This window comes from Thalassophryne amazonica, chromosome 7, assembly GCF_902500255.1.
Source record: "Thalassophryne amazonica chromosome 7, fThaAma1.1, whole genome shotgun sequence".
Lineage (NCBI taxonomy): Eukaryota > Metazoa > Chordata > Actinopteri > Batrachoidiformes > Batrachoididae > Thalassophryne > Thalassophryne amazonica.
In genome coordinates this window covers 63,354,112-63,426,200 of record NC_047109.1, presented here as the reverse complement: position 1 = coordinate 63,426,200, position 72,089 = coordinate 63,354,112, and the positions used below count along the sequence as shown (strand labels likewise).

At 44.2% G+C, this 72,089-nt stretch overlaps 1 long non-coding RNA gene across 1 annotated transcript; it reads right to left on the bottom strand.

The window, feature by feature from the left end:
- Positions 1–30,366: 30,366 nt before the first annotated feature.
- Positions 30,367–49,967, bottom strand: LOC117513305. Its single transcript, XR_004561549.1, has 3 exons — positions 49,956–49,967; positions 37,508–37,511; positions 30,367–30,502 (listed from the first exon to the last, which is right to left on the bottom strand). It is a non-coding gene; the product is annotated as an uncharacterized LOC117513305 (long non-coding RNA).
- Positions 49,968–72,089: the final 22,122 nt, after the last annotated feature.

Genomic DNA, 72,089 nt, shown 5'->3' with positions numbered 1-72,089 from the left:
AAAAGTCAGTCACTGGGATGAAGAGAGTCTGGCTCGCTGTTTCTGCCTCATACCCGTTCCAGGCATAGACATTATAAAGGGCAGACACAGCAATCAGCCGCTGCTGCCTATTGGTGCTGAAGAGCCGTGGGGCCGCCATCTTAAACCTGTCGTCCAACCCACTCCAGTGCTGTTTGGCAGGCGCAGCGCATTTAATCCATTCTAACTCTCTGAATACTAAACTGATTTTCACACAGTTTTTTTTTTTTCTGCAAACCTCACACATGTAGCTATGATACAGGACATTCATACATAAATATAAAAAAAGTTATATATCAGAAAATGATAATATATAAATCACATAGCGTATCAATATACGCTATGTGATTATTCGTATCAGCACAGAGAGAGAAAGGCTGTACTATGTATTCAAAATCTAGCACTTCCTGTTTAGGACGCCCTGTACCATGAGCGAGCTTCATATTATTATTATCTTTTTAATCACATTTCATATGTTTTTTTTTTTAAGAAAATGATAAACAGATACTTATTTTATATTTCTAAATAAAAATCAATGTATGCAATGTCTGAGCACCTTTTTTTATTTTTACTTGTTTTCAGTCAACTTTCTTGGACAGGGGTGTTTAATAAATATTCAAATTTATGCTACAGTTTCCTCATTGCGCCTACGGAGCAGAAATGAGTGCTGCCCTCATTTCACTTTAATAATGAAATCACTTGGTGTTATTATTTTAATGAGAACTATCAGGATTCTACTTTGTGAAAGTCAACACTGAAACATAAAATGTGTTCTGGGTGTCAGCACATGAAAGCATCACATAAATAAATAGAAATCACCACTAAATTCTGGCTCACAGTACACAGGCCGTATTAAACAATGCCATCCCGATCGAAGTGAAGACGTGTGAAAGACATTTGATAAACACAAGATGACAGTGTGACAGACTTTAGTGTTCATCAGAGTTACAATAGCTCCATCTTGTGAGAGTTTAGAGATGACAAACATGGGGGGAAATGAAATCGTCAGCACCTTGTCATTGCTTGTCTTTAAATTGTAGCGGTACTGTCTGTACTTTTTTATAAAAGTAGTGTTGCCACATAAATGACATTATAATAATAATTTTGTGTATTTTTTAAGCATACAGTGGAGGATGGTGTCTTCTATGTGGTTCGCTGTGAGCACTTGTGTGAACACATACAGTACATGGGTGGCCGATGGCCGTGATGGAAGAACTATTCACATCCTTTACTCAAGGAAAAGTAGTAATACCCCACTTCACAAATAAAATTTCTGCATTAAAAAATGTTACTTAAGCAAAAGAACAAATGTATTAACAACTAAATACCCTGAAAGTACCCAAAGTAAAAGTACTGATTATGTGGGTGGCCCATTTCAATTTTAATTAAGATTATTGGCATTAATATGATGAATGTATTCATCACATTAATGTTGGCGGTGGTAAATGTGCAGCTAGCTGATTTGAATAAACAACCCCCAAAACTTTAGATACTGTAAAAATGTCAAAACTAGAGCACTGCACTCAGAGCGCAAACCTCCGCAAACACTAGTTTCCAATTCCACACATTTTTACCTTGGAAAAAAATTTCAAAGTCAAAGTCCTGTTAGAGGTGACTTCTCATAAGCTAAAATACAACACAAGATATTCATCAAAAGGCCTTTTCAATGTTAAAACCAAATATCCATAAAATCCGCAATATGGATCAGCTGTGGATCAAACTTAGTCGGTTCATCAAGAGTGTCAGTTTGCACCTCAATGTCACAAATGAGAGTGATTGAGGCACTTCTGATTGAGATATAATGCAAAATTTTCAAGGTCAATGTCCTGTTAGAAGTGACTTTTCATAAATTAGATCAAATGTAAGGAGTATGTATTTTGTTGATGAACTTGAATCAGTGTTTTTTTGTGGTGTTGTCAAGTTTTATTTTAACTTTTTCAGTTTCTGAATTCTTTTTCAGATCATTTTCACAGGACATTGGTTATCTCTGCTATGCACAATTTGTCGTTGCTTTTTGGCACTTGGTTTCCAACTGATAACTGGGAGATATACAAATAGCCATGAAACTGGACCCTCCATCCAATTATGGTGGTGTGAGTAAATCTATAACAGTAAAATGAGAGTGATTGAGGCACTTTTCATTGAGATGTAATGCAAAATGTACAGCAAATGGGCTTTTCAATATTAAATTCAAATGTCCAGAAAATCCACAATCTGGATCAGGTTCGGATCAAACGTTGCCAGGCGAAAATGAGTGCCAGTCTGCACCTCACCTTCAAATATGAGAGTGATTGGGGCACGTTTGATTAAGATATAATGTAAAATATATATATTAAATTGGGTGTTAAATGTTAAATTTAAATGGCCACAAAATTTGTAATCCGGATCAGATCCTGATCAAACTTTGTCAGTTGATAAAGGATACCATCCTACATTATGCTCTTAAATATGGGAAAAAATTCTTTTTTGACAGTTATGAATTTTTTGAAAATTCATAACATTTGAAAATTCCAATTTTCCAAGATTTTTCCTGACTTTGACTTTTGAGCTATGACCTTGAAAACTGAATCAATTCTTGCCTATCAAGATATGAATCCTCTGTAAAAATGTCATAACGATATACAGTTGTCCTCAAACGTTTACATACCCTGGCAGAGTTTTTGCTTTTTTTGGCCATTTTTAAGAGAATATGAATGACAACACAAAAACTTCTTTTCACTCATGGCTAGTGGTTGGATGAAGGCATCTACCGTCCAACAACTGTGTTTCCTCTTTTTAAATCAAAATGACAATTGAACTACCCAAATGACCCTGATCCAAAGTTTACATACCCCTGTTCTTAATACTGTGTATTGCCCCTTTAACATCAATGACAGCTTGGAGTCTTTTGTGGTAGTTGTGGACGAGGCTCTCTGATGGTAAAGCTGCCACTGAATATGTTTTGGACTTTATTTACATTAATTACAAAGAAATACAAACAGTATGGCACTTTATGGTAAATTGTAGACAATTCTCAAAAACTGAGTGACTGTGCAAGAAGGAAAAGAGTGAGGAAAGCCACCAAGACACCCAGACAACCGAGGAGAAGTTATAGGCTTACGTGGCTGTGATTTCATTTCATGTGATATCATTTCCAATTTCATGGCAGCAGCACATTTAAAAAACATTCTCCTTACTAAACTAAGGAAACTCGTGTCTTGAGTACCCAAATGTTTTGGAAAGAAATAAAATGATGTAATACAGTGTTCAGTGTTCTGGCATTTTAAAAACATCTTTTGAAAAAAAATGTAAATTTTCATAAAGCAAAGAATATTCCCTGCAACTAGCAGGGAATTAGTGGGTCAGAAAAACCTTTTTAATTAACTCTGTTATAACATGTGCATATTCAACTCTAAATTTTTGGATTCTGGGTCATTTTTGGCATTTTTTTTAGCAAGCAAAATAAAATAAAATAAGACATTCGGGATTATCAAGTTCTTTGTGAAACCTTGTCACTATTCACTGGGTCGTGTTGGATATTGGAGGCCAGTGTTGCTCATTTCAAAACACATTATGTGACATCGCACTGTTCTCAATAAACTTGTGTTAATGATTTTTAAAGCATTTATTTTTTAACATTTTATTTTTAAGGGAGCATTCCCACTGTCTTGTTTTGCATTTGAGGTTGTATTTATATTACTTTACACACTACTGGAGAGCTTACAAATTTCAAGCCATCCTATAAAATTTGAAAGAATTTATTTAGCACACTCTAAAACATTAACCGCTGTCTCAACAACAAAAAGTGACACAACAATTTGCATAGATTTTTTTTAAAGTTATTTCAACTTAACTAAAGTTTTTTCAACTTAACTAGAGGTCTTGAGGCATTAACTCAGCTGAAAGTTGAAATAATTTGAAATAACTTAAAAAAAATCTATGCAAATTGTTACATCAATTTTCCTTGTATTGTTACATCAATTTTTCATGTTGAGACAGCTGTTCCTGTTTTAGAGTGCACGGTTGATCTGAATCTACAAAGTGAAGTGTAACTAAAGCTGATAAATGTAATAGAGTAAAGAACATAATATTTTCTTCTGAGATTTTGTTGAGTAGAAAGAGCATAAAATAGAAGTATCCAACTAAAGTACAACAAGTATGTCAAAATTGTACTTGACTACAGTAGCTGAGCAAATGTACTTGATGACTTTTCACCAGTGGTTGATGGTGTGTGTTTGAGCAAATATCAGCTGGTTGGACATCTGCACCTCACTGTCCCTCACGCTATCTTTAAGAGCACATTTTAACAGAGGCACAACATGAAAATGAGGCTGATGGTTGTTTGGGAAAGCAGATGGATGGGTGGGTGCATTAATGCCTAATTCGGGAAAAAGAAATATGTGGAAATATATTAACTGTCACATACAAACAGGAAAATAATAGAATTATCAGAAAAAAATACAGATAAGGTGCATTTTCTGATTTTAATCACTGCAAGATACTATCTACTATGTTTTATTAATTTATTTTAATGCTAACACGCAGCAGTCCTGGAAACAACCTGTTTCAACAGCCGTACACCAGAGGGCAGCAGGTAATGGCACTGACCTTACCTTACAGAGGACAAATTTGGTTCTATGTATGTATATATGTACAATGGCAATAAAGGCTCTATTCTATTCTATTCTTACAGGACTGCAACAAAACTGCACATCAACATGAACACAAATATCTCTTTAGTGGTACTACTCATAATGAAACAATCTAAAAGATGCTTCATTTCATTTACATAACACTAAATTTTGATTAACAAACCAACAGCTCTTTTGGTTTTTAAAATTTGTTTCAAAGACTGCTGGAATAATCATAAATACTATTTGTGAATATTCAATTACAGCTTAAAATAATAGATATGTTTATTGTTGAAACAGTTGAGCTTTTTTCATCTACCTGATAATTTTAATTCTTTTTATTGTGGTATTGAGACTTGTGTAATTTCACTGGCGGTACCAAATACTCAGCTTCTGGTACTGTGGCAGCCCTAAACTTTGGTTTCATAGTTGTGTCTCATGAGTACTGGCGGCTTAGTTGTCAAATCAAACACAGGCATTCTTTCTCAGAAGCTGAAGCACATTCCTGAGAGACTTCCAAAGAGCAGTTTTTTCCTACTTTCAAACCCCTTTTCTACATGGAACAGGTTACAGCTACAGAAAATGTTACACTTGTTGCGCTGTGGCAGATGTTTGACATTTACACAAAGTTTCATCATGCAATATTTCGACACCTCTGTTGGGGTATCCTCTGGATACCCCAAATCTGTTGGTTTCCTGCTGGGAACTTGTGCTTTAGGTGCTGTAAGTTCGAGCTGATTGATTCTACTCTCCTTCTCTCTTTGAGGTGCTGTTGCCGTGTTGCCCATTTCACCTTTTGTTGTACTCGGACTTCGTGCAGGGGTGTATCTGTCTGGGGCCTAGAGTGTGACCCCGCTTGCTACACTCCTGCACGAAGGCACACCCACATACTTACCCATGGCTCCTGCCCAAATGGATGCTGATTTACAATGTTTAAACCAACCTACAATTGGGTTTTTTAAAAATTTGATTTGATCTGGTTTTGTTTTCCATATTGGATGATTCTTTGTACTTTATCTCATCCCAATTGCATCACAATGTCTGAAGCAGTGGGTCACCACTGTGAGTCTGGTCACTCTGAGGGTTTCGCCTCAAAAAATGCCAGAGGAAGATTTCCTTAAGGTGCCCTGACACTTGCACGACTTTGACGCGCGCACTTGCACACACGTCATCATGACATGTGTGACCCGATGTGTTCCCAGCTGGATGCCATGCTTTGTTCCACCAGCTGCCACGCATTCTGCGCTGGACGCTGCATACATAAAATAATTATTTTGTAGCGGATTAATCATTTTCTCTGCAAGTTGGCTGCTGAAAACAGCTCTAATCGCTTCCTGAATCACAGAGGAGCGCTCCAGCAGCAGCCATTCTGAATGAGCTGGAGAAATATTTGGAGCAGTCTAAAAAGGTAATTATTTGTCATGTTTACATTGTCATGGCTTGGTAAAACAGTTGCATGTTTTTACCTTCTTGTGTGTGCAGCTATAAAAGTATGTTTTTGACAGATTTAACATCTCATTATAATCATTCAGACGAGCTGCACTCTGATGCAGTGCGCTGACGCAGCCACTCGCTGTGTTCACTTCTTCTTTACTGCACTTGACGAGCTGCACGTAGTGTTGGCAAGCAGATTGCACCACATTGCACAACATTTATGTGTGAAACATTTTTCTCTACGCAATTGCATGTGCCAGTGCCGCTCTCACGTTCAGTCTACACCAGTTAAAGATGATTTTACTCTTCTGCACGACACAGGTCTTGCAAGTACATGCATTGAAGTTGTGCAAGTGTCAGCACACCTTAAGACCTTACCCATGTGAAGTGCCTTGGGGTGACTTTGTTGTAATTTCACACTGTATAAATGAATTGAATTGATATATTGTGTAAAATTATACAATAAGTGAGATAGGCATCGATGGGGTACCAGTGGGTATAAGAGCTCTTTCATCTGGTACGACCCTAATAATTAGGTCTGATCCAAAGTGTGGTTGCCCACTACAGTACTGTTTAATACAGATTTGATCTGTCTGATCATCTGCATGTTCCTATGACATTTCTGAGTATTTGCACCACGCATCTTCTGTACTGTGTCAAATGTCAGGGCAGTGCAGATTTACTAAGAGGTTGACATATGGAGTTAAATTTGTCTCATTCATACCTGCAAATGCACAGAGGGTGATGCAAAATTTTGAATTTGCATCACCACCCTTAGCTTCATAGTGGGGTAGAGTGGAGAAGGGTATTCTTTCACCAAAACAGATCAAATCTAGGCTCACATCTCAGATATACCTTCTGGCAATTTGTAGCAAAACTTTCAGGTCTTTGTAAGAAAATCCTCCTCTATACCACTTCATCATGAAGCTGTATAAGTGGGGATACAAAATGCAAAGCTTCCACTGTGCACAATTTGTCCAGTCACAGCCACATAAGCTGATAACTTCTTCTGGGTTGTCTCAGTGTCTTGGTGGCTTTACTCACTCTTCTTCTTGCACAGTCACTTGGTTTTTGAGAACTATCTACTCTACGCAGATTTACCATCTGGGGTCTTCAACTCGAGGGATGTTGTCCGGCAAATTTTAGATGTGTCACTGCTTCAATACACCTGAGTCAATGAATGAGGTCATTAACAGCTCTCTGGAGAACTTGGCTGCTGAGGAGGTAATTCTGCCATTTGATTCAGGTGTGGTGGACCAGGGACACATCTAGAAGGTGCAGGACAGCGGCCCTCGAAGACTGGAGTTGAAGAGCCCTGTCATAGAGTGTCATACGGTTTGTATTTCTTCATCTTTTTCTTTCGGCTGTTCCCGTTAGGGGTCGCCACAGCAGGTCAATCGTTTCCATCTCACCCTGTACTCTGTATCTTCTTCTGTCACACCAACCACCTGCATGTCCTCCCTCAGCACATCCATAAACCTCCTCTTTGGCCTCCCTCTTCTCCTCCTGCCTGGTGGCTCCATCCTCAGTATCCTTCTCCCTATATAACCTGGGTCCCTCCTCTGCACATGTCCAAACCATCTCAGTCTCGCCTCTCTGACCTTGTCTCCAAACATTCCACCTGGACTGTCCCTCTGATATGGTCATTCCTAATCTTGTCCATTCTCTTCACTCTCAAAGAGAATAGCAACATCTTTAGCTCTGCCTCCTGTCTTTTTGTTAGTGCCACCGTCTCTAGGCCGTACAACATAGCTGGTCTCATTACTGTCTTGTAGACTTTCCCCTTCAATCTTGCTTATATTCTTCGGTCACAAATCACTTCTGCCACCTTTCTCCACCCTGCCTGCATTCTCTTCTTCACCTCTCTACCACACTCTCTATTACTTTGGATAGGTGACCACAAGTATTTAAACTCATCTTCTTTCACCACTTCTACTCCTTGTAACCGCACTATTCCACGGGGCTCCCTTTCACACACATGTACTCAGTCTTACTCCTACTGACTTTCATTCTCCTGCTCTCCAGAGCATATCTCCACCTCTCCAGGTTGGACTCATCTTGCTCTCTACTCTCACTACAGATCACAATGTCATCTGCAAGCATTATAGTCCATGGAGACTGCTGTCTGATCTCATCAGTCAACCTGTCCATCACCATTGTGTAATCCCACCTCCACCTTGAATGAGTCTGTCATTCCTACTGCGCATCTCACTGTTGTCACACTATTCTTGTACATGTCCTGCACTACCCTAACATGCTTTTCTGCCAGTTAGACTTCCTCATACAATACCACAACTCTTCTCTTGGCACCCTGTCATTAGCTTTTTCTAAGTTCACAAACACACAATGTAACTCTTTCTGGCCTTCTCTATACTTCTCCAACAGTATTCTCGGAGCAAACATTGCATCTGTCACGCTCTTTCTCGGCATGAAACCATACTGATGCACACAGATCTTCACCTGTTTTCAAAGCATAGCTTCTACTACTCTTTCTCATAACTTCATGCTATGGCTGATCAACTTTATGCCTCTGTAGTTACTGCAGCTCTGCACATCACCCTTGTTCTTAAAAATAGGAAACAGCACACTTCGTCTCCACTCCTCAGGCATCTTCTCACTTTCCAAGATTTTATTAAACTCCACTGCCATCTCTCCTAGACATTCCCGTGCCTCCACTGGAATGTCATCTGGGCCAACTGCCTTTCCACTTTTCATCCTCTTCATACCTGCCCTCACTTCTTCCTTGCTAATCTCTTGTACTTCCTGACTTACTTTCACCAAATCATCAAGCCTTTTCTCTATCTCATTTTCTTCATTCATCAGCTCCTCAAAATATTCCCTCCACCTTCTCAACATACACTCCTCACTTGTCAGCACATTACCATATACATCTTTTACCACCCAAACCTGTTGCACATCCTTCCCAGCTCTGTCCCTTTGCTTGGCCAATCGGTACAAGTCCTTTTCTCCTTCCTTACTATTCAACGTCTTGTACAGCTCACTATATGCCTTTTCCTTAGCTTTTGCTGCTTATCTTTTTGTGTTACGCCATATCTCCTTGTACTGCCGTCTACTTTCATCATCTCTCCGACTATCCCAAAACTTTTTCGCCAACCTCTTTCTACTTATCATTTCCTGGACCTCTTCATTCCACCACCAAGTCTCCTTGTCTTCCTTCCACTGTCTGGATGTCACACCCAGTACTGTCCTAGCTGTCTCCCTCACCACATCTGCAGTACTTTTCCAGTTGTCCAAAATTGCTTCCACTCCATCCAGTGTTTCTCCCACCTGCTCACTAAATTTCACACAATAGTCTTCCTCCTTCAGCTTCCACCATCTGATCCTTTGTTGAGTTTTCACTCTCTTCATTTTCTTTACCTCTAAAGTCATCCTACAAAGCACCATCCTATGCGGTCTAACTACACTCTCTCCTGCCACCACCTTACAATCTCTGATTTCTTTTAGTTTGCATCTCTTGTAAAGAATGTAGTCCACCTGTGTGCACCTTCCTCCACTCATATGTCACTCTGTACTTCTCCCTTTTACTAAAGTAGGTATTCACCACAGCCATTTCCATCCTTTTTGCAAAAAAACTTCCATCTGCCCTTCCACATTCCTGTCCTTGATACCATATTTATACCCATTACTTCCTCATCACCCCTGTTCCCTTCACCAACATGCCCATTGAAGTCTGCTCCTATCACCACTCTTTCATGCTTGGGCACACTCTCCACTGCCTCATCTAGCTTACTCCAGGAATCTTTTCTCCTTCATCTCACAACCTACTTGTGGGGCATATGCACTGATGATATTCATCATCATCCCTTCAATTTCCAACTTCATGCTCATCACCCTCACTCAGACATTCGACCTCCAACACACTTTTAACATACTCTTCCTTTAAATGACCCAACACCATTTCTCTTCCTATCCTCACCATGATACAACAACTTGAACCCACCGCCTATTTTCCTGCTCTTGCTTTCCTTCCACTTGGTCTCTTGCACGCACAATATGTCTACCTTTCTCCTCTCCATCGTATGAGTCAGCTGTCTCCCTTTACCAGTCATACGTATTACCGACATTCAAAGTCTCTACTCTCATTTCCACCCTTCTAGTTTTCCTCTTCTCCCACTGTCTGTGGACACATTCTCCTCTTCTTCTTCTTCTTTGCCCAGCAGTAGCCCAATTTCTGCCAGCACCCTGTTGGGCAAACAGCACCGGTGGCAGATGTTGTTAACCTGGGCCTCGACCGGAACACCCCATGTGGCTGAGTTTTGTATTTCTTCCTAATTGATGTAAATAAAGTCCAAGAGATATTCGATTTGAAAAGAGTAAACACAGTTGTTTGACAATAAATGTCTTCACCCAACCACTAACCATGAGTAAAAAAAAAAGTTTTGTGTTTTGATTCATATTCTCTGAAACATGGCCAAAAAAAAAATAATAAAAAAATTAAAAAAAAATCTGCCAGGGCATGTAAACTTTTGAGCACAACTGTATGCCATACCAAAGTCTAGACTTCAAATATAAGATATTATTTTTCAGAGGTATTACAAAAACACTGTTATACTCAAACAACACGTATTTCTATCATGTCTCTTTGTTTTCAGCATGTCATTTCTGTTCCAACTAAATTCTGAGAAGATAAAGATTCATAAAGAAGCTTATAGACACTAATTAAGGAGTTAGTGGATGGTGGAGACGTGTTGCATTCTGTTTTACTTTGGAAATGGAAGACCGCAAATTAACACCATTCTGAGAAGATCAAATTTTTACAGTTCTAAAAATCCTGGATAAGCCCCTGTAGTGAGTCCATGTTTTGCTGGACAACACATCAGTGCAGAACAGTGTAGATTTGTTAACTAGCTTACACAATCCAGCTACAGCTCAGTGTTACTGTTGTGTGGGCCGCTGAAGAGGAGGTACTGCTGGCCCACCACCACCAGAGGGCGCCCTGCCTGGAGTGCGGGCTCCAGGCACCAGAGGGCGCTGCCACCTTATGGGAGCAGCCTGGTGACAGCTGTCACCCATCACTGGACACAGCTGTTCCACTCAGCACGGAGGTATATCAGTAGGACGGCGTCTCCACCTCAGTGCCGAGATATCGCCTTGAGTTTAAGGTAATCCTTCTCTGCAACATATATTAAAGATTCTGATAAACCTTGCTAAACCTTTTCAGGACAGCTGATTACAGAAAGCAACTTGCTCGGATAAGTACTCACCTTTCCTGCTTCATTGTAACAAGAGGGTGGAGGCGGCTTCGCCCCTCTCCATCTACTGGGTGCTGTCGCATTCCTACCTGTGTGTTTGTGCTCTTTCCCCGCCAGCAGTACCGGATCCGACGAGCGAAGGCAGTGGCCACCTGGGAATTCGGGACTTGGCGGTTCCAGTACTTCTGGGTTTCGGTGGCAGAGGAGATCTGGGTGGTTCCGGTTCGACTGGGACGGACGTCTCCTACCTTCGAGCCTGCCCACACAACACCAGCAGATTTCGGCTTACACCTCCAAATTATTAATTGTTGTATTGGTTGTGCTTTTTTCACACAGTAAAACTTGTTCTTTACTTTTCTACCATTGTCCGTTCATTGCGCCCCCTGTTGTGGGTCCGTGTACCGACACTTTCATACAGGATATCTCGGCCAGCGTCATGGATCCCGAGGGGCGTCAACCGGCTGTTGAACGGCCAATGGAAGAACAAGGCGCGTCGGCGGCTTCGGAGGGGTAATCGTGAGTTGCAGCGGATCCTCACCGCTTTCACCTCTCGGATCGATTTAATGACTGGAGCAGCACGTTCTCCTAAACCGCAGGGTGGAGGCTCTCGCCGCACAAGTGGAGGCGCGCCCTCCGGGCGCCGCTGCGGCTCTCCCTCCCGAGGACCCTGCGCGTGAAGTGGACGTTCCACTGGTCGTTCAAACGTACCTTCCTCCCGTCCCCAGAAGCATACATAAGCCCTCCAGAACCGTACGGAGGCCTTGTGTGGAGACGTGCGCGGATTTTCTTATGCAGTGTTCGCTCGTCTTCGCACAGCGTCCCGTGATGTACGCGACTGACGCTAGCAAAGTAGCTTATGTAATAAATCTGCTTCGCGGGGGATGCACGCGCTTGGGCGACAGCGCTCTGGGAGCAGAAACTCACGGCTCCTTCATACATACGATGGGTTTGTACGGGAGCTCAGTACGGTGTTCGAACCATCCCAACAGAGGAGAGACCGCTTCAACCGCGCTACTGGTCAATGAGACAGGGCGTCGGAGCGCAGCTGCCTATGCAGTCGCCTTCCGCATCGCGGCGGCGAGATCCGGCTGGAATAGCACTGCCCTCCGCGCCGCCTTTGTAAAACGGACTGTCACTGGTCCTAAAAGAGCACCTGGTGGCGAAGGACGAACCGCGGGACTTAGATGGGCTCATCGATTCTGTCCATCCGACTCGACAACCGGTTAGAAGAAACGCCGTCGGGAACGAGGCGAAGGGCGTGGCCAGGCACGCGTCGTCCCTCTCCCTTCCGGTTCCGACCGAGCTCCGCCCTCCCCAACGCTCCTCTGTTCCTGCGCTCCGTGCGCCTACGGCTCCCCCTGCTGACGAAGCTATGGACACGAGCAGGGCAACATTTAGGGCACCTGGAGCACAAAGGAGGCGGGCCTACGGAGCTTGTTATGTTTGTGGCTCGAGTGAGCATCTTGCAAGCGACTGCCCCGAGCGGTTAAACAACAACGCCCGCCCCTAGAGACTGGGCAGGGGTGGGCCGAAACATTCACGTGGGACACACCCACATTGCCACACGACTCCCAGTCACGATCCTGTATGAGGATTCAACCCTGAAGGCCCCAGCACTGGTGGACACGGCTCTGAGGGGAATCTGCTAGACAGTAGATGGCCAGGGAGATAGGGCTCCCTCTGGTGGCTCTTACCTGCCTGTACAGGTTCGGGCACTAGATGGCTCCCTACTCCCACCAATCACGCATAAGACACCTCCAGTAACTCTGGTGGTGTCAGGTAACCACCGGGAGGTGATCGAGTTCTTTGTGACTCAGGCCACCTCCGTGGTTTTGGGTTTTCCCTGGATGCTAAAGCACAATCCCCGGATCGATTGGCCGTCGGGGTAGTGGTTCAGTGGAGCGAAACCTGCCATCGGGAGTGTCTAGGTTCCTCGGTTCCTCCCGGCTCCCAAGCTAAGGAGGAGGTCCGAGTCCCGCCCAATCTGAAGGCGGTGCCGGCGGAGTCCCATGACCTCGCTGACGTGTTCAGCAAGGATCTGGCTCTCACGCTTCCTCCCCACCCCGTATGATTGTGCCATTGATTTGGTTCCAGGCAGTGAGTTCCCGTCCAGTAGGCTGTACAACCTCTCACGGCCGGAGCGTGAATCAATGGAGACCTACATCCGGGATCATTAGCTGCCGGGTTGATCCGGAATTCCACTCTCCGATAGGTGCTGGTTTCTTTTTGTGGGTAAAAAGGATGGCGGTCTTCGTCCATGCATTGATTATAGGGGGTTGAACGAATCACGGTTCGCAACCGATACCCGTTGCCCTTATTGGATTCAGTGTTCACCCCTTGCATGGAGCCAAAATCTTCACCAGCTTGATCTTAGGAATGCGTATCATTTGGTTCGGATCCGGAAGGGAGACAAATGGAAGACGGCATTCAACACCGTTAGGTCATTTTGAGTACCTGGTCATGCCGTTCTGTCTCACTAATGCTCCCCGACTTTCCAAGCGTTGGTAAACGATGTCTTGCGGGACTTCCTGCACCGGTTCGTCTTCGTGTATCTAGACGATATACTCATCTTTTCCCGGATCCTGAGACTATGTCCGGCATGTCCGTCAGGTCCTACAGCGGTTGTTGGAGAACCGCCTTTGTGAAGGGCGAGAAGTGAATTCCACCACACTTCTTTGTCCTTCTTGGGGTTTATCATCTCCTCTGACTCCGTCGGATCCGGCCAAGGTTGCGGCGGTGAGAGATTGGCCCACAACCACAAGCCGTAGGAAGCTTGCAACAGTTCCTCGGCTTTGCTAATTTCTACAGGAGGTTCATAGGGCTACAGTCAGGTAGTTAGCCCCCTGACAGCCCTGACCTCTCCAAAAGTCCCCTTCACCTGGTGGATCGGTGCGAAGCCGCGTTCAAGGAGTTGAAACGGCGCTTTTCGTCTGCACCAGTGCTGGTGCAGCCCGATCCTAGCCGCCAGTTAGTGGTTGAAGTGGATGCCTCGGACTCAGGGATAGGAGCGGTGCTCTCCAGAGCGGGAAGACCGATAAGGTCCTTCACCCGTGTGCCTATTTTTCCCGCAGGTTGACCCCCGCTGACGGAACTATGGTCGGCAATCGGGAACTCCTTGCTGTGAAAGAGGCCCTCGAAGAGTGGAGACATCTGTTGGAGGGAACATCCGTGCCATTCACGGTTTTCACTGACCATCGGAACTGGAGTACATCAGGACCGCCAAGCGGCTGAAACCCCAGGCAAGCCCGCTGGTCACTGTTCTTTGGCCGTTTTGACTTCCGGATTACCTACCGTCCCGGGACCAAGAATCAAAGATCGATGCATTGTCCCGGGTACACGAAGACGAAGTCAAAACGGAATCGTCGGATCCCCCGGATCCCATCATCCAGAGTCCGCTATCGTGGGCCCGCACCTGGGACGTGGAGGAAGACGTCCGGGAGGCCTGACCCGTGACCCGGACCCCGGAATCGGACCAAAGAAAAGACTATACGTCCCACCAGAAGTAGGGCTGCAGTCTGGACTTCTGTCACGGTTCTAAGCTCCCTGTCACCCTGGGGTGCAAAGGACCGTGGCAGTAGTCCGGCAGCGCTTGGTGGGCGTCCCTAGAGGCCGACGTCCGGGACTACGTCCAGGCCTGTACCACCTGCGCCAGGGGCAAGGCCAACCACCAAAAGACCTCAGGTGTTTGCTACAGCCGCTGCCGTCCCACATCGCCCCTGGTCCCAATCGGTCTGGATTTGTCACGGGCCCCGCGTCCCAGGGAAACACTGTCGTCTTCACGGTAGTGGACGTTTCTCCAAGGCGGCCACTTCGTGGCCCCCCGAAGCTACCAACGGCCCAGGAGACCGCGGACTCTTGGTCCACCACGTCGTCGTCTGCATGGGATACCATCAACAGCTCCGATCGGGTCCCCAGTTCACTCGCACGTCTGGAGGAGCTTCTGCCGGGAATGGGGGCCACGGTCAGCCTCTCGTCTGGGTACCACCAGACCAACGGGCAGGCAGAGCGGGCAAATCAGGAACTGGAGCAGACACTTCGCTGTGTGACAGCAGCCACCCGACGGCCTGGAGTACCACCTGGCTGGATCGAGTACGCCCACAACAGTCAAGTGTCGTCAGCCACGGCCTTCCCCTTGAGGTGGCTTGGGGTATCAGCCCCTTGTTTCCGGTGGTTGAGGGAGAGGTCGGTGTGCCCTCGGTCCAGGCCACTACGGAAGTGCCGTCGGGTGTGGCGTGCGCCCGCTCTGCTTTATTGAAGGCCCGGACGAGGGCGAAGAGAAACATGCAGACGGCGGCGGGCCCGGCCCCCAAGTATCGTCCTGGGCAGGAGGTCTGGTTGTCACCAAGGACATTCCTCTGCAGGTGGACTCTCCAAAACTCCAGGAACGGTACAATCGGACCTTTCAAGATCCTCAAGGTCATCAACCCCGCCGCAGTGAGGCTCCAGCTTCCGGCCTCACTGCGGATCCATCCAGTTTTTCATGTTTCCCGGATTAAAAACCCCATCACACCTCACCCCTCTGCACCCGGGTCGGCACCAATCCTGCCCGGATCATCGACGGGGAACCGCTTGGACTGTGCGCCGGCTCCTCGCGTCCGTCGGATGGGCCGGGGTTTTCAGTATTGGTGGACTGGGAGGGGTACGGTCCCGAGGAGCGCTCCTGGGGAAGAAGAGCTTCATCCTGGACCCGGCCCTCCGGCCGACTTCTATCGTCGCCATCCGGACAAGCCCGGTCGTGCGCAGGAGGCGCCCGGAGGGGGGGGTCCTGTGTGGGGCCGCATGAAGAGGGGTACTGCTGGCCCACCACCCCAGAGGGCCCTGCCTGGAGTGCGGGCCAGGCACCAGAAGGGCGCTGCCACCTTATGGGAGCAGCTGGGTGACAGTGTCACCATCATGGACACAGCGTTCCACTCAGCACGGGGTATATCAGTAGGACGGCGTTCACTCAGTGCCGAGATATCGCCTTGAGTTCAAGGTAATCCTTCTCCGCAAACATATATTAAGATTCTGATAAACCTTGCTAAACCTTTTCAGGACAGCTGATTACAGAAAGCAACTTGCTCGGATAAGTACTCACCTTTCCTGCTCATTGTAACAAGAGGTGGAGGCGGCTTCGCCCCTCTCATCTACTGGGTGCTGTCGCATTCCTACCTGTGTGTTTGTGCTCTTTCCGCCAGCAGTACCGGATACGACGAGCGAAGGCAGTGGCCAACCTGGGAATTCGGGACTTGGCGGTTCAGTACTTTGGGTTCGGTTCGGTGGCAGAGGAGATCTGGGTGGTTCGGTTCGACTGGACGGACGTCTCCTACCTGCGAGCCTGCCCACCGACACCAGCAGATTCGGCTTACACCTCCAAATATTAATTGTTGTATTGGTTGTGCTTTTCTGTTAGAAAAGTATCAGACCTTTTTATTTTTTCAAAAACCTGATGGATTTGAATCACGTGTGCTTCCATGAGCAAACCTTGATCCTTCGTGCACATGTGTGAACTTTTTCATGCCTGTCGATTGCATAATTTTCTGGTAAGCAGCCTTTGTGTGAGGTGTGTGTCGTGCGCTCGACGTTTTTTCATTCCAAGGAAAAACGGAATGACTGGAGCAGCACCGCATCAAATTTTGCCAGAAACTGGGCGACAGCCAGGTAGAAACCATTGGATGATTCAGACGGCTTTCGGTGACGATCCTATGGGTATCACACAGACTAAGGAGCGGTACAACCGGCTTAAAGACGTCCGCACAAAGGTGGAGAGCGAGCCACGCTCCGGGCGGCCATCAACACGCTGAAATGCCCAGATCATTTCCAAAGTGAACACTGTGGTGATGCGGGACCGTCGTGTGACTGTCCGAGAAATTGCAGAAGAGGTGGACATCAGCACTTTTTCGGCACATTCCATTGTGACAGAAGATATGGCCATGAAAAGAGTGGCGGTGAAAATCATGCTGATGGCTTCGGCACGAAGCTGCCGATGGCGGAGCAAAAGCGCCTTTGCGTTGAAGTCTCACAGGACATGTTGTGACATGTCCACCTCTTCCACAATTTCTCGGATAGTCACAAGACTGAAAAGTCACCGAAAGCCATCTGAATCATCTGAATGGTTTCCACCTGGCTGTCACCCAGTTTCTGGCAAAATTTGATGCGGTGCTGCTCCAGTCATTCCGTCTTTTTCCTTGAAATGAAAATCCGCCGAGCGCGCTGCACACGTCCCACACAAAGGCTGCTTACCAGGAAATGACGCAATTGACAGGCATGAAAAAGTTCACGCATGCGCATGAAGGTTCAAGGTTTGCTTATGCAAACACACGTGATTCAAATCCATCAGGTTTTTTTTAAAAAAAAAGTCCGATACTTTTCTAACAGACCTCATATGCATATATATCTATATATGCATATATATTTTATTTCTCCTTCATTTTCTTATTTTATTGTATTGTTACAGGTATTATTATTATTATTGCTTTATCTTGCACACGCTGTTTGATGCACATTTTCTTCTACTCACACTCATCTTGTGTTTATTAAGAGCTGATGGAACATGTGAATTTCTCCATTGTGAGATCAATAAAGTCTTATCTTAAATCCTCTTAACCTATATTCAATTGAATACACCACAAAGGCAAGATATTTAATGTTCAAACTGATAAACTTTATTTCTTTTGTGCAAATAACTGCTCGTTTTGAAATGGATGCCTGCAACACGTTTCAAAAAGTTAGGACAGTGGCACCAACAGACTGGGAAAGTTGATGATTGCTCAAAGACACCTGTTTGGAACATTCCAAGGGTGAACAGGTTAATTGGAAACAGGTGAGTGTCATGATTGGGTATAAAAGGAGCATCCCCAAAAGGCTCAGCTGTTCACAAGCAAAGATGGGGTGAGGATCACCACTTAGTGAACAACTGCGTGAAAAAATAGACCAACAGTTTACGAACAATGTGTCTCAATGTTCAATTGCAAGGAATTTAGGGATTCCATCATCTACAGTCCATAATATAATCAGAAGATTCAGAAAATCTGGAGAACTTTGTATACATAAGCGGCAAAGCCGAAAACCAACATTGAATGCCCGTGACCTTCGATCCCTCAGGCAGCACTGCAGTAAAAACCGACATTGTGTAAAGGATCTTACTGTGTGGGCTCAGTAACACTTCAGAAAACCATTGTCAGTTAACACAGTTCGTCACTACATCCACAAGTGTAAGTTAAAACTCTACCATGCAAAGCGAAAGCCATACATCACAACATCCAGAAACCCGCCGCCTTCTCCAGGCCCGAGCTTATTTGAAATGGACAGACGCAAAGTGGAAAAGTGTGCAGTGGTCTGATGAGTCCACATTTGTCCAAATTGTTTTTGGAAATCATGGACATCGTGTCCTCCGGACAAAAGAGGAAAAAGACCATCCAGATTGTTACCAGCGCAAAGTTCAAAAGCCAGCATCTGTGATGGTATGGGGTGTGTTAGTGCCCATGACATGGACAACTCACACATCTGTGATGGCACCATCAATGCTAAAAGGTGCATCTAGGTTTTGGAGCAACACATGCTGCCATCCAAGCAATGTCTTTTTCAGGGACGTCCCTGCTTATTTCAACAAGACAATGCCAAGCCACATTCTGCACGTGTTACAACAGCGTGGCTTCGTAGTAAAAGAGTGCAGGTACTAGACTGGCCTGCCTGCAGTCCAGGCCTGTCGCCCATTGAAAATGCGTGGCGCGTTATGAAGCGGAAAATACAACAACTGAGACCCCGGACTGTTGAACAACTGAAGTCGTACAGCAAGCAAGAATGGGAATAATTCCACCTTCAAAGCTTCAACAATTAGTGTCCTCAGTTATCAAATGCTTATTGAGTGTTAGAAGGAAAGGTGATGTAACACAGTGGTCAGAGGTGTCAAGTACTGTACTACGTACACTTTTTAGGTACTATACTTTACTCCTTTACTTATTTTTTCTGCCTACTTCTGACTTCTACTCATTACATTTTCACACAAGTATCTGTACTTTCTATTCCTTACATTTTTAAAACAAACAGCCTCGTTACTCTTGGCTTCAGTTTAATGTTTATATATATTTCACGTCATGTGCGCCTGTAATCAACTTTTCTGCAGCACGGCTTGCTTTGAACTGTGAACCAATCCAAGCAGTGGTTCGCAGATTGAAGCAATGCTTCGACCTATTGCTTCGTTTATTCTTTCTTCTTTCGCTTAATTTTCCCCCGCTAAAACCCTAAAGAGCATACTTCTGAGTATTATTTACCTTTCTATATTAAACCGACCTGTTATGGTCTTCTGAAACAGTTGATAGATGTATTTTATAACTTAAAAACGGGAGCGACGCTAACGCGTTAGCATGTCTATGGCATTTTCAATGTTAAAAGTTAGCATTAAGCAGCTCTCGTCACGTTCGGGTGCATTTGTTTTGAAAATGTAATATTTCTTAAATTTATTTTTGTTTATATATTAATAAGCTAATGTTTATTATATACAATTTTAGAGAAAGAGGCAAAAAACCTGAATAGAAACACAACAGAAAATATAAAAGCAACTAACAATGAACATACATACATAAATAAATGTTTCCTGTGAACACCTAGTGATTCTTACACCTCCACTTCATCCCTGTCTTATTTAATGACAGTTTGTTTCGGTCAAACCATATGTTCAATGTGTTAATTTCTTCAGTGATTTCCTCCAGAACTATCTGACAAACTAGTAAACTGCTGCATCCTAGTAAGAGCAGAATACTACTGGAATGAATCTGAATAAGGAAAGTTTTTTTTTTTTGTTTTTTTCCTTCACTAAATGGATGCTGCACTCACTGCAGTTTATTGTCTGGAATAGTCCCAGATTGCATTTCAGAGCTTCTAGAATTGAAACATTTTCGTGCAGGTGGTGTTGGGGGGTAATTTTGGGTTTTGGGTCTTGGGCCACATGTAGAACGAATCAGTTTTTAAATTAAGCTTTCAATTCATATAGTGGCATCTACCTTTTTTTTTTTTTCTTTTTTCTTAAAGGTTACTTTATACTTTTATACTTTAAGTAGGTTTTGGAGCACATACTTTTCACTTTTACTCGAGTAAAGAGGTCAAGTTCATACTTCAACTTTTACCAGAGTGTTTTTAAACTGCAGTATCTATACTTCTACTTAAGTAACAAATGTGTGTACTTTTGACACCACTGACAGTGGTAAACATACCGCTGTCCCAGCTTTTTTGAAATGTGTCGCAGGCATCCATTTCAAAATGAGCAAATATTTGCACAAAACAATAAATTTTATCAGGTTGAACATTAAATAGTTGTCCTTTGTGGTGTATTTCAATTGAATATAGGTTGAGAGAGATTTGCAAATCATTGTATTCTGTTTTTATTTGCATTTACACAACGTCCCAACTTCATTGGAATTGGGGTTGGTAATTGAGTTGAATTGAATCTTTTAATCCAGTTGTAATGATGGTACTTGGAAAACCAAATATTTTCTATGGTTCAACTTACTGTAAAAGATTGAGAACCACTGGTGAAAACATATTCTGCAGTTCATTACACTCTCAGACTAATTCACATCATGCCACAGAAATGTTAGTGTGCTTGCTTCCCAAACAGAATATCCTTGTTCAAGGCTGCCTTTATCCTGTTCTCATTTATTATTATTATTTTATTTTTTTGTTAATTGCAGCTGTTTATAACTGTAAAATTTTGAAGTATATTTTGTATTTAAGTATATTTTATTTATTTTCCAGAATTATGCCAGCAACCACAGCTGCCAGGTTTTTTTTTAGACATAAAACAATGGAATTTTCAGAGTTATTTTATTTTCATCTTCTTTTTTTTGTACAGTGTAATCTACCCATCTCCCTTGGCCGTTTCCACCAAACTTGTTATGTGGCTGAAAGTCGACCCTGCATCTGCCCCTAAAGGTTCATTTGGGCAAGGGTCACTTTTCTGGTGTCAAAGGTCAAGCAATTGGATTTTCCACCTAACATCATCTTTGATAAAAGTCAGTCACTGGGATGAAGAGCAACCTTATGTCTGGCTCGCATGTTTTCTGCCTCATACCCGTTCCAGGCTAGACATATAAAGGGCAGACACAGCAATCAGCCGCTGCTGCCTATTGGTGCTGAAGAGCCGTGGGGCATGCCCATCTAAACCTGTCGTCCAACCCACTCCAGTGCTGTTTGGCAGGCGCAGCGCATTAATCCATTCTAACTCTCTGAATACTAAACTGATTTTCACACAGTTTTTTTTTTTTTCTGCAACCTCACCACATGTAGCTATGATACAGGACATTCATACATAAATATAAAAAAAGTTATATATCAGAAAATGATAATATATAAATCACATAGCGTATCAATATACGCTATGTGATTATTCGTATCAGCACAGAGAGAGAAAGGCTGTACTATGTATTCAAAATCTAGCACTTCCTGTTTAGGACGCCCTGTACCATGAGCGAGCTTCATATTATTATTATCTTTTTAATCACATTCATATGTTTTTTTTTAAGAAATGATAAACAGATACTTATTTTATATTTCTAAATAAAAATCAATGTATGCAATGTCCTGAGCACCTTTTTTTATTTTTACTTGTTTTCAGTCAACTTTCTTGGACAGGGGGTGTTTAATAAATATTCAAATTTATGCTACAGTTTCCTCATTGCGCCTACGGAGCAGAAATGAAGTGCTGCCCTCATTTCACTTTAATAATGAAATCACTTGGTGTTATTATTTAATGAGAACTATCAGGATTCTACTTTGTGAAAGTCAACACTGAAACATAAAATGTGTTCTGGGTGTCAGCACATGAAAGCATCACATAATAAATAGAAATCACCACTAAATTCTGGCTCACAGTACACAGGCCGTATTAAACAATGCCATCCCGATCGAAGTGAAGACGTGTGAAAGACATTTGATAAACACAAGATGACAGTGTGACAGACTTTAGTGTTCATCAGAGTTACATAGCTCCATCTTGTGAGAGTTTAGAGATGACAAACATGGGGGGAAATGAAATCGTCAGCACCTTGTCATTGCTTGTCTTTAAATTGTAGCGGTACTGTCTGTACTTTTTTATAAAAAGTAGTGTTGCCACATAAATGACATTATAATAATAATTTTGTGTATTTTTTAAGCATACAGTGGAGGATGGTGTCTTCTATGTGGTTCGCTGTGAGCACTTGTGTGAACACATACAGTACATGGTGGCCGATGGCCGTGATGGAAGAACTATTCACATCCTTTACTCAAGGAAAAGTAGTAATACCCCACTTCACAAATAAAATTTCTGCATTAAAAAATGTTACTTAAGCAAAAGAACAAATGTATTAACAACTAAATACCCTGAAAGTACCCAAAGTAAAAGTACTGATTATGTGGGTGGCCCATTTCATTTTAATTAAGATTATTGGCATTAATATGATGAATGTATTCATCACATTAATGTTGGCGGTGGTAAATGTGCAGCTAGCTGATTTGAATAAACAACCCCCAAAACTTTAGATACTGTAAAAATGTCAAAACTAGAGCACTGCACTCAGAGCGCAAACCTCCGCAAACACTAGTTTCCAATTCCACACATTTTTTACCTTGGAAAAAAATTTCAAAGTCAAAGTCCTGTTAGAGGTGACTTCTCATAAGCTAAAATACAACACAAGATATTCATCAAAAGGCCTTTTCAATGTTAAAACCAAATATCCATAAAATCCGCAATATGGATCAGCTGTGGATCAAACTTAGTCGGTTCATCAAGAGTGTCAGTTTGCACCTCAATGTCACAAATGAGAGTGATTGAGGCACTTCTGATTGAGATATAATGCAAAATTTTCAAGGTCAATGTCCTGTTAGAAGTGACTTTTCATAAATTAGATCAAATGTAAGGAGTATGTATTTGTTGATGAACTTGAATCAGTGTTTTTTTGTGGTGTTGTCAAGTTTTATTTTAACTTTTTCAGTTTCTGAATTCTTTTTCAGATCATTTTCACAGGACATTGGTTATCTCTGCTATGCACAATTGTCGTTGCTTTTTGGCACTTGGTTTCCAACTGATAACTGGGAGATATACAAATAGCCATGAAACTGGACCCTCCATCCAATTATGGTGGTGTGAGTAAATCTATAACAGTAAAATGAGAGTGATTGAGGCACTTTTCATTGAGATGTAATGCAAAATGTACAGCAAATGGGCTTTTCAATATTAAATTCAAATGTCCAGAAAATCCACAATCTGGATCAGGTTCGGATCAAAACGTTGCAGGCGAAAATGAGTGCCAGTCTGCACCTCACCTTCAAATATGAGAGTGATTGGGGCACGTTTGATTAAGATATAATGTAAAATATATATATTAAATTGGGTGTTAAATGTTAAATTTAAATGGCCACAAAATTTGTAATCCGGATCAGATCCTGATCAAACTTTGTCAGTTGATAAAGGATACCATCCTACATTATGCTCTTAAATATGGGAAAAAATTCTTTTTTGACAGTTATGAATTTTTTGAAAATTCATAACATTTGAAAATTCCAATTTTCCAAGATTTTTCCTGACTTTGACTTTTGAGCTATGACCTTGAAAACTGAATCAATTCTTGCCTATCAAGATATGAATCCTCTGTAAAAATGTCATAACGATATACAGTTGTCCTCAAACGTTTACATACCCTGGCAGAGTTTTTTGCTTTTTTTGGCCATTTTTAAGAGAATATGATGACAACACAAAAACTTCTTTTCACTCATGGCTAGTGGTTGGATGAAGGCATCTACCGTCCAACAACTGTGTTTCCTCTTTTTAAATCAAAATGACAATTGAACTACCCAAATGACCCTGATCCAAAGTTTACATACCCCTGTTCTTATACTGTGTATTGCCCCTTTAACATCAATGACAGCTTGGAGTCTTTTGTGGTAGTTGTGGACGAGGCTCTCTGATGGTAAAGCTGCCACTGAATATGTTTTGGACTTTATTTACATTAATTACAAAGAAATACAACAGTATGGCACTTTATGGTAAATTGTAGACAATTCTCAAAAACTGAGTGACTGTGCAAGAAGGAAAAGAGTGAGGAAAGCCACCAAGACACCCAGACAACCGAGGAGAAGTTATAGGCTTACGTGGCTGTGATTTCATTTCATGTGATATCATTTCCAATTTCATGGCAGCAGCACATTTAAAAAACATTCTCCTTACTAAACTAAGGAAACTCGTGTCTTGAGTACCCAAATGTTTTTGAAAGAAATAAAATGATGTAATACAGTGTTCAGTGTTCTGGCATTTTAAAAACATCTTTTGAAAAAAAATGTAAATTTTCATAAAGCAAAGAATATTCCCTGCAACTAGCAGGGAATTAGTGGGTCAGAAAAAACCTTTTAATTAACTCTGTTATAACATGTGCATATTCAACTCTAAATTTTTGGATTCTGGGTCATTTTTGGCATTTTTTTAGCAAGCAAAATAAATAAAATAAGACATTCGGGATTATCAAGTTCTTTGTGAAACCTTGTCACTATTCACTGGGTCGTGTTTGGATATTGGAGGCCAGTGTTGCTCATTTCAAAACACATTATGTGACATCGCACTGTTCTCAATAAACTTGTGTTAATGATTTTTAAAGCATTTATTTTTTAACATTTTATTTTTAAGGGAAGCATTCCCACTGTCTTGTTTTGCATTTGAGGTTGTATTTATATTACTTTACACACTACTGAGAGCTTACAAATTTCAAGCCATCCTATAAAATTTGAAAGAATTTATTTAGCACACTCTAAAACATTAACCGCTGTCTCAACAACAAAAAGTGACACAACAATTTGCATAGATTTTTTTTAAAGTTATTTCAACTTAACTAAAGTTTTTTCAACTTAACTAGAGGTCTTGAGGCATTAACTCAGCTGAAAGTTGAAATAATTTGAAATAACTTAAAAAAAAATCTATGCAAATTGTTACATCAATTTTCCTTGTATTGTTACATCAATTTTTCATGTTGAGACAGCTGTTCCTGTTTTAGAGTGCACGGTTGATCTGAATCTACAAAGTGAAGTGTAACTAAAGCTGATAAATGTAATAGAGTAAAGAACATAATATTTTCTTCTGAGATTTTGTTGAGTAGAAAGAGCATAAAATAGAAGTATCCAACTAAAGTACAACAAGTATGTCAAAATTGTACTTGACTACAGTAGCTGAGCAAATGTACTTGATGACTTTTCACCAGTGGTTGATGGTGTGTGTTTGAGCAAATATCAGCTGGTTGGACATCTGCACCTCACTGTCCCTCACGCTATCTTTAAGAGCACATTTAACAGAGGCACAACATGAAAATGAGGCTGATGGTTGTTTGGGAAAGCAGATGGATGGGTGGGTGCATTAATGCCTAATTCGGGAAAAAGAAATATGTGGAAATATATTAACTGTCACATACAAACAGGAAAATAATAGAATTATCAGAAAAAAATACAGATAAGGTGCATTTTCTGATTTAATCACTGCAAGATACTATCTACTATGTTTTATTAATTTATTTTAATGCTAACACGCAGCAGTCCTGGAAACAACCTGTTTCAACAGCCGTACACCAGAGGGCAGCAGGTAATGGCACTGACCTTACCTTACAGAGGACAAATTTGGTTCTATGTATGTATATATGTACAATGGCAATAAAGGCTCTATTCTATTCTATTCTTACAGGACTGCAACAAAACTGCACATCAACATGAACACAAATATCTCTTTAGTGGTACTACTCATAATGAAACAATCTAAAAGATGCTTCATTTCATTTACATAACACTAAATTTTGATTAACAAACCAACAGCTCTTTTGGTTTTAAAATTTGTTTCAAAGACTGCTGGAATAATCATAAATACTATTTGTGAATATTCAATTACAGCTTAAAATAATAGATATGTTTATTGTTGAAACAGTTGAGCTTTTTCATCTACCTGATAATTTTAATTCTTTTTATTGTGGTATTGAGACTTGTGTAATTTCACTGGCGGTACCAAATACTCAGCTTCTGGTACTGTGGCAGCCCTAAACTTTGGTTTCATAGTTGTGTCTCATGAGTACTGGCGGCTTAGTTGTCAAATCAAACACAGGCATTCTTTCTCAGAAGCTGAAGCACATTCCTGAGAGACTTCCAAAGAGCAGTTTTTCCTACTTTCAAACCCCTTTTCTACATGGAACAGGTTACAGCTACAGAAAATGTTACACTTGTTGCGCTGTGGCAGATGTTTGACATTTACACAAAGTTTCATCATGCAATATTTCGACACCTCTGTTGGGGTATCCTCTGGATACCCCAAATCTGTTGGTTTCCTGCTGGGAACTTGTGCTTTAGGTGCTGTAAGTTCGAGCTGATTGATTCTACTCTCCTTCTCTCTTTGAGGTGCTGTTGCCGTGTTGCCCATTTCACCTTTTGTTGTACTCGGACTTCGTGCAGGGGTGTATCTGTCTGGGGCCTAGAGTGTGACCCCGCTTGCTACACTCCTGCACGAAGGCACACCCACATACTTACCCATGGCTCCTGCCCAAATGGATGCTGATTTACAATGTTTAAACCAACCTACAATTGGGTTTTTTAAAAATTTGATTTGATCTGGTTTTGTTTTCCATATTGGATGATTCTTTGTACTTTATCTCATCCCAATTGCATCACAATGTCCTGAGCAGTGGGTCACCACTGTGAGTCTGGTCACTCTGAGGGTTTCGCCTCAAAAAATGCCAGAGGAAGATTTCCTTAAGGTGCCCTGACACTTGCACGACTTTGACCGGCGCGCACTTGCACACACGTCATCATGACATGTGTGACCCGATGTGTTCCCAGCTGGATGCCATGCTTTGTTCCACCAGCTGCCACGCATTCTGCGCTGGACGCTGCATACATAAATAATTATTTTGTAGCGGATTAATCATTTTCTCTGCAAGTTGGCTGCTGAAAACAGCTCTAATCGCTTCCTGAATCACAGAGGAGCGCTCCAGCAGCAGCCATTCTGAATGAGCCTGGAGAAATATTTGGAGCAGTCTAAAAAGGTAATTATTTGTCATGTTTACATTGTCATGGCTTGGTAAAACAGTTGCATGTTTTTACCTTCTTGTGTGTGCAGCTATAAAAGTATGTTTTTGACAGATTTAACATCTCATTATAATCATTCAGACGAGCTGCACTCTGATGCAGTGCGCTGACGCAGCCACTCGCTGTGTTCACTTCTTCTTTACTGCACTTGACGAGCTGCACGTAGTGTTGGCAAGCAGATTGCACCACATTGCACAACATTTATGTGTGAAACATTTTTCTCTACGCAATTGCATGTGCCAGTGCCGCTCTCCACGTTCAGTCTACACCAGTTAAAGATGATTTACTCTTCTGCACGACACAGGTCTTGCAAGTACATGCATTGAAGTTGTGCAAGTGTCAGCACACCTTAAGACCTTACCCATGTGAAGTGCCTTGGGGTGACTTTGTTGTAATTTCACACTGTATAAATGAATTGAATTGATATATTGTGTAAAATTATACAATAGTGAGATAGGCATCGATGGGGTACCAGTGGGTATAAGAGCTCTTTCATCTGGTACGACCCTAATAATTAGGTCTGATCCAAAGTGTGGTTGCCCACTACAGTACTGTTTAATACAGATTTGATCTGTCTGATCATCTGCATGTTCCTATGACATTTCTGAGTATTTGCACCACGCATCTTCTGTACTGTGTCAAATGTCAGGGCAGTGCAGATTTACTAAGAGGTTGACATATGGAGTTAAATTTGTCTCATTCATACCTGCAAATGCACAGAGGGTGATGCAAAATTTTGAATTTGCATCACCACCCTTAGCTTCATAGTGGGGTAGAGTGGAGAAGGGTATTCTTTCACCAAAACAGATCAAATCTAGGCTCACATCTCAGATATACCTTCTGGCAATTTGTAGCAAAACTTTCAGGTCTTTGTAAGAAAATCCTCCTCTATACCACTTCATCATGAAGCTGTATAAGTGGGGATACAAAATGCAAAGCTTCCACTGTGCACAATTTGTCCAGTCACAGCCACATAAGCTGATAACTTCTTCTGGGTTGTCTCAGTGTCTTGGTGGCTTTACTCACTCTTCTTCTTGCACAGTCACTTGGTTTTTGAGAACTATCTACTCTACGCAGATTTACCATCTGGGGTCTTCAACTCGAGGGATGTTGTCCGGCAAATTTTAGATGTGTCACTGCTTCAATACACCTGAGTCAATGAATGAGGTCATTAACAGCTCTCTGGAGAACTTGGCTGCTGAGGAGGTAATTCTGCCATTTGATTCAGGTGTGGTGGACCAGGGACACATCTAGAAGGTGCAGGACAGCGGCCCTCGAAGACTGGAGTTGAAGAGCCCTGTCATAGAGTGTCATACGGTTTGTATTTCTTCATCTTTTTCTTTCGGCTGTTCCCGTTAGGGGTCGCCACAGCAGGTCAATCGTTTCCATCTCACCCTGTACTCTGTATCTTCTTCTGTCACACCAACCACCTGCATGTCCTCCCTCAGCACATCCATAAACCTCCTCTTTGGCCTCCCTCTTCTCCTCCTGCCTGGTGGCTCCATCCTCAGTATCCTTCTCCCTATATAACCTGGGTCCCTCCTCTGCACATGTCCAAACCATCTCAGTCTCGCCTCTCTGACCTTGTCTCCAAACATTCCACCTGGACTGTCCCTCTGATATGGTCATTCCTAATCTTGTCCATTCTCTTCACTCTCAAAGAGAATAGCAACATCTTTAGCTCTGCCTCCTGTCTTTTTGTTAGTGCCACCGTCTCTAGGCCGTACAACATAGCTGGTCTCATTACTGTCTTGTAGACTTTCCCCTTCAATCTTGCTTATATTCTTCGGTCACAAATCACTTCTGCCACCTTTCTCCACCCTGCCTGCATTCTCTTCTTCACCTCTCTACCACACTCTCTATTACTTTGGATAGGTGACCACAAGTATTTAAACTCATCTTCTTTCACCACTTCTACTCCTTGTAACCGCACTATTCCACGGGGCTCCCTTTCACACACATGTACTCAGTCTTACTCCTACTGACTTTCATTCTCCTGCTCTCCAGAGCATATCTCCACCTCTCCAGGTTGGACTCATCTTGCTCTCTACTCTCACTACAGATCACAATGTCATCTGCAAGCATTATAGTCCATGGAGACTGCTGTCTGATCTCATCAGTCAACCTGTCCATCACCATTGTGTAATCCCACCTCCACCTTGAATGAGTCTGTCATTCCTACTGCGCATCTCACTGTTGTCACACTATTCTTGTACATGTCCTGCACTACCCTAACATGCTTTTCTGCCAGTTAGACTTCCTCATACAATACCACAACTCTTCTCTTGGCACCCTGTCATTAGCTTTTTCTAAGTTCACAAACACACAATGTAACTCTTTCTGGCCTTCTCTATACTTCTCCAACAGTATTCTCGGAGCAAACATTGCATCTGTCACGCTCTTTCTCGGCATGAAACCATACTGATGCACACAGATCTTCACCTGTTTTCAAAGCATAGCTTCTACTACTCTTTCTCATAACTTCATGCTATGGCTGATCAACTTTATGCCTCTGTAGTTACTGCAGCTCTGCACATCACCCTTGTTCTTAAAAATAGGAAACAGCACACTTCGTCTCCACTCCTCAGGCATCTTCTCACTTTCCAAGATTTTATTAAACTCCACTGCCATCTCTCCTAGACATTCCCGTGCCTCCACTGGAATGTCATCTGGGCCAACTGCCTTTCCACTTTTCATCCTCTTCATACCTGCCCTCACTTCTTCCTTGCTAATCTCTTGTACTTCCTGACTTACTTTCACCAAATCATCAAGCCTTTTCTCTATCTCATTTTCTTCATTCATCAGCTCCTCAAAATATTCCCTCCACCTTCTCAACATACACTCCTCACTTGTCAGCACATTACCATATACATCTTTTACCACCCAAACCTGTTGCACATCCTTCCCAGCTCTGTCCCTTTGCTTGGCCAATCGGTACAAGTCCTTTTCTCCTTCCTTACTATTCAACGTCTTGTACAGCTCACTATATGCCTTTTCCTTAGCTTTTGCTGCTTATCTTTTGTGTTACGCCATATCTCCTTGTACTGCCGTCTACTTTCATCATCTCTCCGACTATCCCAAAACTTTTTCGCCAACCTCTTTCTACTTATCATTTCCTGGACCTCTTCATTCCACCACCAAGTCTCCTTGTCTTCCTTCCACTGTCTGGATGTCACACCCAGTACTGTCCTAGCTGTCTCCCTCACCACATCTGCAGTACTTTTCCAGTTGTCCAAAATTGCTTCCACTCCATCCAGTGTTTCTCCCACCTGCTCACTAAATTTCACACAATAGTCTTCCTCCTTCAGCTTCCACCATCTGATCCTTTGTTGAGTTTTCACTCTCTTCATTTTCTTTACCTCTAAAGTCATCCTACAAAGCACCATCCTATGCGGTCTAACTACACTCTCTCCTGCCACCACCTTACAATCTCTGATTTCTTTTAGTTTGCATCTCTTGTAAAGAATGTAGTCCACCTGTGTGCACCTTCCTCCACTCATATGTCACTCTGTACTTCTCCCTTTTACTAAAGTAGGTATTCACCACAGCCATTTCCATCCTTTTTGCAAAAAAACTTCCATCTGCCCTTCCACATTCCTGTCCTTGATACCATATTTATACCCATTACTTCCTCATCACCCCTGTTCCCTTCACCAACATGCCCATTGAAGTCTGCTCCTATCACCACTCTTTCATGCTTGGGCACACTCTCCACTGCCTCATCTAGCTTACTCCAGGAATCTTTTCTCCTTCATCTCACAACCTACTTGTGGGGCATATGCACTGATGATATTCATCATCATCCCTTCAATTTCCAACTTCATGCTCATCACCCTCACTCAGACATTCGACCTCCAACACACTTTTAACATACTCTTCCTTTAAAATGACCCAACACCATTTCTCTTCCTATCCTCACCATGATACAACAACTTGAACCCACCGCCTATGTTCCTGCTCTTGCTTTCCTTCCACTTGGTCTCTTGCACGCACAATATGTCTACCTTTCTCCTCTCCATCGTATGAGTCAGCTGTCTCCCTTTACCAGTCATACGTATTACCGACATTCAAAGTCTCTACTCTCATTTCCACCCTTCTAGTTTTCCTCTTCTCCCACTGTCTGTGGACACATTCTCCTCTTCTTCTTCTTCTTTGCCCAGCAGTAGCCCAATTTCTGCCAGCACCCTGTTGGGCAACAGCACCGGTGGCAGATGTTGTTAACCTGGGCCTCGACCGGAACACCCCATGTGGCTGAGTTTTTGTATTTCTTCCTAATTGATGTAAATAAAGTCCAAGACATATTCGATTTGAAAAGAGTAAACACAGTTGTTTGACAATAAATGTCTTCACCCAACCACTAACCATGAGTAAAAAAAAAAGTTTTGTGTTTTGATTCATATTCTCTGAAACATGGCCAAAAAAAAAATAAATAAAAAAATAAAAAAAAATCTGCCAGGGCATGTAAACTTTTGAGCACAACTGTATGCCATACCAAAGTCTAGACTTCAAATATAAGATATTATTTTTCAGAGGTATTACAAAAACACTGTTATACTCAAACAACACGTATTTCTATCATGTCTCTTTGTTTTCAGCATGTCATTTCTGTTCCAACTAAATTCTGAGAAGATAAAGATTCATAAAGAAGCTTATAGACACTAATTAAGGAGTTAGTGGATGGTGGAGACGTGTTGCATTCTGTTTTACTTTGGAAATGGAAGACCGCAAATTAACACCATTCTGAGAAGATCAAATTTTTACAGTTCTAAAAATCCTGGATAAGCCCCTGTAGTGAGTCCATGTTTTGCTGGACAACACATCAGTGCAGAACAGTGTAGATTTGTTAACTAGCTTACACAATCCAGCTACAGCTCAGTGTTACTGTTGTGTGGGCCGCTGAAGAGGAGGTACTGCTGGCCCACCACCACCAGAGGGCGCCCTGCCTGGAGTGCGGGCTCCAGGCACCAGAGGGCGCTGCCACCTTATGGGAGCAGCCTGGGTGACAGCTGTCACCCATCACTGGACACAGCTGTTCCACTCAGCACGGAGGTATATCAGTAGGACGGCGTCTCCACCTCAGTGCCGAGATATCGCCTTGAGTTTAAGGTAATCCTTCTCTGCAAACATATATTAAAGATTCTGATAAACCTTGCTAAACCTTTTCAGGACAGCTGATTACAGAAAGCAACTTGCTCGGATAAGTACTCACCTTTCCTGCTTCATTGTAACAAGAGGTGGAGGCGGCTTCGCCCCTCTCCATCTACTGGGTGCTGTCGCATTCCTACCTGTGTGTTTGTGCTCTTTCCCGCCAGCAGTACCGGATCCGACGAGCGAAGGCAGTGGCCACCTGGGAATTCGGGACTTGGCGGTTCCAGTACTTCTGGGTTTCGGTGGCAGAGGAGATCTGGGTGGTTCCGGTTCGACTGGGACGGACGTCTCCTACCTTCGAGCCTGCCCACACAACACCAGCAGATTTCGGCTTACACCTCCAAATTATTAATTGTTGTATTGGTTGTGCTTTTTTCACAACAGTAAAACTTGTTCTTTACTTTTCTCCATTGTCCGTTCATTGCGCCCCCTGTTGTGGGTCCGTGTACCTACACTTTCATACAGGATATCTCGGCCAGCGTCATGGATCCCGAGGGGCGTCAACCGGCTGTTGAACGGCCAATGGAAGAACAAGGCGCGTCGGCGGCTTCGGGAGGGGTAATCGGTGAGTTGCAGCGGATCCTCACCGCTTTCACCTCTCGGATCGATTTAATGACTGAGCAGCACGTTCTCCTAAACCGCAGGGTGGAGGCTCTCGCCGCACAAGTGGAGGCGCGCCCTCCGGGCGCCGCTGCGGCTCTCCCTCCCGAGGACCCTGCGCGTGAAAGTGACGTTCCACTGGTCGTTCAACGGTCCCTTCCTCCGTCCCCAGAAGCATACATAAGCCCTCCAGAACCGTACGGAGGCTGTGTGGAGACGTGCGCGGATTTTCTGATGCAGTGTTCGCTCGTCTTCGCACAGCGTCCCGTGATGTACGCGACTGACGCTAGCAAAGTAGCTTATGTAATAAATCTGCTTCGCGGGGAGGCACGCGCTTGGGCTACAGCGCTCTGGGAGCAGAACTCACGGCTCCTTCATACATACGATGGGTTTGTACGGGAGCTCAGTACGGTGTTCGACCATCCCAACAGAGGAGAGACCGCTTCAACCGCGCTACTGTCAATGAGACAGGGGCGTCGGAGCGCAGCTGCCTATGCAGTCGCCTTCCGCATCGCGGCGGCGAGATCCGGCTGGAATAGCACTGCCCTCCGCGCCGCCTTTGTAAACGGACTGTCACTGGTCCTAAAAGAGCACCTGGTGGCGAAGGACGAACCGCGGGACTTAGATGGGCTCATCGATCTGGTCATCCGACTCGACAACCGGTTAGAAGAACGCCGTCGGGAACGAGGCGAAGGGCGTGGCCAGGCACGCGTCGTCCCTCTCCCTTCCGGTTCCGACCGAGCTCCGCCCTCCCCACGCTCCTCTGTTCCTGCGCTCCGTGCGCCTACGGCTCCCCCTGCTGACGAAGCTATGGACACGAGCAGGGCAACATTTAGGGCACCTGGAGCACAAAGGAGGCGGGCCTACGGAGCTTGTTATGTTTGTGGCTCGAGTGAGCATCTTGCAAGCGACTGCCCCGAGCGGTTAAACACCAACGCCCGCCCCTAGAGACTGGGCCAGGGGTGGGCCGAAACATTCACGTGGGACACACCCACATTGCCACACGACTCCCAGTCACGATCCTGTATGAGGATTCAACCCTGAAGGCCCCAGCACTGGTGGACACGGGCTCTGAGGGGAATCTGCTAGACAGTAGATGGGCCAGGGAGATAGGGCTCCCTCTGGTGGCTCTTACCTCGCCTGTACAGGTTCGGGCACTAGATGGCTCCCTACTCCCACCAATCACGCATAAGACACCTCCAGTAACTCTGGTGGTGTCAGGTAACCACCGGGAGGTGATCGAGTTCTTTGTGACTCAGGCCACCTCCCGTGTGGTTTTGGGTTTTCCCTGGATGCTAAAGCACAATCCCCGGATCGATTGGCCGTCCGGGGTAGTGGTTCAGTGGAGCGAAACCTGCCATCGGGAGTGTCTAGGTTCCTCGGTTCCTCCCGGCTCCCAAGCTAAGGAGGAGGTCCGAGTCCCGCCCAATCTGAAGGCGGTGCCGGCGGAGTACCATGACCTCGCTGACGTGTTCAGCAAGGATCTGGCTCTCACGCTTCCTCCCCACCGCCCGTATGATTGTGCCATTGATTTGGTTCCAGGCAGTGAGTTCCCGTCCAGTAGGCTGTACAAACCTCTCACGGCCGGAGCGTGAATCAATGGAGACCTACATCCGGGACTCATTAGCTGCCGGGTTGATCCGGAATTCCACCTCTCCGATGGGTGCTGGTTTCTTTTTTGTGGGTAAAAAGGATGGCGGTCTTCGTCCATGCATTGATTATAGGGGGTTGAACGAAATCACGGTTCGCAACCGATACCCGTTGCCCTTATTGGATTCAGTGTTCACCCCCTTGCATGGAGCCAAAATCTTCACCAAGCTTGATCTTAGGAATGCGTATCATTTGGTTCGGATCCGGAAGGGAGACAAATGGAAGACGGCATTCAACACCCCGTTAGGTCATTTTGAGTACCTGGTCATGCCGTTCGGTCTCACTAATGCTCCCGCGACTTTCCAAGCGTTGGTAAACGATGTCTTGCGGGACTTCCTGCACCGGTTCGTCTTCGTGTATCTAGACGATATACTCATCTTTTCCCCGGATCCTGAGACTCATGTCCGGCATGTCCGTCAGGTCCTACAGCGGTTGTTGGAGAACCGCCTGTTTGTGAAGGGCGAGAAGTGTGAATTCCACCACACTTCTTTGTCCTTCTTGGGGTTTATCATCTCCTCTGACTCCGTCGCCCCTGATCCGGCCAAGGTTGCGGCGGTGAGAGATTGGCCCCAACCCACAAGCCGTAGGAAGCTGCAACAGTTCCTCGGCTTTGCTAATTTCTACAGGAGGTTCATTAAGGGCTACAGTCAGGTAGTTAGCCCCCTGACAGCCCTGACCTCTCCAAAAGTCCCCTTCACCTGGTCGGATCGGTGCGAAGCCGCGTTCAAGGAGTTGAAACGGCGCTTTTCGTCTGCACCAGTGCTGGTGCAGCCCGATCCTAGCCGCCAGTTAGTGGTTGAAGTGGATGCCTCGGACTCAGGGATAGGAGCGGTGCTCTCCCAGAGCGGGAAGACCGATAAGGTCCTTCACCCGTGTGCCTATTTTTCCCGCAGGTTGACCCCCGCTGAACGGAACTATGACGTCGGCAATCGGGAACTCCTTGCTGTGAAAGAGGCCCTCGAAGAGTGGAGACATCTGTTGGAGGGAACATCCGTGCCATTCACGGTTTTCACTGACCATCGGAACCTGGAGTACATCAGGACCGCCAAGCGGCTGAACCCCAGGCAAGCCCGCTGGTCACTGTTCTTTGGCCGTTTTGACTTCCGGATTACCTACCGTCCCGGGACCAAGAATCAAAGATCGGATGCATTGTCCCGGGTACACGAAGACGAAGTCAAAACGGAATCGTCGGATCCCCCGGATCCCATCATCCCAGAGTCCGCTATCGTGGCCGCCCTCACCTGGGACGTGGAGAAGACCGTCCGGGAGGCCCTGACCCGTGACCCGGACCCCGGAATCGGACCAAAGAACAGACTATACGTCCCACCAGAAGCTAGGGCTGCAGTCCTGGACTTCTGTCACGGTTCTAAGCTCTCCTGTCACCCTGGGGTGCAAAGGACCGTGGCAGTCGTCCGGCAGCGCTTCTGGTGGGCGTCCCTAGAGGCCGACGTCCGGGACTACGTCCAGGCCTGTACCACCTGCGCCAGGGGCAAGGCCAACCACCAAAAGACCTCAGGGTTGCTACAGCCGTGCCCGTCCCACATCGCCCTGGTCCCACATCGGTTGGACTTTGTCACGGGCCTCCCGCCGTCCCGGGAAACACTGTCGGTCTTCACGGTAGTGGACCGTTTCTCCAAGGCGGCCACACTTCGTGCCCTCACGAAGCTACCAACGGCCAGGAGACCGCGGACCTCTTGGTCCACCACGTCGTCCGTCTGCATGGGATACCATCAGACATCGTCTCCGATCGCGGTCCCCCAGTCACCTCGCACGTCTGGAGGAGCTTCTGCCGGGAATGGGGGCCACGGTCAGCCTCTCGTCTGGGTACCACCCCCAGACCAACGGGCAGGCAGAGCGGGCAAATCAGGAACTGAGCAGACACTTCGCTGTGTGACAGACGCGCACCCGACGGCCTGGAGTACCCACCTGGCCTGGATCGAGTACGCCCACAACAGTCAAGTGTCGTCAGCCACCGGCCCTCTCCCCTTTTGAGGTGTGCTTGGTATCAGCCCCCCTTGTTTCCGGTGGTTGAGGGAGAGGTCGGTGTTGCCCTCGTCCAGGCCACCTACGGAAGTGCCGTCGGGTGTGGCGTTGCCGCCCGCTCTGCTTTATTGAAGGCCCGGACGAGGGCGAAGAAACATGCAGACCGGCGGCGGGCCCCGGCCCCCAAGTATCGTCCTGGCAGGAGGTCTGGTTGTCCACCAAGGACATTCCTCTGCAGGTGGACTCTCCAAACTCCAGGAACGGTACATCGGACCTTTCAAGATCCTCAAGGTCATCAACCCCGCCGCAGTGAGGCTCACAGCTTCCGGCCTCACTGCGGATCCATCCAGTTTTTCATGTTTTCCCGGATAAACCCCATCACACCTCACCCCTCTGCACCCCGGGTCCGGCACCACCTCCTGCCCGGATCATGCGACGGGGAAACCGGCTTGGACTGTGCGCCGGCTCCTCGACGTCCGTCGGATGGGCCGGGGTTTTCAGTATCTGGTGGACTGGGAGGGTACGGTCCCGAGGAGCGCTCCTGGGTGAAGAAGAGCTTCATCCTGGACCGGCCTCCTGCCGACTTCTATCGTCGCCATCCGGACAAGCCCGGTCTTGCGCCAGGAGGCGCCCGTTGAGGGGGGGGTCCTGTTTGTGGGCCGCTGAAGAGGAGTACTGCTGGCCCACCACCCACCAGAGGGCGCCCTGCTGAAGTGCGGGCTCCAGGCACCAGAGGGGCTGCCACCTTATGGGAGCAGCCTGGGTGACAGCTGTCACCCATCACTGGACACAGCTGTTCCACTCAGCACGGAGGTATATCAGTAGGACGGCGTCTCCACCTCAGTGCCGAGATATCGCCTTGAGTTCAAGGTAATCCTTCTCCGCAAACATATATTAAAGATTCTGATAAACCTTGCTAAACCTTTTCAGGACAGCTGATTACAGAAAGCAACTTGCTCGGATAAGTACTCACCTTTCCTGCTTCATTGTAACAAGAGGTGGAGGCGGCTTCGCCCCTCTCCATCTACTGGGTGCTGTCGCATTCCTACCTGTGTGTTTGTGCTCTTTCCCGCCAGCAGTACCGGATCCGACGAGCGAAGGCAGTGGCCACCTGGGAATTCGGGACTTGGCGGTTCCAGTACTTCTGGGTTTCGGTGGCAGAGGAGATCTGGGTGGTTCCGGTTCGACTGGGACGGACGTCTCCTACCTTCGAGCCTGCCCACACGACACCAGCAGATTTCGGCTTACACCTCCAAATTATTAATTGTTGTATTGGTTGTGCTTTTTTCACAACAGTAAAACTTGTTCTTTACTTTTCTCCATTGTCCGTTCATTGCGCCCCCTGTTGTGGGTCCGTGTACCTACACTTTCACAACAGTTACAACTTCTCTGCTTCCAAGATTCACATCTGGATGTACATATAGTACAGTGTAACCACTTTATAACTACAGTGAAATGACAGTTTGTTTAACTTCTTAGAATATTTATTTAAAATGTGTGAAATATTTCTCAGTGAAGCGCCGTATTGTTGCAGGGGCACACACTACCATTTACTTGATCATACCCTTCTGGTGCCTACTATTCACACACAGTCCCAAACGCCGGTCCCACATAAATTATCAAGTCATCTACTGTGTTTGTGGAACAACACACACTGCTATTCTCTTTCCCTCTCAGATACTCACCAAAAACAAATGTTTTGATGATCAGATTCCCCTCTGTTAACCCCCTGTGGATCAGAAAGCTGAGCTTCTGCCCTCCCACATGCGTAAAAACACACTTCAGCGCTCTCGCAAATTATGAGAATTCCCTCCAGACGCTCGCACATAAGCAACCAGAGAGTTGAATGTATGCATGGGCTGTAATTGGCAGATTATAAATTCCTACACACTGTGGGACTGTTGACTTTATCATCCCTGATCCCCCTCTATTTGTAGCCTTTTGGTGAAAACCACAGTTTAATGTGAGTCCTGCAGCTCTAGCCTAGTAAAACACACACACACACACACACACACACACACACACACACACACACACACACACACACACACACACACACACACACACACACACACACACACACACACACACACACACACACACACACACTTTATAATTGGGTCCTTTATGCAGCCAATAATTTATTCATGGTCTTAATGGTGGGGGACTGTGGCCCCTACTGATATGGAAACTGCAAGTCTGTGGGGAATCAGCAGAAAATAAATATCTAAAATACACAGAATACTGCAAGTCAGTTTGATATTTTCTTCAGCTGGTACTTAAAACTTGATGTCCTGAACATGCAAGCACTTTTACTTTTTTTTTTTACAACCCCAGTTCTAATTAAGTTGGGACGTTGTGTGAAATGTAAATAAAAACAGAATACAATGATTTGCAAATCCTCTTCAACCTATATTTAATTTAATTTAATTAGCTTATAATACGCTATATCACAGCAAAAGCTGTCTCAAGGCGCCTTACATAAAACAAGTCAAGATAAAATTGAATAAATAATTAAAAATGAATAAAAAATTCAAATACATAAATAAAAACAGAAGTAAAAGAATAAAACAAATAAAAAAAAATATCCATAAGAAAGTGAATAAAAATAGGTTTTGAGTCTTGACTTAAAAATGTCCACAGACTCAGACTGCCTCACGGTCGCAGGAAGACTGTTCCACAGGGTGGGTGCACGATATGAAAAGGCTCTTTGACCTGCTGACTTCTTCTTCACCCTGGGAACACAGAGAAGTCCAGCATCCTGCGACCGCAAAGCCCTGGCCGGCACGTAGAGTTCCACCAGATCAGCAAGATAAGATGGCGCCAGTCCATGAACAACCTTATGAGTCAATAACAAAACCTTAAAATCTGCTCTCACAGAGACAGGAAGCCAGTGCAAAGATGCCAAAATGGGTGTGATATGTTCAGACCTTCTGCTACGTGTCAGAAGTCTGGCGACAGCGCTCCGAACCAGCTGAAGACCCCTAATGCTGGACTGTGGTAACCCTGAAAATAGAACATTACAATAATCTAGTCTAGAAGAAACAAAAGCATGAATCAGGGTCTCAGCATCAGCCATGGACAGGATGGGGCGATGTGGTGTATTCAATTGAAGACACCACAAAGATAAGATATTTAATGTTCAAACTGATAAACTTTATTGTTTTTGTGCAAATATTTGCGCATTTTGAAATGGATGCCTGCAACACGTTTCAAAAAAGCTGGGACAGTGGTATGTTTACCACTGTGTTACATCACCTTTCCTTCTAACAACACTCAGTAAGCATTTGGGAAATGAGGACACTAATTGTTGAAGATTTGTAGGTGGAATTCTTTCTTCTTTCCCATTTTTGCTTGATGTACGAACAGTTATTTAACAGTCCGGGGTCTCCCTTGTCGTATTTTGCGCATCATAATGCGCCACACATTTTCAGTGGGCGACAGGTCTGGACTGCAGGCAGGCCAGTCTAGTACCCGCACACTTTTACTACGAAGCCACGCTGTTGAAACACGTGCAGAATGTGGCTTGGCATTGTCTTGCTGAAATAAGCAGGGACGTCCCTGAAAAAGACGTTGCTTAGATGGGAGCATGTATTGCTCCAAAACCTGGATGTACCTTTCAGCATTGATGGCGCCATCACAGATGTGTAAGTTGCCCATGCCATGGGCACTAACACACCCCCATGTCATCACAGATGATGGCTGAACTTTGCGCTGGTAACAATCTGGATGGTCTTTTCCCTCTTTTGTCTGGAGGACACAGCGCCCATGATTTCCAAAAACAATTTGAAATGTGGACTCATCAGACCACAGCACACTTTTCCACTTTCTGTCCGTCCACTTCAAATGAGCTCGGGCCCAGAGAAGGCAGCAGCATTTCTGGATGTTGTTAATGTATGGCTTTTGCTTTGCATAGCAGAGTTTTCTCTTGCACTTGTCATAAATATAATTCATTTGAGTATCTGATTCTCCGTTATGCCCATGATGCTAAGTACTGTCAAGGTCATAAAACTGGAAATGTTGTGAAGGTGTCGTAGCACGGACCCACAACAGGGGGCGCAAATGAACGGACAATGACTAAACCAAAAGGTAACAATTTAATGCTGTGACGCTGCACAACGAAAAGACACAGAAAATATGCACAGTCAATTAGCACCAGGTGACGTGTGGCAGGCTCGAAGATAGGAGACCCCCCCGACGAGAGAGAACCCGTACTCCACACGGCTTCCACCACCAACGGTCTGAAGAACACCGGAGCCGCCAAGTCCCGAGTCCCCAGGTGGCCTCTGTTCCCGGCTGTCGACCCTGGTACTGCTGGCAGAAAGCAAAAACAGGATGTGTGAGTGTGAGTCCGCACACTCAGTAATACACAGTCCAACACTGATAGGAGGGAGCACCTCCACCTCCAATCATACACTCAAGCAGCTCCTGTCAGTCACTTATCTGGAGGGAGTGGGAGGCGAAGACGTCGCGGTTCCCACAACACGCCACTCCGACAAGAACTGTCCCACAGGAATAAACGGCTGCAAACAGAGATCAAAACGTGGATTAATCCAAATACTGCAGAGAAGGATTACCTCAGGAATGGTAGTCGATTTCTCGGCGAGGAGGTGGAGTTGCAATCCGGCTTTTATGGTGGTGATGATGATGAACGAGTGACAGCTGGGGCAGGGGATGAATGACAGCTGTCACTTCTTCTAGGTCTGTCGCCCTCTCGTGCTTGGAGCCCGCACTCCAAGCAGGGCGCCCTCTGGTGGTGGTGGGCCAGCAGTACCTCCTCTTCAGCGGCCCACACAACAGGACCCCCCCCTCAACGGGCGCCTCCTGGCGTCCGACCAGGCTTGTCCGTATATCTTGCGTAGAATCGGCCAGGAGGGCCGGGTCCAGGATGAAGCTCCTCTTCACCCAGGAGCGTTCCTCAGGTCCATACCCCTCCCAGTCCACCAGATATTGGAAACCCCGGCCCTTACGACGGACGTCCAGGAGCCTGCGCACTGTCCAAGCAGGCTCCCCGTCGATGAGCCGGGCAGGAGGCGGCGGTGGTCCCGGAGTACAGAGGGGCGAGGTGTGGTGTGGCTTGAGATGGGAAACATGAAAGACGGGGTGAATCCGCAGTGAAGCCGGGAGTCGAAGCTTCACTGCGGCCGGGTTGATGAGCTTGAGGATCTTAAATGGTCCGATGAATCTGTCTTTCAATTTAGGGGAGGCGACAGACAGAGGGATGTCCTTGGTCGAAAGCCACACCTCCTGCCCAGGCTGGTATGTGGGGGCCGGGGAACGCCGGCGGTCCGCATGGGCCTTAGCCCTCGTCCGGGCCTTTACCAATGCAGAGCGGGCGGCCCGCCACACCCGGCGGCACCTCCTGAGGTGGGCCTGGACCGAGGGCACACCGACCTCTCCCTCCACCAACGGGAACAACGGGGGCTGGTACCCCAAACATGCCTCAAAAGGGGAGAGGCCAGTAGCAGACGAAACTTGGCTGTTGTGGGCATACTCGATCCAGGCCAGATGGTGACTCCAGGCCGCCGGATGCGCGGAGGTGACACATCGGAGGGCTTGCTCTAACTCCTGATTAGCCCGCTCTGCCTGGCCGTTGGTCTGGGGGTGGTACCCGGACGAGAGACTTACGGTGGCCCCCAGCTCCTTACAGAAACTCTTCCACACCTGTGAAGAGAACTGGGGGCCCCGATCCGAGACGACGTCCGACGGTATCCCATGCAGCCGCATGACGTGGTGGACCAGGAGGTCTGCTGTCTCCTGGGCCGTCGGGAGCTTCGGGAGGGCCACGAAGTGGGCCGCCTTGGAGAACTGGTCCACTATCGTGAGAATCACGGTGTTGCCCTGGGACGGCGGGAGGCCCGTGACGAAGTCCAGGCTGATGTGAGACCAGGGGCGATGAGGCACTGGCAGGGGATGGAGGAGTCCCGTCATCCTCCGGTGGTCCGCCTTACCCCTGGCGCAGATGGTACAGGCCTGGACGTAGTCCCGGACGTCGGTTTCCAGGGACGCCCACCAGAAGCGCTGCTGGACTACTGCCACGGTCCTGCGTACTCCGGGATGACAGGACAGCTTGGACCCGTGACAGAAGTCCAAGATGGCAGCTCTTGCCTCTGGTGGGATGTATAGTCTGTTCTTGGGGCCGGTCCCCGGGTCCGGGCTTCTTGTCAGGGCCTCCCGGACGGTCTTCTCCACTTCCCAGCTGAGGGTGGCCACGACAGTGGACTCAGGGATGATGGTCTCGGTGGGGTTCGACAACTCCGCTTTGGCTTCTTCTTCATGCACCCGGGACAATGCATCTGGTTTTTGGTTCTTGGTCCCGGGGCGGTACGTGATCTGGAAGTCAAAGCGCCCGAAGAACAGAGACCAGCGGGCTTGCCTGGGGTTCAGCCGCTTGGCGGTCCGGATGTACTCCAGGTTCCGATGGTCCGTGAAAACCGTAAAGGGCAACGACGCCCCCTCCAGCAGGTGTCTCCACTCTTCAAGAGCCTCCTTCACCGCGAGGAGTTCCCGATTGCCGACGTCATAGTTCCGTTCAGCTGGGGTCAACCTGCGGGAAAAAAAGGCACAAGGATGGAGAACCTTATCAGCCTCCACGCTCTGGGACAGCACGGCTCCTATCCCTGAGTCAGAGGCGTCCACTTCAACTACGTACTGGCGATCAAGATCAGGCTGCACCAGAACTGGTGCAGTCGAGAACCGGCGTTTCAACTCCTGGAACGCGGCTTCGCACCGATCCGACCAGGTGAAGGGGACTTTGGTGGAGGTCAGGGCAGTCAGGGGGCTAACTACCTGACTGTAACCTTTGATGAACCTCTTATAGAAATTTGCAAAGCCGAGGAACTGCTGTAGTTTCCTACGGCTTATCGGTTGGGGCCAATCTCTCACCGCCGCAACCTTGGCCGGATCAGGGGCGACGGAGTTGGAGGAGATTATGAACCCCAAGAAGGACAAAGAAGTGCGGTGGAACTCGCACTTCTCGCCCTTCACAAACAGCCGATTCTCCAACAACCGCTGTAGGACCTGACGTACATGCTGGACATGGGTCTCAGGGTCCGGGGAGAAGATGAGTATATCGTCCAGATATACGAAGACGAACCGATGCAGGAAGTCCCGCAAGACGTCGTTTACCAAAGCTTGGAACGTCGCGGGGGCGTTGGTGAGGCTGAACGGCATGACCAGGTACTCAAAGTGACCTAACGGGGTGTTAAACGCCGTCTTCCATTCGTCTCCCTCCCGGATCCGAACCAGGTGGTACGCGTTTCTAAGATCCAATTTAGTGAAAATTTGGGCTCCATGCAGGGGTGTAAACACAGAATCCAACAGGGGCAACGGGTATCGGTTGCGAACCGTGATCTCGTTCAGCCCTCTGTAATCAATGCATGGACGGAGTCCGCCGTCTTTCTTGCCCACAAAAAAGAAACCAGCACCCATCGGGGAGGTGGAGTTTCGGATCAGCCCGGCAGCTAAGGAGTCCCAGATGTAGGTCTCCATTGATTCGCGTTCTGGACGTGAGAGGTTGTACAGCCTGCTGGACGGGTACTCAGCGCCCGGGACCAAATCGATGGCACAATCATACGGTCGGTGCGGGGGAAGAGTGAGCGCCAGATCTTTGCTGAAAACGTCAGCAAGATCATGGTACTCCTTTGGCACCGCCGATAGATTGGGGGGGACTTTGACCTCCTCATTAGTCGTAGTGCCGGGAGGAACCGAGGATCCTAGGCACTCCCGGTGGCAGGTTTCGCTCCACTGCGTCACAACCCCAGACGGCCAATCAATCCGGGGATTGTGCTTCACCATCCATGGAAAGCCCAAAATCACTCGGGAAGTAGTTGGTGTGACGTGGAACACTATCTCCTCCCTGTGATTCCCAGACACAACCAAAGTCATTGGTTGAGTCTGATGTGTGATTAATGGAAGCAGGGTGCCGTCTAGTGCTCGCACCTGCAATGGTGCCGGCAGAGCCACCAGGGGAAGCCCTACTTCCTTTGCCCATCTGCTGTCCAGCAGATTCCCTTCCGACCCTGTGTCTAATAGTGCTGGGGCATGAAGGGTTAAATCCCCACTCAGGATTGTTACTGGGATTCGTGCAGATTTGCGGGATTTTCCCGCGTGCGTATTATGGCCCACCCTTAGCCCAGTTTCTAAGGACGGGCGTTGTAGTTTGACCGTTTAGGGCAGTCCCTCTGCATGTGCTCACATGAGCCGCAGATAAAACACTCCCCGCGGGCCAGTCTCCTTTGTCTGATGTTTGGTTTTACTTTGGCCCTGCTCGTGCCCATAGCCTCCTCAGCAGGGGGAGCTGTAGCCACACGGAGCTCTCTGGCAGTGAAGCGTGGGGACGACGTCACTTTGTCGGAACCGGAAGGAGGAGGGACGGCTCGTGCCCGGTCGCGCCCCCCGGCCTGCTCCCGACAATGCTCGTTTAAGCGGTTGTCTAAGTGTATAACTAAATCAATAAGCCCGTCAAAATCCCGCGGTTCCTCCTTAGCCAGTAGGTGCTCCTTGAGGACCGGTGACAGTCCATTTACAAAGGCGGCGCGGAGCGCAACGTTATTCCAGCCGGACCTCGCTGCCGCGATGCGGAAGTCGACTGCATACTCGGCTGCGCTACGGCGCCCCTGTCTCATCGACAGCAGCACGTTCGAAGCGGTCTCGCCTCTGTTGGATGATCAACACTTGTTTGAACTCCCGTACAAACCCAGTATAAGACGTTAGGAGCCGTGAATTCTGCTCCCAAAGCGCCGTAGCCCATGCGCGTGCCTCTCCTCGAAGTAAATTGATCACATAAGCCACCCGGCTAGCGTCTGATGCGTACATGACAGGGCGCTGTGAAAAGACGAGCGAACACTGCAACCTCACTGAGAATAATCGTTTTGAGCCACTGCAGTCTGCTTTTAGAAAATATCACTCTGCAGAGACAGCACCTACTAAAGTAGTGAATGACCTTTTGCGAGCAATGGACTCAGATACCACCACAGTCTTGGTGCTGCTGGATCTTACTGCTGCGTTTGATACTGTGGATCATCATATTTTACTCAATAGGCTGGAAAATCACTTTGGGATTACTGGAACTGCTCTTGCCTGGTTGACGTCATACCAGTCCAGTCGCTCTTACTGTGTATTGTGTAATGGCATCTCCTCTGATTGTAGGGACATGAAGTTTGGGGTTCCTTGGGGATCCATTTTAGGCCCCCTGCTTTTTTTCCCTTTATGTAGCACCTCTTGGGAATATACTGCGGCGCTTTGGGATTTCCTTTCATTGCTATGCTGATGACACTCAATTGTACATGCCAATAACTGCTGGTAATCTCACTCACATAAAATCTTTGGAAGATTGCCTTGCATCAGTAAGAAGTTGGATGTCTAATAACTTCCTACTTTTAAATTCTGATAAGACTGAAGTTATGGTTCTTGGTCCAGCGAGGTATCGGCATAAATTTGATCAGCTAGCACTTAGCTTAGGTCCGTCTGTTATACATCATACGGATAAAGTGAGGAACCTTGGAGTAATTTTTGATCCTACGTTGTGCTGTGATCTCCACATTAGAGACATTATGAGGACTGCTTTCTTCCATTTGCGAAATATAGCGAATATTCGTCCCATCCTGTCTATGGCTGATGCTGAGACTTTGATTCATGCATTTGTCTCTTCTAGATTGGACTATTGTAATGCTCTGTTTTCTGGCTTACCGCAGTCCAGGATTAGGGGTCTTCAACTGGTTCAAAACGCTGCTGTCAGACTCTTGACACAAAGCAGAAAGTTTGACCACATTAAACCCGTTTTGGCATCAACTGCACTGGCTTCTTGTTCCTGCAAGATCAGATTTTAAAGTACTGTTTTTAGTTTATAAAATCGTTCATGGACTTGCACCTCCCTATCTGGCTGACCTGGTAAGCCCTTATGTACCAGCTCGGGCCCTGCGTTCTCAGGGTGCAGGACTTCTGTGTGTTCCCAGGGTGAATAATAAGTCTGCCGGTCACAGAGCTTTCTCCTACCGTGCCCCAGCTCTGTGGAATGATCTCCCAGCACACATTCGGCAGTCGGATACCGTGGAGAATTTTAAGTCACGTTTAAAGACTCATTTGTTTTCTCTGTTTTATCATTAGTATTATGAAGTGTTTTTATTCTTGTAATCTTTTATGGTTGTCTTTCTTTTATGGTCATTTTTTTTATTGTGTTTTAAATTTTTAATTGTTTTTTGTGTGAAGTGCCTTGAGATGATTTTATCGTGAATTGACGCTATATAAATTAATAAATTTGAAATTTGTAGATGTAGCGACAAACTGTGTTAACTGACAATGGTTTTCTGAAGTGTTCCTGAGCCCACGCGATAAAATCCTTTACACAATGATGTCGGTTTTAATGCAGTGCCACCTGAGGGATCGAAGATCACGGGCGTTCAGTGTTGGTTTTCGGCCTTGGTGCTTACATGTAGAAAGTTCTCCAGATTCTCTGAATCTTCTGATTATATTGTGGACTGTAGATGATAGAATCCCTAAATTCCTTGCAATAGAATGTTGAGAAACATTGTTCTTGAACTGTTGGACAATTTTTTCATGCAGTTGTTGACAAAGTGGTGATCCTCGCCCCATCTTTACTTGTGAACGGCTGAGCCTTTTGGGGATGCTCCTTTTATACCCAATCATGACACTCACCTGTTTCCAATGAATCTGTTCACCTGTGGAATGTTCCAAACAAGTGTTCTTTGAGCATTCATCAACTTTCTCAGTCTTTTGTTGCCCCATCCCAGCTTTTTTGAAACATGTTGCAGGCATCCATTTCAAAATGAGCAAATATTTGCACAAAAACAATGAAGTTTATAAGTTTGAACATTAAATATCTTGTCTTTGTGGTGTATTCAACTGAATATAGGTTGAAGAAGATTTGCAAATCACTGTATTTTGTTTTTATTGACATTTTACACAACGTCCCATCTTCACTGGAATTGGGGTTGTACATTTTTACTGTGCTCTGCCTATTTGTAACTATAGCCATCAAAATTAATTCCTTATTTTGTTATTTCTTGTTTCCTTTCTTTGCTATATGGTATAGAAATAGCAGAGCACATTCCTGTTTTTAATCCTTCTTCTCCCATCATGTTATATAGTGCGCACGCTGACAAATGGATCAGAAAAGTCTGCACATTTACAGCACGAAGTCGGTACAAGAGAAAAATGTACAGCTTACCTTTGATTTGGAGGTGATGATTATAGAAAGAAAAGCTTGTTGAGGGACAAATTAGTCCAGAATAAAGCATAATCTAGAGACAGAGAAACTGTCATGCATGTCACGTATAAATTTGATATCTTAACTATTTTTATATTTATTTTGATAGTATCTGTACCTGGATGTGTTGCTGTATGTGGTTAAATGATTAAAAAAAAAATGTTGAAAACATTAAAGGTCCATTCAGTAGTTCAGCGCAGTTGAACCCAAAATGGTGCCATGTTCTGAGTTGACGCCACTTTCCAATCAAGGCACTCTAGACATGACACCCCCACAACACTCAAACAGCCACACTACCAGAATATGTATTGCAGTATGTATCCCTCTATAGATTTTTTTTATTCAGGTAACAATCACTTTCATAACTATTTTTACAATAGTAGGTACAATCGCACTGAAACTGGCACTGTAATAATTATTGCATAGGTGTAAATGCACAGCCAACTCAACCTCTATTGTAATGAATGCCAGTGATTGCTCCTTCCATGAAAATAAGATTCTGGCTGTAGATTTGGGTTCATATCCAAGATCTGTGTCTTACACCCCCTGCTTTTCTCTCTTTACATAGCACCCCTTGGGCATATACTGCAATGTTTTGGGATTACTTTTCATTGCTATGCTGATGATACACAGTTGTACACGGTGATAACTGCTGCTAATCTCACTTTAGAGGATTGATTTGCTCTAGTGAAAAGCTGGATGTTCAACAGTTTCTTTATTTTAAATTCAGAGAAGACTGAAATGCTGGTCCTTGGTCCAGAGAGACATCGGCATCAGTTTGACCAGCTAATGTTCAACTTAGGCTTGTGCATCATACATCACATTGACAATGGAACGTTGTTCTTTGACCTACACATCAGAGAAATCCCTCTGACTGCTTTCTTCCACCTTCGTAAAATAGTAAATATTTGTCCCATCCAGTATATGGCTGATGTAGAGACTCTGACCCATGCATTTTTTTTTCTTTTCTAGATTAGATTATTGCAATGTCCTATTCACTGGTTTACCACAGTCCAGCATTAGGGGTCTCCAGTTGGTTCAAAATTCTGCTGCCAGAATTTTGACAAGAAGCAGAAAGTTTGACCGCATTATACCAATTTTGGCCTCCCTTCATTAGCTTCCTGTCTCTGTGAGATCTGATTTTCTGATTTCATGGATTAGCACCTCCTTAGTAGGGGTGGTGGCCAAGTGGTTAATGCACTTGGTTTCAGTGCAGAAGGTTCCGGGTTCAAATCCCACCCCTGCCACATTTCTCCTTCCCCCCACCCTAACAATAACCACCCCAGCTCCCCCACTTCACTTTTAATTTCGTGCAGCCATCACGGAATGAATGAGAATGAATTTGTGCTGCCGTGACGAAAATTAGGCGCTTTTCGTCACAATACCACAAACCAATAGATTAATGTATATTTCATGCTGCTGAATCACGACTTGCCATGAGACCAGGTTGCACCTCCCTACCCAGCTGACCCAATTACACCCTACATACCTCGCAAACATGGGAGAGCATGCAAACTCCACACAGAAAGGCCCCAGGTAGGAATCAAACCCACAACCTTCTTGCTGTGAAGCAACAGTGCTAACGACTAAGCCATCTTGCTGCCGTGTGTATGACTGCACTAATATTCATTTAATGTACCCTTGTGTTAACCCTCTTTTGAATAACTAACACGCCACTCCACCATGAAGTTGTCTATTTATTTATGACACATTGTGTTAGTGGACAGAGACAAAATGACATAAAATGATGTAGACCAGACTATATGAACCAGGAGCATTGTTTTGTTCACAGACTTAAAACACATTTAATTCATGCAATATGATGTCATCCTGCTTCAAAGGGATATTTTTTTTTCTTCTGACATAATTCCATTGTGGATTATCCAGTGTAACTATGACACCATTTCTGGGAAGACAGGTTGTTATTGAACATTTTAAATGTAATTTTTATAGCAGCGGCTCTGCTTACATATGCAGTCAGCAAATTGAGAGCTGAGGTCACTCTGCAACACATCACACACACACTTAGCTGTTAAAACCATCAAAGGATTCAAAATTGTTATCCAGATTTGGGCATGAATCTTTTTCCCAGACATGCACACACATGCAGACATACACCCACATTGGAAACATACTGTAAATGCCACAGGCCTAACGGAGGATTACCTCCATTTACACACTGCTATTAGCAGCCTGAACAACTTCTCTGCTTTAACAGCCACGTTGGCGAGAAACTATGAGTATTTGCTCCTTCCATTTAGTTATTTAAAAAGAAATCACACATTAATGCTACCAGTGCTGAATTTTTTTTAAATGTCCTTTAGAGAAGTCTTGTTTGAACATTTTGAAAGCTCAAATTCTAACTAATTTCATGAGTAGCCAAAACCATGTTCCCATACAGATATTAAACTGTATTATCAGCATCTACCAATTTATGTGTAATGTCTTATGTCCGACATGTTACACAGCAGACTAAAAGCTTGGCCAAATTTCTACCTAATTTACACAGCAATGGAGTCAATAGAGAAACAGTAATTTACTGAACTACACAAGAAGGTGAATAAACAGATGACTGAGATTGAAACATGTACATGTGTGTGTAGTGATTCATAACCATTTTAGCTTGTGATTTTCAGATAAAGTAGCAAAATATAAAACTTTTTTGTGTCAAAACATTACTGGTTGCATACTGCATACATGTGGAAAGAAAAAGATCAGATTAGTACCTGAGATTTATTCATTGCAATAGTTTTTGAGTGGTTCGAGCAGATAATCCTAAACCTAACCCTGACCCAAGCAGATAATTCATTTACAATAAAAAAGAAGAGCACTGATCCACACCTATTTTTGCAGTCGCTGATCGCATGACCTAATTTTTATGCAAATTTTAAAAATTTACATACATACATCTTCAACCACTTATCTGGGATTGGGTCACGGGGGCAACAGCTCTAGCAGGGGACCTCAAACTGCTCTTTCCTGGGTGACATGATCCACCTCTGATCCCGGCCAATGTGGAGATATATTGTCTCTACCTAGTCCTGGGTCTTCCCCAGGGTCTCCTCCCAAATGGATGTGCCTGGAACACCTCCCTAGGGAAATACCCAGGAAGCAACCTTACCAGATGTCCAAACCACCTCAGCTGCTCCTTTCAACGCGAAGAAGCAGCGACTCCACTTCAAGCTCCTCACGAATGACTGAGCTTCTCACCCTAAGGGAGACACCAGCCACCCTCCTGAGGAAACCCATTTGGCTGCTTGTTGTCCTGACCCAACCTTCATGACCATAGGGTAGAATGAGAGCTTCGCCTTTTGGCTCAGCTCCCTTTTTGTCACAACAGTACAGTAGAGCGAATGCAACACCGTCCTTGCTGCACTGATTCTCCAGCCAATCTCACGCTCCACTTATTCTGTTTTCATTCATATTAACTTAAAAATGGTCCAAAAAAAAAAATTCTGCCAGGGTATGTAAACATTTGAGCACAACTGCGCGCGCACACACACACACACACACACACACACACACACACACACACACACACACACACACACACACATATATATATATATACGAGGGCTGTCAATAAAGTATAGGTCCTTTTTATTTTTTTCAAAAACTATATGGATTTCATTCATATGTTTTTACGTCAGACATGCTTGAACCCTCGTGCACATGCGTGAGTTTTTCCACGCCTGTCGGTGATGTCATTCGCCTGTGAGCACTCCTTGTGGGAGGAGTCGTCCAGCCCCTCCTCGGAATTCCTTTGTCTGAGAAGTTGCTGAGAGACTGGCGCTTTGTTTGATCAAAATGTTTTCTAAACCTGTGAGACACATCGAAGTGGACACTGTTCGAAAAATTAAGCTGGTTTTCGGTGAACTTTTTAACGGCTGATGAGAGATTTTGAGGTGATACTGTCACTTTAAGAACTTCCCACAGAGCGAGACGTCGTGCAGCGCTCTCAGGCACCGTCGTCAGCCTGTTTCAAGCTGAAAACCTCCACATTTCAGGCTCTATTGATTCAGGACATCGTGAGAGAACAGAGAAGTTTCAGAAGAAGTCGGTTTCAGCATTTTGTCCAGATATTCCACTGTTAAAGGAGATTTTTTTTAATGAAAGACGTGCGGATTTGTCCTTAAGGCTTCCAACGGAGGTGTTTTTCCTGTGGCGGAGCGTCGCAGCGGCTGCGAGCCGACGCTGCAATCCGCCCGCACGTCTTTCATTAAAAAAAATCTCCTTTAACAGTGGAATATCCGGATAAAATGCTGAAACCGACTTCTTCTGAAACTTCTCTGTTCTCTCACGACGTCCTGGATCAATAGAGCCTGAAATGTGGAGGTTTTCAGCTTGAAACAGGCTGACGACGGCGCCTGAGAGCGCTGCGCGACATCTCGCACCGTGGGAAGTCCTTAAAGCGACAGTATCACCTCAAAATCTCTCATCAGCCGTTAAAAGTTTCACCGAAAACCAGCTTAATTTTTCGAACCGTGTCCACTTCAATGTGTCTTACAGGTTTAGAAAAAATTTTGATCAAACAAAGCGCCAGTCTCTCAGCAACTTCTCAGACAAAGGAATTCCGACGAGGGACTGGACGACTCCTCCCACAAGGAGTGCTCACAGGCGAATGACATCACCGACAGGCGTGGAAAAACTCACGCATGTGCACGAGGGTTCAAGCATGTCTGACGTAAAAACATATGAATGAAATCCATATAGTTTTTGAAAAAAATAAAAAGGACCTATACTTTATTGACAGCCCTCGCATATATATATATATATATATATATATATATATATATATATATGTATATATATATATATATATATATATATATATATATATATATATGTACATATATATATATATGTATATGTATATGTATATATGTATATGTATATATATATATATATATATATATATATATGTATATATATATATATATATATATATATATATATATATATATATATATATATATATATATATATATATATATGTGTGTGTGTGTGTGTGTGTGTGTATGTATGTATGTATCCCATCCCATCCCAGAGTGAAAGGTTTTTATACTACACTGTACTGTCCTTTATACTAACAATAATAATAATTATTATTATTTCATTGTAAGTGTACTTGCCAGTAGAATACCAAACAAACATAGTTGCAAATGATCACGCAGTATTAAAATTATTGTAAAACACAATTACTCATACAGTACTTTAAGATGCATTATCCTTGAAATAGTTTTTGAGGTCCTGTGACTTATACACCAACCCCCCCCCCCCCCAAAAAAAACACGTAAAAAGAATTAAATGTTATATAATTAATCATTACATTTGAAATTCATCACACATTTTATTTATTTCTAAATATTGATCATCTTTTCATCATTTTTAATGCTTTTATGGTACATTAAATGAGCCTAAAACACTTTCACAGTACTGTGTGCGTATATACATCCATTAATACTTCCCCTTGCTTCAACTACTGTGGACAGAATTTAGTTGGTAACTTTTAAAAACAAGCATTGGTGGAGGCCAAGCAGTTAATGTACTTGTTTCCAGAGCAGAAGGTTCCTGCTTCAAGGCTGCCCATTCTCTATGTCATGTTTAGCTGGGTCAGGAAGGTCCATCCAGTGTACCAAATCTGTATGCAGATCCATCTCAGATCTGCTGGGGTGACCCTAAAATGAAAAAGGGAGAAGCCAAATAACTTGCTTACTTTTCAAATCAAGCAACAGTGGCATTACTGGCCACCAGGACCCTGCAAACAGCAACAAAACCTCAACAAAAAAAGCTTTTGTTTATCCCTGATAAACAAAAGGCCTTCTTAAAGTTTGGTACACACTGTGCTATTTTCCTCTGTGTGATATGTCAGCAAACACAAACTGCTTCTTTTGTTATCATGGTTGTCAGGATGATGTGATGATGTTTCATTCTGTTTCCCACAATTCTGTGTTATATTATATAGTCTGCACACATCAAATATGGAGTTTTATCAAAGTTAAATTAAAGATGTCAGCTTTCCACAGGGCACTATTCCACTACGATCGCTCACAGTCCAAAAAAGTGCAAAACGGGATAACACGGAAATCCAGTGTTGCCAACCGAACGGTCCCCACTAAAAATCAGCCCACCCTGCCTTCACTGTGCATGCATCATTTCGGAGCTCAGCAGCGTTATTTTGGAGCGTCAGCTGCGATTGACTGATTATCACCTCATTTCTCCTTCAAACTGCACTCATCATCTATCTCAGGGACAGATATCTGAAACTTTTGCACAACAATCATTTCCACATAAATTCAGCATTATTTCATAATAACAGACAGGGGATCTATCAGAGCGCCACAGCAGCACGTCTGCAGCACCTACGTGATTTCAGAGAGTCAGCAACGACTCACTGATTATCGCGTCATTTTCTGCTTAAAACCATGTGTGGTTTCCTCTGAATCACATTTTTAAACTACTTCAATCGGACAGTGAGCGCCTGCTTATCATATTAGAGATCCCCGCAAACACACGCTCAAACTTCTGCTTCACCTTAGATTTGAATTTACGACGAATGATTTAAGAGGTTTTACTTTGTCATCTGATGGTTAATAATCACATTATTAACTTTGATCGCTTTGGTTGCCGAATGTCAGACCCAGGCATGCTGCTGTGGTCCCAAATGATGCATGCACAGTAAAGACAGGGCAGACCAATTTTTAGGGGGGACTGTTCGGTCTGCAACACCGGCTTGCCTCATAAAGTGCAGACCTGGCAACTGGCTGGCTTATAAAGTGCAAACCTGGCAACCAGCCCAAAAACAAAAGAAAGGATCTGCACCCTCAGCCAGACATGAGCGAGTTGTTCAACTTTCCAAAAACTGCTGCTCTGGCTTCAAATTTTTCCCCGATGGTGCACGATCAAACAAGTTCCATGCTGTAGTCACTACGAATACCCTGTTTAAAGAACTTCAAACATGATTGAAGCCATTAAGACTACGAACGACACATGATAACAAAGTTACCATGTACCATCAGTGATTTCAAGAACCGGGATGAAATTTTGTGCAGTTCAAAAATTGGACCCTGATTTCAAATCTGGTGTTGATGATGGCTGTAACTACTACATATACCAAGTTTGTTCAAGATTCACAAAGACAGATCAAGAAGTTACTATGATGCTTCAAAACATGCCCCAATTTCCTATTTGTGATTATTAAATGATGCTCTGTGGAATAGCTCCATGAGATCAGATCATTCCTCAGACTGCTCCTGAAAGGATCCATGTGAGATCAGTCAGCTGGTGGAGAGATTGGACACAACTTGAATCCACATGTGATGGCTTGTTGCGTTTTTGTTTCAGTCTCCGCACATGTGTCCATGCTGTTCTATTTCTATACTGAGGCCGGTGAGAAAATGTGGGCCTGTTTTGCCTCCACATATTTGCCCTCAGCTGTCCCATCACTCAGCAGGGGGAGCCCACCCTTATTCCTCCCCTGTCTGCCTTTTTCTACTCTCAGATGTTCACAGAGACTAGCTCAGACCAGACAAGGCAAGTAGGTCAAACTGCAGCCATTAAAGCTCCTATGTCTGTGTGGAGACAGCAGGACAAATGGGTCCTACTTGAACAAAGGCTTCCTCACCCATCAGGGACCTCAGACCCACTTGCATCCTAATGAGACTAGACTGGAGAGAGGGACACTCACGTACGCTGTTCGTGTTGCTGCTGACCAGCAGCCACAGTGGCTGTCACTGTTACATAATGTCATCTTGGTGGTGATAAAAGACTTTTGATTTGGGGCTGTTCTGTTCTTGTAGGTGGGTCAGTTTTTGACCAAATATAATGTGTTCACGACCCCACAACCGGATCAAATGAAGTTCACATGAATTTGCATTTCATAATGGGTACGTCCTGTCTTTCTTGTACTGATTAATTGTGAGCGACCTCCTCAAATGAGAGCCTGAATTATTCAAGCGCAATCTGGCAGATTGGAATATTTTTGTTTCCATTCATGTTTTGTAATAGCTGAATACGCCGCTCGAGACCAATGACCAACTGAGAACCAGCGGACTCAAAATGAAGAGTTCAGATGCAAAACCCAGTATCTCCAAAACCATAAATTTTTAGATGAGGCCAACATGTACTTGGCTGTCAAGGGGACCATCAGTGTGCAAAATATGAAAGAATTTGAACATACTGTTTTCATCTTATTGATGAAAGTCTGTGCATTTCCAAATATGGTTTCCTTTAAATCTCCATTTTCAATGGCATTTTTCTCCATTAAAAAAAAAATAAAACTAGAAGCACTTAGAGAGTGCAAACCTCCTCCAAGGCCATGGGGTCACTGATGCCATAACATCTACACGCCGTGGAATCATTGAACCTAAGTCTAACAATGATGTTTGCTCAGTAGTAAAAAAAAAGTTTCATCTGCTGTGACTGGATAGCATGTATCCTTAGCGCTTGGCATCACAGTTTATTGCAACTTGCACCTTTCCCAGAAGCTACTCTCATCTGAGCACTGATATTGATATTGCATGTGCTTATAGACAAAAACAAATAAGAGACAAAATTCAATTTATTATTCAACTAAACTGCAAATATATGATTTTTTTTAACATTTATGAAACACTTCTCTAAATAAATAACAGTAAATTCTGAAATAGAACTATTTTTAAGTGTTGCATGTGCTACATAATGAAGTGCACCTTCTATATATTCAGTGAAGTGCACCAAAGCAGAATATATGCGACAGTAAGGTGTTGATGTCAGCCTCTGGGTTTTCTGGATCCTAGGCGTGATTCATCAACACCTGGGAGTGGGTTTTGCACCTTGTGTACTTTGTTCAGTGATGTGCACTGAACCAGAACTTAACCACTGCTGAGTATACTGCTGACTCATCACTTTGCTTTTGCTAAGTGAAGTAATCTGGATAGTGATATTCATTGCCACTAAAATATAATAATGCCAAATGATAGTCCTTCATCTAATAAATTCATTGTGCTCCCCAGCCCTGTACAGTTTGTCTTGAGGGATTTCCTCTTTGCAGTGTGTTGTATTTGACATTGTTTACTAACAAGGTCATAGGGTTACTGACCCTAAAGAGATTCCCTCCTTGGCACAGTGATATATTCAACAATTCAGTGTTACAACCAAAACTATGATACATACACTTTTCTTTCCTTTATATTTGACATCCTTGACCATGAAAACATACCACTAGAACTTGGAATCACTTTTATGTCTTTATTAGTTCAAAAGTTATTATATAAAAACGATTTTTCGGTAATGGCAGTTTTCTTCTGGATCTAGCTCCATAACATTTGAAGCTACATCAAATCTGATGACACCTTACTGAATCAGTACAGATTCAGCTACAGTTTGGTGTTAGTTGTGGATCTCTAGCTTCATTTGTCACCTCACACTGACACATTTTCTATTTTCCCTATATTTTTGCATATTCTGGATCACCAGATCCGGAATCCGGATCCGATCATCACCAAACTTTGTTGTTTGATAGAACATTTGACTATGTTACACCCTACTTTTTTTCAAGCCTTTCTGCCTTGTTTTTGTGGAATTAGAAACTAGAATGTCAAAATTCCCCCTATCCCGCAATGGTGAAGAATCCTTTAAAAAATTCCTGGAATCCGGATCGTGATCCGGATCACCACTAAAATTTAATCACTTGTTCCTCTTGTCATTTCCAAGCACTCCACAAAATCTCATCAAAATCCGTTCAAACCTTTTTGAGTTATCCTGCTGACAAACAGACAGACAAACAAACAAACAAACTCGACCGAAAACATAACCTCCTTGGCGGAGGTAATAAAATAAATACTTACTGGGTTTTGCATCTGAACTCTTTATATAGAAAACTGTGGTGGAGCAGATGCACAATATTTTGTTGATATTACTGAGAAATTTAAAGTTCAGAGTAAAGCGTAGTTGGTTTGTGAATCCAGAGCACACTGAAAAAAGGATACATGACTTAAACATGTACATCAGTTGCACATGATCTTCCCGTGATCGGCGTGATCGGCCTCCAGATCATGCTGAATACGCTGCAGATAGTCTGGACTGAGCGAGATTATCACATCGCTGTTTGCCAAGTAACTGGCGGGGTGCACATTCCTACACACTGGTGGCTACAGTTGCATGATCTCATAAAGTTTCATGTGTTGGTATCCCAGACACATGATGTACGTCCACTCATATATATCATGTTCTCATTCCAAGACATCAAATAAAGCATTTGTGTCATATGTGTACATACTACATGGAAGATGCATTTTGATGAAAATATGTCACTGTCATCACTTCGGCTCCAAATTACATTAAAATTCTTTTTGGGGGACCGGGGGAGGGTGTCTAACAATTAATTAATTAGTTTTTGTCTTACAAACTTTTTCAGTTAGATACAATATTTAATGTGATTCAATCTTTTCAAATGAAAACATTTTTGACAACCGGGATGACTTTCAATTTCACCCCACAGACCCCCTGACCACGGCCCTCTTGACCTTCCCATCATTTTAGTCATTTTTATTTGCCACTCACATGCCTGGAACGCTGCTCACCATCTCACCATGTCATTTAGGTCCTTTAGACTTTTTTCAGTAAAATGGTTCTGGGGAGCATTAGCATGGCTAAAATCCTTCAGCTTCTGGGGGGCAAAACCCCCCAGACCCTCCGACCAGGGCCCTCTTGACCACCCACCATTTTAAGTATACAAAACACATATAATAACATTAAAACAGCAAATAAAAACAAAAAATGCCCCAACACCACTAGGCATTAATAGCCCGCTTATTTTTTGTGTGTGTTTTTTGCTTAAATTTGAATTTTTTGGGCACTAGGCACTACTTACTTGGAAATCCGAGATGCATTTTTAGGCTGTTGACTTGGTTGCACATCCAGGCACTGTGAGGTTTTAGCAAAGTGCTTAGCAATGAGGGCAACTGATCTGATGTGGAAGCAAACAAGAAGTGACAAGAACAAGAATCGCCTCGACCAAAACTTTTTTTTTGTTGCCGCGACCGAATCAATTCTTCCTCCACGCTGTTTTAGATAATTTCATGTGACCTTCAGTTGTAGGGGTCCTCATTTGCCCTATTGAGATATTCCATAATCCTTTGTGTGCGAGACAGGTGCTGCAGTCAAAGCAACATAGAGAAACCACATGTCGACAATTGAAAATTAACATTATACTACCAAAATGTAAATTTTTATGCCTTTCATAACATTTATAAGAGACTGCATGCATGAGACCCCTGAAAACTTGCTAAAACAAATATTGCAAATATACCTTCAACCTGCGTGGAACTTCATGAACGCAAACTGAATTTCAGACATCTTGCATACATTAATCTGGAACAAACAGCACAAACAGTGTTGTAAAGGACAACAAGCAGGGTGTTAAAGAGCAAACTTCACTTGACATGAACAGGAAGTGACTGCGGCTCACAGCAATTCCCATCAAAAATAACAGAGAAATCACTTGAGATTCTTGCATGTTTACATAAAATAAACACAACATCTACAAACCCAGATAATATATGCACGAGAGTTTTAGGCACAATATATGTTCGTGTGCACTCCCTGTGCATTTGCATCATGCGAGGTCAAAGGTAATGCACACAGGCATGAGGTCAAACGTGTGCACACGCACATTGTCGCAAACATTGTTGCAAAGTATTCGTTGTGGAATTCCCCCCAGGTAAATATGTTCTCCTCTTTAAATTGAACTGGAATTTTGCAACCTATTTCAAAAATAAATTACTCTATAATGCTTGGATTTCAGTAGAAACAAATTTTAATCAGTGTTGTGAAATTTTAAAATCTGCACAGCTTTAAACCAATCTTTTTTTTTTTTTTGTCTCCAAATCACATTAATTCATCTTTTGTTGCACTTCACATTTTCCCCCACTAGTTAGTGTTTCCATGAAGTGGCCCAGACCTCTTCTGGACATTCATTTATTTATTTTGTGCTTCTCTTGCTTTGAAGTAGGCAGGATTTCTGTAATATCACCCATTTCTAATCAGCCAATCAGAAGAGATGAAAAAGAATTTCTGCTTGACACACTTTGGTTTGTTTGCTTGTGTTGCCAAGGAGACGCCACCCGCCAGATCACAGTGACTCTGTACTGAACAACTAAAAGACGTTTAAATGAAGGTATTGGAAGGAGTAAATTGAAATTTTGGAACAAATTTTAAATATCTGAAATGAAGGTTTTAGGTATTTCAATAACAAAAATTAAAGGAAAAGTATCCGTCGGACACACATTTTAATTTAATTTTTTTTTTTTTAACCGAGGTGCTCAGTGTAGCAAGACAGTAAACAAACCTCACTGACTCACTCGATAACTGGCCGTGACTTCACTGAGCAAACAGACTAACAAAGGCAGTTGGCTAATAATGAAACACTTCCCACAGTGTGGTTTGTTGTCGAGCAGGTGCTGTGAGCTCACGTGTAACCTGAAACCCAACATTATGAGCTGAGAAGTGGACCAACATCAGTTAGCGACGCTCTGCCAGGCCGCCGGGCCTGTGACCGGCTCTTACTGTCCAATCTTAAGCAGTGAGCACACGTGGACAAACACCGACACACAGTGATGGAGTATTAAATAAATGGGAAGCTGACATTCTGTGGGGTCAGTTATATTGCTAATTTACCTTCCTTACTTCAGATATCAGAGGCCGAACTAGCAGGGCGCTGCCCACCCTCAAATCAAAAATAAAACTTGATGTATATTTTAGGTTAAACTTCAATATTTCCTGACAGTACCAGCCTTTATGAATCACCCAGTAATTATGAAGCAGTGTTCACTAGAGGTGGGCGGATCGATCCTAATATCGATAATATTAATACCAATGCTGGTATTGATATTGAACAATCCTCATGTAAAAAGATCGATACTCAAGCTTTTTTTCTCTCCCACACGCACTGACTGCTGCGCAGATTCATTAAAGTCTAGTCTCTGTCTGTAAGAACAGCGCTGCGCTGTGTCACACAACATGGAGCAGCGCACCTTTGTATTGTGGTTTGTCAGCCCTCAACCTCAGGAGATTTTGTTTTAAGTTGTGTTGAGTGATTTTTTTTAAACAAAAATGTTGATTGTGATAATAAAGTATTTTGTTGTCATATACAATGTTTGCCGAAATTCTATCCTAGGTCTTTTGGATCCTTTGGATCTATGAAGCTTAAATATGAAAAAATATCGGTATTGGTATCGATATTGGCGATACTAGGCCTGTATTTACTTGGTATCGGATCAATACCAAAATTCCTGGTATCGCCCACCTCTAGTGTTCACATTATCATAGTAAAACAAATTTTGCTTGCATCTCCTTTTGCACTGAATTTTGTCCGATTTTTGTGTCAGCTCAGAGCAGCATGATGATTTCTCACTGTTACCTCACAGCAAGAAGGTTGTGGATCCTCGTCCTTTCTGTGTGGAGTTGACTTGTGATGTTGTCCCTGTGTTTGCATGGGTTCCCACCAGGTGGTCCGGCTTCATCCAACCTCCAAAAGACATTTGGTTTGGGTGAAATGGTGACTCTAATGTCAGTTCGAGAGAGGGTGAATATGTTTCTGTCTATACTATTTGTCGGCCCTGTTGCCCAGTGGCTGGTCCCCCACTTGCCCTCGCCTTAGTGACTCTTAATTGGAAATGGAACTAGAAATGAATGATCAGATGCACGACTGTTGTTTTTTTGTCCTTCAGCTGTCTCTGTTTAGTTCAGGGTCACCACAGCAGATCCACATCTGGATTCAACACAACTTTTATACTGAATGCACTTCTTGACACAAGTCCAGTTCTGCCAGAGAAACACACATACCTGGTCTTAATCAGTGGTCTGCCAGCCAAGTACAAATCAGGACCTACTCTGCATAGCTTCTGAGCTCTAACAACATCAGCCTGGCTGCAACCATACTAGAATAGATTAGATAGAACTTTATTAATCCCTTGGGAAGAATCCCTCAGGGAAACTGAGGTACCAGCAGCACTGGACAGTAGCGCACAGATTATCAAAAGTTGAAGTAAGAAACAGTTTGCAAAAAGTAAATCCAAATATAAATACCAGAACGACTGGCTTACTGGCTACAGCTGCTCCTCTCTTTCCTATATGCACTATTGTAACACTACAAAATTGTTTTGTTTTATAACATTAATCTAAAAATATCATTAAAATAAAGACATTTAAAATTATACTATTTACTCGCAAAACATAGGCAAATCTTGAGAGTTTGGACAAAAATTGCTATATGTACAGTCTCCCCAATCGCCGCCATTGATGCTCTTTAAGGCACCTTGACACTTACATGCATTTAACCCCCTACACTGCCGTGCAATTTGTCATATCAGTGTGACCCGCTGTGTTCCGCTGGATGCTGGATTGTAGCGGATTAATGATTTTCCACCTCTAATCACTTCTGGAATCATAGAGCAGGGGTCTGCAACTCCAGTCCTTGAGGGTTGGTGTCCTGCAATGTTTAGATATGTCACTGCTTCAACACACCTGAGTCAATTAATGAAGTCATGAGCAGAAATCTGGAGCATAATGAGGAGGTAATTCAGTCATTTGACTGAGGTGTGTTGGACCATTGACACATCTAAAAGGTGCAGGACACCGGCCCTCGAGGACTGGAGTTGACGACCCCTGTCATAGAGGAATTTTCTACAGCTGCAACTTTTTTTCTGTCTCTCTCATGTGCTTCATGACGTGAAGAACGCATTTGGAATAGTCTAAAAGGAAATTATTGTAATGTTTATATTGTAATGGCTTGGTAAACCAGGTGCATTTTCATTCCTTCTTATGAGTATCTGTAAAATTATGTTTATGATAGATTTAACATCTTGTCATAATCGTTCAGGTGAGCTGCACTGTGGTGCGTTGCGCTGATGGAATCACTCGCACTGACATTCAGTGTTTTTGAATTGTTTGTGCAATGTTCACGTGAAGTTCACATAACTAATGCGTGCCAGAGATTTTGAACATTTCAAAATTTTCTTTGCACACTTACACGAAACCACGCACAGTTTGCAATGGTTTATAATGAGTTTACTCTCTGGCGTGGCAGATTGTGTGCCAGTGTGCAGATCAAATTCGTTCAAGTGTCAAGGCACCTTTACTCTGAAGCTGTCGTGATGCCTTGGCAGCTTCCCTCACTTGTCTCCCCATATATGCTTGTGTAATGGCTTGCTCTGCATAGTGTTTTTGACTCCTCCCACTTGCTCCCCTCAGGATGAGAACTCACTCACAATCTCCGGTATGGGAGGAAGGCACTCTGTCCAGTCAGCTAAAACCAGGACTCTTCCCTGTGTGGCTAGAGCACCCTTTGGCTGTGGGGGAGTGAGGCTTGTTGACTATCATATGCCAGCCCAGTCTCACTTTTTTTTTCATGCTCCCGTCACGAAATGAGTCAAATTTTCGTGACAGGGTTTCTTTTAACTCACTATTACTAGCTCTACTCCTATCACCAACCCTACCCTTAACCTAACCCTACTCCTATCACCAACCCTACCCTTAACCTAACCCTACTCCTATCACCAACCCTAACCTTAACCTAACCCTACTCCTATCACCAACCCTAACCTTAACCTAACCCTACTCCTATCCATGATGGAATCACAAAAGTAAATTAATCTATTGGTTTGTGATAATGTCACGAAAAGCACAGATTCATTGTGATGGTATCATGAAATGCGGGGTAATGCAGGGGTGGGGGTGGGGTTATGGTTAGGGGATGGAGTAGGGTTAGATATACTAAAAAAAAGTGTCACGATAATGTGACTCATTTCTTGAAGGGAGCATGAAAAAAGTGTGATACTGCACTGTTAAACTGAACACTCCATTTTAATAAAATAATTAAGTTAATGTAACTCAAACTTTGAAAGAAGTTATAGTCACTAATTTGCATTAATTAAACTAACTCAAAACTGAATTGATGTCATAACAACTCAGTTCCTTTAAGTGCATTTAAAGTTTGTGGGCATTTAAGTGTTGGTGATGTATTTCCAGTACATTCCATTCACTCATTTTAATTGAGTTTATGTAACAGAGGCCAGCAGGTGTCGCTGTGCAGATGTAGCTAGTAAACCACACTCCCAACAGCTCAAAAGAATTCTCTGGTCACAAGGCCAGAGCCGTGGGTTTTAGACTTTTGGTTAGAGAGTACAACTTCCATGCTGGCCATCATGAGTTTGTGTCCCGAGGGGAGCGAATGGGCGGAATCATAACAACACAACGCAGAGTCAACAAGTAAACCAAATAATGCATCAAAAAATCTAATCCAAAATGTAATGCAAATAGTTTAGGCAGAAATTTGTCACTTTTTTTTATTGAAAAACATAAACTAGATTTACATAAGTTTAATGAACTGTAAATTGTTAAGTCACTAAAACTTTAACAATTAAATTTTTTTAAATTATTTCATTTAAGTTGGCAAACTCAAATGGTTTAAGGCAACCGGTTTTCTCAAATGGTTTGAGTTCAACTAACTCATTGAGTTTTACAGTGTGGGTCTGCTATATCAAAATGTCTGATTTGTTATTCTTCTGGATCAAGACTGAGATTCAGTCATTTTAATGAATTACTGGACGTGTTTCTGACAAAGGCTGAAGGTGTAGGGACATTCACATTTTGACCATGTGGTGATCCAGCACACGGGTGCTTCAGTTTTGAGGATCCTGGCTGTGGTAGGTGGATGCTTACTTGGTGGGGATGAATCGGTTGTTTGTCTGAATGGTTGCCACTCAGCACCCAAGGCGGTTCTGTAGTGGAGTGGCTGCATCAACACGTGCTATTTTCCCAGACTTTGCTTGAGTCAAATATACATATTTCCATGTAGAATATAAGAGGCGCAAGTAAAAGTTAGAAATACTCACATAGATCACACCTATTTTAGAAAATCTAAATTGTTACTTCCAACATACGCAACATCTGTTAATCTGGAACATTGTAGAAAATGCAAACATTCCTATAAACAGCCATCAGCATGTTGTTCCTCAAGCTCACACCATGAGTCATTTAAAGCTTTTATTTGCCATTAACTCATTTTTATGAGCTCTTCCCGTATTTTGTGCTTGAGGTAATGACTGAATTTCTCTCTAAGGACTCATAAAGTGGTATTTTGTCACCACAGCTCACAAGCTGTCTTTGGGATATTTTAGCAAAATGTCTTGTCATCTCAAAACCACAGATTTCACACAGAGATTTGCTCAGAATGTAAAACAGTCTTATCAACACGCGTGCTCATACCCGTGCCGACACTCTGTGGGACAACAGGAATAATAAAGAGAGCTGTCAGTATTCCCAGATTGGGGTTTAAAGCACTGGAACAGAATAGGAATACACACAAAGCCCTCAAAATGTCACTTCGTGCAGCAAAGCGCAGCATACTGAGAGACTGTCCAGAAAGGAGCGCTGTAAAATATAGCGACATGCCAATGTTGACAATAGCTGATGAGAGATGGTGTGTTGTACTGCATGCATGTTTGTCTGCCACACAGAGTTCACAGCCAGCAGTAAGAGGATGCACCTGCTCTGGTCCAACAGGTCTTCAACGCGCCAAATGCGTCATGAGAGGAGGCTATTGTGCCAAAAGCTGCTGAACTTGTAGAACACTTTCCACTTGTCAAGAAAAAAAAAACAGTCCTCATTTGTTCTGTTCAGCAGCAGTGTTTTTGTTCTGTGCAGATCACATGCACAAAGTTCTCATGTTAAAACAAACAGTATCTTTTGTTTCCTTCTGACTCACAGTAATCAGTGAAATACAGCTCCAAAGAATCTATTTTGTCTGATTTTAGCAAGATTATTGAAACACTTATGAGTAGTATCACTAGTATTATTATTACACTGCAATGCCGAGCCTCCACTGCAGTGACCTCCAACACTCACTGGATCAGTTCACAGCTGAGTGTGGAGCAGCTGGGATGAGGATCAGCACCTCCAAATCTGAGGCCATGGTTCTCAGCAGGAAATTGATGGATTGCCTACTCCGGGTAGGATAGTAGTGAAACAGTTCAAGTACCTTGGGGGACAATGGAGTGGAGAATCTGTGCAGCACGGATGGTATTGTAGCCCAGTCTCGCGTTTTTTTTGTTCCCCCATCACGAAAAGCGCCCATTCTTTTGATATGTTTTTTTATTTTGCTATTTATAATCCTCCCCTTCTCCTAACTCTGACCATAAACATTGCGTAAGTGTCTACCCTCTCTGAACCCTAACCATTAGACCCGCCCATCGCCCCACATTTCATGCCCTCGCCATGAAAAGCGTCCCATTTTCCTGCCCCATCACAAACCCATAGATTAATGTACTTTTCATAATGCCACCAATATCTGCTGTGAGACTGGGTTGGGTGTTGCATTCGATCTACTATACTGTGGTGACGAAAAGGGAGCTGATCCAAAAGGTGAAGCTCTCCATCTACTGGTCAGTCTTCATTCCTACTCTCACCTATGGTCATGAGGGTTGGGTCATGACTAAAAGAACTAGATCGTGGGTACAAGCGGCCTAAATGGGCTTCTTTTGGAGGGTGGCTGGTGTTTCCCTTAGAGAAAGGGTGAGAAGCTAAGTCATTTGTGAGGAGCTTGGAGTAGAGCCGCTGCTCTGTCACACTGACAGGAGCCAGCTGAGGTGGTTTGGTCATCTGCTAAGGGTGCCACCTGTGTGCTTTCCTAGGGAAGTGTTTCATGCATGTCCATCTGGGAAGAGACCCCAGGGAAGGCACAGGACTAGGTGGAGAGATTATACGAGGTCTGTTAGAAAAGTATCCGACCTTTTTATTTTTTTTCAAAAACCATATGGATTTGAATCACGTGTGATTGCATCAGACAAGCTTGAACCTTCGTGCGCATGCGTGAGTTTTTTCACGCCTGTCGGTTGCGTCATTCGCCTGTGAGCAGGCTTTGTGTGAGCAGTGGTCCACCCCTCTTGTCGTTTTTTTATTGCGAATAAATGTCTGAACGATTTGAAGCTTTGCTGCATCAAGTTTTTTCCAGAAACTGTGAGACACCTCCAGGTGGAAACCGTTCGGAAAATTAATATGGCTTTCAGGGAAGATTTTATGGGGATTATACAGATTAAGGAGTGTTACTGCCGCTTTAAGGATGGCCCACAACTGCTGAGAGCGCGCCGCGCTCCCAGCGCCGATCGACATGCTCAGACCCCACTGAAACAACCAGATCATTTCCAACATGAAAGCTTTGTTGATCTGGGACCTCGTCTGACTTTCACAAAAAGGCAGAAGTCGTGGACATCAGCACTTTTTCGGCACATTCCACTGTTACAGGAGTTTTTTTCATGGAAAGAAAAGCGGAGGGATGCGCCACGGAGCCGTTCATTACGCGGGACAAAACCACCTCGGTGTTGATCTCACAGGATGGCTTTCAGGTGGATTTCAGACGGCTGTCTGTTGCTTTTCAGTCGTGTGATTATCCAATTGTGATTGTGCATGAGCTGGACCTGCCCCAACATGTCCTGGAAGACTTCATCACAGCTGTTCATGTGCTGTTCATTTCTAAACTGGACGCTGTCTTGATCCGGTATGTCGTCTGACTAGCACAGGAATTGTGAAAAGACTGTTATGTGTCGGACGCAGCTCGGAGAACCGACCAGCGTTTGAAGGACCCAGTATGAAATAAGCAGAGCACGGTACAAAGGCTAACTGAATTTAATACATAACAGTGATAATATAACAACAAAAAGGTGCGGCCTGGCGTGGTGCGCTCCCAGCAGCGCTAACGGTCCGGAGCCAGAAGCTGTTTCGGACCCAAGGACCCCGCCGACACCCCCCAGGTGGCCGCAACAACCGAGTCTGTGAAAGAAGGAACCATTATGTGAGTCCACACTCTACACACAGAACACTTAAAGGTGTACAAACAGCAAACACTTCCTGGCTTGATTACTGATCAGCTTCCCAACCTGCAGGCATGGAACATCCAGTTCACAAAACTCCACCGCAGTGGAAGCTGATACATGACTAACAAACAGCTCAATATAATAAGGTGTGAGGGACACCACATTTACTGACTGTATAACTGTTAGTCACAAAATCTAACGTACCTCAGGAAGTGTGCTGACGAGCGTGAGACCTCACCCCCTCCTCTTTCACAGACTGTGCATCAAACCTGGACGTTCTCAGCATCCGCTGTTGATGAGATGGCTCCCGAGACGACGATCTCACCCGTCTGGTCACAAGGTCGAGTCTCTGGCAAATACACACTGTGCACTCCAGTCTTAAATGCCAACATGTTCCAATCCATCCAGATGCACCACAGCTGTGAGTCCTGACGAGTCGCAGGTGATCAGGGTGAGGTCCTGACAGCCTCAGCAACACAGCCACTCAGTCCCAAACGCAAGCCACCTGGGAGGAAAACCAAAAAACAGAAACAAACCGGCAGCCAGGCCCCCCCAGCCATATAACAAAGACGTGGACATCAGCACTTTTTCAGCACATTAAGACAGACGTGCAGAGGAGTTCCGCGCATCGCGGTGGAGCCGCATGGCGCAAAGCAACGCCGTGATGAAGCCTTCCAGGACATGTTGGGGCAGGTCCAGCTCATGCCCAATCACAATTAGATAATCACACGACTGAAAAGCTACCGACAGCCGTCTGAAATCCACCTGAAAGCCGTCCTATGAGACCAACACCGAGGTGGTTTTGTCCCGCGTAATGAACGGCTCTGTGGCGCATCCCTCCGCTTTTCTTTCCATGAAAAAAACTCCTGTAACAGTGGAATGTGCCAAAAAAGTGCTGATGTCCACGACTTCTGCCTTTTTGTGAAAGTCAGACGAGGTCCCGGATCAACAAAGCCTTCACGTTGGAAATGATCTGGTTGTTTCAGCGGGGTCTGAGCATGTCGATCAGCGCTGGGAGCGTGCCGCGTTCTCAGCAGTTGTGGGCCGTCCTTAAAACGGCAGTAACACTCCTTAATCTGTATAATCCCCATAAAATCGTCCCTGAAAGCCATATTAATTTTCCGAACGGTGTCCACCTGGAGGTGTCTCACAGTTTCTGGAAAAAAATTGATGCAGCAAAGCTTCAAATCGTTCAGACATTTATTCGCAATAAAAAAACAACGAGAGGGTGGACCAGTGCTCACACAAAGCCTGCTCACAGGCAAATGACGCAACCGACAGGCATGAAAAAACTCACGCATGCGCACGAAGGTTCAAGCTTGTCTGATGCAATCACACGTGATTCAAATCCATATGGTTTTTGAAAAAAATAAAAAGGTCGGATACTTTTCTAACAGACCTCATATCTCCACACCACCTTGGGAACGCCTCGGGATCCCCCAATCAGAGGTGGATTATGTAGCCCGGGAATAGTGGTGGGCACAGCTAACCAAAAAGTTAGCTTTGATAACAGCTAATCAGCTAACTGAAAAGTTGTCTTTATAAAGCTAAACCGATAAACCACCCAAAAATTTATCTGAAGCTACAGCTAACCAATAACTTTCAGTATTGTCTCCTGTACACTTGCAACAACTACTAACAAGCTGATTTTGAGTTTTAACACCACAATCACTTCTGGTAGCATCAAAGGCAACAACAGGCCCAAACAATGAATTAACACTTCTGTCCTTGTGCACCCTGCCCACTGCTGGAAACTACTGTTTATTGCATAATTTACAGCAGTGAAGCAGTTGAGAGGAGCTAAGCTCAACTCCACACACACAAACCATTATTCCTTAACAGGATACAGCAGTGCCACTGTGAGACAGAGGTCTTGGAAAATAAAGCAGTTTTGACTTATGGTTTTGATTAAAAAACTAATCTGGATAGATTAACTCCATTAATGTCAATTCTTTAATTTGTACAAAGTTACAATATAGCACATATCTTTTAATTTTAAATGATGCAGTAATTCTGACGTTTTGTAATAAACACAGTCAGATGCTAAAGGGATTATGGGTAAATGAGCCTCCACTAACACTTATTGGTTGATTCAATCATTCTATATAAAACCAACACATTAATGTGATGTGATATGTGTGTTGGTATTTACATATAAATGTGCTCTTGTAAAATATGCCATTTTATTCATATGTTAAAAAAATGACGTTATGCTTCCATGTACCTCATTTCTGCACTGAGACGGGAAAGAAAGCTTTCAGTTTTCCTGCTGAAACTGTCTGGGTTACCTTCTTTGAATGACTTCTACTCTGTTTTAAGAGATCGCGAATGGAATTCTTCTGCACAATGCCAGTGTCTTTAAATTCTAACCTGTTTTTCCCCCACACATTGTTCCAACTCACAATGACCAAAATTATTGTATTTTATTTGTTATTAACATTCTCTTGATGATGTTAACCTGTCTATTATGACGTGTGCTGCTGCCTTTTTTGGTCAGGTCACCCTTGTAAAAGAGATCTCGATCTCAATGGGCTTTTAATCTGGTTAAATAAAGGCTATTATTATAATAAAGGATGAGATGTAACACATTAAAAAGCAGAATTATTCGTTTAGCTTCATCGCATTGTCTTCACCAGTGTGTCCCTCTGACTTTAACATTCTGTTTGTGCATGAATCATGTTCTCTTCCAATTGCCATTTTACTCTGTCAGCAACTAAGACAAGCACAGAATGCCACAGCTGGAAGAAACTTCCTCTAAAATTCCCGGCTTCATTTCCTGGAGCATGTCGGGCAGCATGCAGAAACAAAGCAGAAACAACAGCACCTACAGCTTGGACGTATGCCCATCAATAGATTTCCAAAATAATGCACGATGTGAACGCTGAAAACAGAGTCCCCCAGAGGAATGCGGAGGAGCTGCTGAAGTGTCCTGAATGTTCCAGATGAGAAAGAAGAGGAAACAAGGCACCATCTGTGTGATGTGTAGTTTCAGATCAGGTGAAGGTGGACACACAGGCTGTGTTTGAAGGTTCTGTTTTCAGCCGGGGCCCCACTGCAGCCATGGACCAGACAAAAAGACACTTTGTGTCGTCGTCACAGTCACAAAGCTCATTCACCAGGCTGTAGTCTCGAAGCACAGATCTGGTTTTAGAAAAGTACAGTTCAAGCTTACACTGCAATTAAAGAAAAACAAGAAAATGTATCAAAGCTACTAAACTGGCTAATCTGTTCGGATGGTTTATAGTTTCTTAAAAAAACAATAACAAACAACAACAAAAAAATACATCAGCAACAATTAAAAAATACTACAGTATTTAAAGAGACCGACCACATCAATGGAGGTTCAACTCAATTACACAACGTAACACTCACTCATTATCAACCATTTACTCCAATTAAGGGTCACAGGGAGCTGGAGCCGAGCCCCACAGTCACAACATAACATTACAACATAATGCATTTGTTGCTACTTGTAATGTTTATACAGACATATAGGATCTATAATATATGTATCAAGTCAAGATTGGTAGCACGCACTGGTACCACTTTGGGTCCTAGATGGCAACCATCCAGAAAGACAACAGGTTCAACTCTGCAAATCTAAAATAAACACCTGTCTGCCACAGTCAGGTGAAACATGAGGATCCTCTAGGATCCTCAACACTCAGCCACCTGCATGCTGGATCATGCATAGAAAAATATACCACAAGGTCAACATAGCAGTCAATAGCAGTCAACGTATAGCAGTCAGCCTCTCGGTAGGTGGGGTCTGGTTAGGTTAAAAAACTCCAGCTTTTGTTGGCTTCTGGTTTATTCTTCTCTACAAGAGTCAAGACAGAAGTCAGACTACCAGAGCAAGAATTTTAGCTGAGGAAGCTTCTGTGATTTGAAGCGAAACGTCCTCACGTCAAGCAACCCAGTCCAGTCGAAGATTCAAGCTTCTCTACTATGGAAACCACCTGGACAACTGAGAGCCTACACAGAAACACAAGGTCAACATGTAGAAGCTGATGCTCCCTCACTATGCAAGTGATACTCCTCATCTAAGTTGACCTCCTCAAAATCTCTTGTTTAACACAAAGACATTCCTGCAGTACCAAATAATTCTCTGAAAGGACCTAGTACCAAAGACATCCAGTTGCTTTAGGTCACTGTTAATGTAACATACAGTAAGTATGATAAGTTCATCTCCATGGTACGAGAATTTCACAATGGCATGTAAACGGGCATGCAGCATGATGGAGAGCACTCAGCAGCAGTTCCTGTAACTCATGGTGTCAAGCAGGGCTGTGTA